This window comes from Haliotis rufescens, unplaced genomic scaffold, assembly GCF_023055435.1.
Source record: "Haliotis rufescens isolate VD_foot unplaced genomic scaffold, xgHalRufe1.0.p SCAF_2, whole genome shotgun sequence".
NCBI classification, from domain to species: Eukaryota; Metazoa; Mollusca; class Gastropoda; order Lepetellida; family Haliotidae; genus Haliotis; species Haliotis rufescens.
Window position 1 is genome coordinate 30,346,062 of NW_025963890.1, and position 72,089 is coordinate 30,418,150.

At 38.3% G+C, this 72,089-nt stretch overlaps 4 long non-coding RNA genes and 1 pseudogene across 5 annotated transcripts in view; 2 read left to right on the top strand and 3 right to left on the bottom strand.

Moving 5' to 3' along the window:
* Window positions 1-16,855: 16,855 nt before the first annotated feature.
* Window positions 16,856-18,031, bottom strand: LOC124118579 (annotated as a pseudogene).
* A 2,392-nt stretch (window positions 18,032-20,423) lies between these two features.
* LOC124118580 lies at window positions 20,424-46,172 on the bottom strand. Its single transcript, XR_006858503.2, has 2 exons — window positions 46,087-46,172; window positions 20,424-20,642 (listed from the first exon to the last, which is right to left on the bottom strand). It is a non-coding gene; the product is annotated as an uncharacterized LOC124118580 (long non-coding RNA).
* LOC125382050 lies at window positions 24,423-27,467 on the top strand. The gene is made up of 2 exons (XR_007222212.1): window positions 24,423-25,626; window positions 27,294-27,467. It is a non-coding gene; the product is annotated as an uncharacterized LOC125382050 (long non-coding RNA).
* Window positions 26,347-30,186, bottom strand: LOC125382051. The gene is made up of 2 exons (XR_007222213.1): window positions 28,309-30,186; window positions 26,347-27,967 (listed from the first exon to the last, which is right to left on the bottom strand). It is a non-coding gene; the product is annotated as an uncharacterized LOC125382051 (long non-coding RNA).
* Window positions 46,173-70,558: 24,386 nt separating the features above from the next.
* Window positions 70,559-72,089, top strand: part of LOC125382049 — a 2,893-nt gene continuing 1,362 nt past the window's right edge. Inside the window, exons 1-3 of one of the 2 annotated variants that reach the window (XR_007222211.1) lie at window positions 70,559-70,617; window positions 70,815-70,873; window positions 71,988-72,059. This is a non-coding gene — a long non-coding RNA (uncharacterized LOC125382049). The other variant, XR_007222210.1, reaches the window with a different exon arrangement.

Consider the following 72,089-nt stretch of genomic DNA (forward strand, 5'->3'; position numbering starts at 1 on the left):
TGGAAATACCAACCGAGGATGTGTATAAAGATATGGCAGAAAAAATAGATATGTACGACACGAGTGATTACCCAAAAGATAATCCACTGCACAGCATAGTAAATAAAAAGGTGTTAGGATGAAGGATGAATGTGCTGGGACCCCTATAGCGGAGTATGTAGGATTATGAGCTAAGATGCATTCTATAAAGAAGTCCGATAATGGAGAGATAAGAAAAGCTAAGGGCGTTAAGAAGTATTTTGTAAGAAAGCATATCAAACACAAACAGAATAAAGAAGCATTATTCAACGGTAGAACATTCAAACACGAGATGAACTCTTTAAGAAGTTTCAATCATAGGATACATGTATATGGATTAAGAATGAACAAGACATCATTATCCCCCTTAGATACAAAGCGATGGATTGATAAGGATGGTGTAACTACCTATGCTTATGGTTACTTAGGGCGGTAATACTGTATCATCGAGAACTATGAGCAACTCTTCTTGTACAAATGCCCTGCCCGGTCCATCTTTAAGATAATAAAGAACAAGCTCTCCTTCTTTCATAACCAATCGACTAATATTATATGTCTTAAGGGACCAAATCAGATTGGTTGCGTGACATAGGCCTCCTTCAAAGTTCACCGGGCTGGTATAAATATCTTACGCTTACTCTATCCGGGAGTTTTTGTTCTTTGCCTCTCCTCGGTGCTGAAGATCGGAAGTCACAGATTTCATTTTAATCGCATCGGATGGTTTCTTCCCGATTAATCTTGTTACTTCATTATTCAGTGCTGATACAACAGCTGATAATCGTGTCACCCATTCGGTTGATCTCCATCGTACATATTTCATTTCGATCCCGTACTGATAGCCAAACAAACGTTCAGCTAATGTCCGGTTAAATCTTTCAACGATAGCTTGACTACGGTGAGCCTCTTTTTCACCACGCCTGATTTCGACATCGTGCTTTGTTAACAGTTTATTTACCGATCCCATAAACTCGCGAACCTGGATCTACTTGAAATAGCTTAGGCCATTTTAGTGGTCGACGTTTATATAAACGACTCAGTGCATTAGCTAATTCTGTTGAATCTTTCGAGGTTAATGGCTCAGCCTCTTTGTATCGACTAGCCACATCCACTACGGTTAAAGCGTATTGATACGTTTTGCGTCTTACCTTATCGTGGGGAAGATACAAGAGGTCAGCCTGATGAACTTCATTCGTTGTAAAAATATCAAACATTTTCCTCGGTATATAACGCGGTGCGGGTAAGTATATTTGCTTGTTTCTTTAACCAATCCTTGGCCACATCTTTAGATACTTTAGCCGCGGTCGCTAATTTTTTTATTGCTCCTATACCTTTCCAATATCCTAGTGGGCTATAGTAAATTTTATTCATTATTAATTAATATTGATGTTTCTTTTAATACGAATCATGACGATCGTTAAATCGCATCATCGTTTTTGCATAAAAAATTCCCTCTGTAGTGTAGGTATATAAATCTGGCTCCAGTTGAAGTGGTCCAGAATCACCATTACCTATACTACTAGTGTCATTACATGAAGATTCAAAGCATAAAACTGCTTTCGTCACCCATCAAGGCCTTTATCAATTCAAACGTTTGCCCCAAGGTTTGACAAATTCTCCACTTTGTTTTCAATAGCTCATGAGCAAAGTGCTAAGAAAATTGCTTTTTAAGGTTGCGCTGATTTACATTGATGATTTGATAATTTTAGCAAAAACTTTGAAGAGCATCTCCAACATTTGGAGCAAGTATTTTACTATCTCAAACAGGCAAAATTAACACTAAAGCCATCCAAATGCAACTTTGCAACAGACAAAGTTTCTTTTCTGGGTCATGTTTTATCATGTGGAGGTGTTCAAGTTGATGACAAAAAGATTGAAGCAATTAGGACCTTTCCAGTGCCCAAATCACAAAAGCAGATTCGCTGCTTCTTAGGCCTCAAACTTCTACAGGAAGTATGTGAAAAATTATGCTCACATAGCGCTTCCACTGAATGCTTTGCTAAAGAAGCATTCAGAGTCAGAAGTAGGAAAGACAAAAGACGGCATGGAGATATTAAATCTAAGTCAATATTTGCATCTGCAATGTGAGACTTAATCCAAATGCCAAGTGGCGGTACAAGTTTTGGTTTGTTGTGAAACAGGTCCTCATTAAGAGGATGGAAGACACAGTTATAAGCCAGATTTGATGGGTTTGTACGTAATTTAGTTATATACTGAAGGGATAATTTTAGTAGGCGTTGTGCAAGTGAAGGCTCATCGGCCTCCACATACAGACTATCTACAGGAGAGGTTCTAAATGCCCCAAGACAGAGCCGCAAGTCCTTGATGGTGTATGGTATCTAATTTCTCTAAATTACTTTTAGCAGCTCCACCATATACAATTGAATCATAATCTTGTTTAGATCTAATAAGGGATCTATACAGGTGAAGTAAGGTTGCCTGATCCCCACCCCACTTAGTATTTGCAACAACTTTTAGTAGATCAAGAGCCTTCAAGCATTTAGGTTTAAGATATTTAATATGAGGGACAAACGTCAAGTGGCGATAAAAAATAAGACCCAAGAACTTGGTCTCCTCAACAACCTTGATGGGAGCACCGTTTAACAATAGTTCCGGGTCTTTATGCGGTCTTTAATTTCGACAAAAATGAATACAATTTGTCTTTGCTTTAGAAAATCTAAAGCCATTTTCAAGCGACCACTTTTGGATTTTATTTAGGCAAAGCTGCAGTTGCCTTTCTATTGTATGCATGTTTTTGCCACGACAAGATATGTTGAAGTCATCTACAAAGAGTGACCCATCAATTGAGTCATTCAATACCTTGGAGAGACTGTTAATTTTAATGCTGAATAAAGTGACAGACAAGATACTGCCTTGTGGGACACCCTGATCCTGATTGTAATGATCAGACAGGGTTGAACCCACACGGACTTGAAATTGTCTGTCGGTTAAAAAACTGGATATAAACTGAGGTAAACGACCTCGCAATCCAAAATCATGAAGATCTTTTAAAATGCCATGCTTCCAAGTTGTATCATAAGCTTTTTCTAAATCGAAAAAGATAGATACAGCATGCTGTTTATTTACAATGGAATTTTTTATGAATGATTCTAAACGCACAAGATGATCAATGGTACTTCTATATTTCCGGAAACCACATTGTAATGAGATGATTGGTTTCCAAATACCAAAATAATCGATTGTTCACCATACGCTCCATAGTTTTGCAAACGCAGCTAGTGAGAGATATGGGACGGTAATTTGATGGATCTGTATGATCCCGTCCAGGTTTTGGTATAGGGACTACAATTGCATCATGCCACGAAGGAGGAAAAATCCCTGATGTCCAAATATCATCAAATATAGTTAAAAATGTCTGGAGACATGATTCAGGCAAGTGTTTTAACAGCTGATAATGAATATTATCACTTCCAGTTGCAGTATCATGAGCTTGCCCAAGGGCGGTATTGAGCTCATGTAGTGAAAATACTTCATTGTAATCTTCACTATTATCAGAGTGAAAATTAACCTTTTTCTTTTCCTGTTGTTGCTTAAATTTCCGAAATTTGGGGTCATAGTTGGATGATGAAGAGTGCTTGGCTAAAGTTTCACCTAATTTATTTGCTATGTCGGATTTATCAGTTAATATATTATTACCATCTTTGATATGTTTAATGCTGGATTTAGAACCCTTGCCTTTAATTCTTTGAATCATATTCCACACCTTAGATATAGGTGTGCGTGAATTGATTCTAGAGACATAATTTCTCCAAGACTGACGTTTATTCTGTTTAAATGTTCGTCTAGCCTTCGCACTATTTATTTTTAAATTTTTTAGATTATGGACCGTAGGGTGTCGGCGGAAAAACTTTTCTGCCTTTTTCCTATGCTTTCTGGCCTGTTTGCAATCATCGCTAAACCATGGTTTGCGAATGTGCGGGTTCACAGAGGATTTAGGAATGGTATTTCAACTGTTCAGAGAACATCTGAATAGGGTCTGGAATGTTTTGAAAAGTTTCAGGTTTCAGTGTTTCAAAACAACGGGTATGAAATAAGGGCCAATTTGCTCTATTAAAATTCCACCTTGTTGAAGGTGGCTCATCAGTTGGAAGAATAGTTTTTAGTAATGTGGGAAAATGGTCACTTCCACACAGGTCATCATGAACTGACCAGTCAAATTCATTCAGTAAATTGGCATCTGTAAGTGACCGATCCAATGCTGAATAAGTTCCTGTTGCAGGATGTAAGTACGTGTTTGAACCATCATTAAATATACATAAAATATTGTTTGTTATAAAATCTTCGAGGACCGTGCCCTTAGCGTTGGTATCAACACTTCCCCACAGAGGGTTATGTCCATTTAGGTCACCCATGATGACACAGGGTTGAGGGAGTTGGTAAAATAAAGACTAAAGATCAGCCTGCTGAAGGGGAGAAGATGGTGGAATATACAAAGAGCAAAGTGTGAAGGCGATGTGTAATGTTAGCCGGACTGCAACAGCAGAAGATTGGTGGTAAGAGGAATTTCTCTATGGATTATGTCCTGTCTCACCAAGATTGAAGAACCACCAGTGGCTTTTGCCCCTGGAGGTGAGAAGAGATTATACATGTTATATTTCCTGACATCACATTTATCTGTGTTCTTAAGATATGTTTCTTGTAAACACATAGCTGATGGATTAAAATCTTCAATTAAAAGCTGTAAATCATTAAAATTATTCCTAAATCCTCTACAATTCCATTGAATTAAGGTGGACGATTGAGTCATGGTGGCTCAATCGGTGAACCCTCGCGTACACGTGAGGAGGAAGGACTCCTACTACTGCTCTGTGACGATGGGGTTACATCCATGTCAAGAGCATCAAAGGAGTTATGAACAACTATCTCTGAAGATGAGGAGTTCCTGGTTGTCTGTTTTTTAAGAAATTTTTCCTTTCTTTCCTGGTCAAAGGCTGAATGTCTGGTTCTACAGCATCCGATTCCTTAGTGACAAGCTCTTCAGCAGCAGACACTGTATTGTCTGGTTCAGAGGGATGCACAGTTTGGGTGGAAGATGTTTTAGAAGTTATGCTGACAGGTTGAACTGACTTTACCCAGGACAACTCTGTCTGAACAGAGATTGATGAGGTTTGTGTAACAGGACGAGCAACAGCTGCAGAATATGTTTTATTTTGTGACGTTGGAGGAGATTTGTTATCAACAAGCTTCTTTGCCTCATGAAATGATATGTTATTTTCATGTTTGACCTTCAGAATTTGTGATTGGGTTTGCCACACAGGACATAACCGTGAAGAAGCCAGATGTTGTCCTTTACAATTTGCACAATTTATCTCTGCATCACAATCGGTGTTCTCATGTCCACCGCCGCAACGTTGACATATCGCAGAGTGGTTACAATATTTAGAGCCGTGACCAAACTTTTGGCACTTGAAACATCGAAGTGGATTGGGGACATACACCTCCACTCCGATGTTCAGATAACCAGCTTTGATAGACTTAGGCATTGTTGAAAGTGCAAAGGTAAACAGATATGTATTGGACGGGATGATGTCACCGTCTCTAGATTTCATAGTGAAACGCTTCACTGCAGTCACACCTTGTGTTTTTAACTCTTCTGTAATGTCTTGCTCCGACATGTCGGACAGGCAACGAGCTGTCTCGAACAATGCCTCGGAAAGAATTCAAAGTTTTGTGCACGGACACAGCAACCTCAATATTTGCAAATGTAGTTAAAGATAGCAGGTTGAGAGATTGCTGTTTCCGTGTACACTCAACAAGAAGAGAGCCACTGTGAAGACGTGTCACATTCTTAACTTCTCCACAAATTCCAGATACAGCCTTGGAAATGGCAAAGGGATTAAGTTTGATTGGTTGTTTGTCAGCTGCTTCTATGACAATAAATCGGGCCCATGAATCTAAAACAGGAGATGAATTATCGGTTTCATCTAGATCGACATGTCGTCGTTTGGAACGGTTTGAACCAAGGTATTGCTGAGCCATGATGAAAGAAAATAATTCAACACCCCTGTTCCCCACCCACCATGGAGTGCCAAAAAAGCGATGTTTTATTGCACCGGATCTCCAACATGCAAACATCAGGGATACAGAGGTGGTATACTCCAGAAAATATGACAAAAACAGCAATATCTGTATACCAAAAAAAATGCCAGGCTGGTTCTGCCCATGACAAGAAATTGGATACATATTGAGTTTGGAGGTCAACATTACCAGATTGGCCCCTGAGCCACCACCTTCTGGCATGTGACTCTAAGCAAATTTGTACATATAATTTCCAATGAGAACATTCATTTACAGGTTTCAAAAATACAAAACATGAATGACATCAATGTTTTCCCATACACAGGGCATAGCATGACCAGCCGATTGACCAGCCGTGTCTATTATGATACTCCATGGTGGGTGGGGAGCGAATTGCTGAATCACTTCAACATAATCATGGCTCACTCACAATCTGGTTAAAAAAGACGTCATTTAGACTCAAGTTCGTCCGATGAAGCTGATACTCTTCCAGCTGATTCCTGGGCTCGATTCCTTGTGATCGAAGCCACAGATCATGAACCGCTAAAGCTGTATCCCTTTGCTATATTCAAAGCCATTCATGGATATTGTGGAGAAGTTAAAAATGTCACACGATTGCGTACTGGATCTCTTCTGGTGGAATGTTCGAGGAAACAACAATCCCTCAATTTATTATCAATCAAACACTTTGCTAATGTTGAAGTTACTGTTTCAAAGGACATTGAACTCTTGCCGTGGCATTGTTCGTGACAGGACACATTCCGTTTCAGACCTGACGGAAGATGAAATTGTTTCAGAACTCAAAAATCAAGGAGTACAAGCCATCAAACGTTTCACCTGAAAGGATGAAAAATCAAATATTGTCCTGACGAACACATATTTGTTCACGTTTGCTCGTCCATCAGTTCCAACTTCAAATAAAGCAGGTTATGTCAACATCAGAGTGGATGTGTATATCCCCAATCCACTCCGATGCTATAAATGTCAAAAGTTTGGTCACGGTTCAAAAACCTGTAGACGCCCTGTTGTTTGTCATCCTTGTGGTGGCAACCACGAGAGTGCAGAGTGTACTCAAGATCTCAAATGTGCCAACTGTGAAGGCCAACACATGGCCTCTTCCAAATCCTGCCCAGTATTTCAAACCGAGACCAAAATACTGAAACTAAAATGTGAAAAAAACATCTCTTTTGCAGACGCTTGGGAGCTTGTTGCCAGTCAATCAACAACTCCTTCAACACTAAATTATTCTGCTGCAGTGACCAAATCTGCTAAAATCTTTTCATCGGTTCTGTGTCAAACCGATTTGACATGGGTCAATTCTGACCGACCTGTTGCAAGTGCTTCTGTCATTGATCTTCCAATCTCTGACAGTAAATCTGCATCACCACCATGTTGTGTTCAGGCTGAGACTCAGACTTCATCTGTGGCATCTCCTGAAGAACCATCTGTTCAGGAACGTAAGTTATCAAAAAAGCAAAGGCAAAGGTTAAATAGGAAACAATCACCTAGCACCCCCTCTTCTTTGGAAGTATCTCTTCACAACTCCTTTAGTGCTTAAGACATGGAGGTAACTCCATCGTCAGGCAGTAGCGATAGGAGTTCATCTTACTCACGTTCTCGTGAGAGATCACCAATTGAGCCACCATGACTCACTCATCAAATTTAATTCAATGGAACTGTAGAGGACTTAGGAATAATTATAATGAGTTACAACTCTTAATTCAGGATTTTGAGCCATCTGCCATATGTTTACAGAAAACATTTGATAAGGATACCGACAAATTTGATATTAGAGGTTATACCTCCTACAAAGTCTTTTCACCTCCTGGTGCTAAAGCCACTGGAGGTTCTTCAATTCTAATGAAACATGGCGTCATCCATAGCCCCGTTCAACTTACTACTCCCCTTCAGGCTGTTGCAATCCGTGTGACTTTGCACATTGTTTTTACATTGTGCTCGCTTTATATCCCACCATCTTCTTCTCTCCGACAGTCTGAACTTCAAGCTCTCTATGATCAACTCCCAAAGCCCTGTATCATTATGGGTGATCTAAATGGGCACAATCCGATTTGGGGAGGTGTTCAGACAAATAATAAGGGGAAACTTTTGGAAGATTTCATTTCCAACAATGACTTATGTATCTATAACGATGGCTCAAACACATATCTACATCCCGGTACAGGTACCTACTCTACTCTGGATTTATCACTCACTCACTCTGATTTATTACATGAATTTGAATGGTCCGTCCACGAAGACCTCTGTGGCAGTGATCATTTCCCAACTATTTTAAAACCTGTCTTACCTTCAGATGTTCCTCCTTCAACAAGATGGAACTTCACTAAGGCCAACTGCCCTTTATTTGAAATGCTTGCATCCAATAAATTAAAACCTGATCTTTTTATTGACGCAACTGATCCTGTACAATTATTTTCAGATGAATTAAACAAAATAGCAGATGAATGTATTCCTAAGTCCTCTACAAATCCACACATCCGTAAACCATGGTTCAATTATGACTGCAAACAAGCTAGGAAGGCACGGAAAAAGGATGAACACTATTTCCGTCGCCATCCCATGGTCCATAATTTGAATAAATATAAAATCTTAAATGCTAAAGCCAGGCGTACGTTTAAACCAAATAAACGCCAATCTTGGCAACATTATGTTTCCAAGATAAACTCACGAACGACCATGTGCAAGGTATAATGGGCGTTGATACAGAAAATTAAAGGTAAGGGTTCTAAATGTATCGTCCACCATCTTAAGAATGGTGATGAACTATTAACTTATAAATCGGATATTGCAAATAAACTTGGTGAAACGTTAGCTAAACATTCTTCTTCCTCAAATTATGTCCCTCAATTCCAAAAATTTCAAAAACAGCAGGAAAAGAAATCTATAAATTTTAAATCAGATAATGGGGAAGATTATAATGAAATATTTTCGATCCATGAACTTCATACAGCTCTTGGACAAGCTCATGATACTGCTACAGGAGCTGATAATGTGTTTAGAAACCCTTTTGTTAATTTTTGATGATATATGGACATCAGGTGAGTTTCCTTCTTCCTGGCGTGATGCCATAGTTATACCCAAACCGAAACCTGGACGGGATCACAGTGATCCCTCAAATTATAAACCAATTTCATTGACCAGTTGCGTTTGCAAAACCATGGAACGCATGGTCAACAATAGATTAACATGGTACTTGGAATCAAATAATTTAATTACAAATATTCAGTGTGGCTTTCGAAAGAATTGCAGTACCGTTGACCATTTAGTACGGTTAGAATCATTTGTGAAAAATGCAATCCTTAATAACCAGCATGCAGTGTCTATCTTTTTCGATTTAGAAAAAGCGTATGACACAACGTGGAAACACGGGATTTTAAAGGATTTACATGATTTTGGATTGAGAGGCCGTTTGCCTGAATTCTTATCCAAGTTTTTAACTGACAGACAATTTCAGATCCGCGTGGGTTCTACCCTGTCTGGTCATTATCATCAGGATCAGGGTGTCCCACAAGGCAGTATTTTGTCTGTCACTTTATTTAGTATAAAAGTAAATAGTCTTTCAAAGGTTTTAAGTGATTCAGTAGATGGATCACTTTTCGTGGATGATTTTAATGTTTCTTGTCGTGGAAAAAATATGCATACAATAGAGAGGCTGTTGCAAATCTGTCTCAATAAAATTCATAAATGGTCCCTTGAAAATGGGTTAAAAATTTCCAAATCAAAACTTACTGTTTACATTTCTGCAGAAAATATAAGCCGCATAAGAACCCTGAACCAATTTTAGATAGCACCCCTATCAAAGTTGTAAAAGAGGCCAAGTTCTTGGGCCTTATTTTTGATAGTCATTTAACTTTCCTTCCGCATATTAATTACCTTAAAGCTAAATGCCTGAAGGCACTCGATTTGTTGAAAGTAGTTTCTAATTCTAAGTGGGGAGGGGATCAAACAACCCTCTTACACTTGTACAGGTCATTCATCCGTTCAAAACTCGATTATGGCTCCATCGTCTATGGTGAAGCCTGCATAAGTAACTTTAAAAAAATGGATACTATCCATCATCAGGGCCTGAGCCTTTGCCTTGGAGCCTTTAGGACGTCTCCAATTCACAGTCTGTATGTAGAAGCGGATGAACCTTCTCTTAAACAGCGCCGTCTGAAATTATCGTTACAATATGTCACTAAATTATATTCTAATCAGTCAAATCCAGCTTTTAATTGCGTCTTTAATCCTCTTTAGCAATATATTTATAATAAAAAATCGTCTCTTGTTCCACCACTTGGAATCAGAATCCAGTCTGCCATGTCTGCCGCTAATATTAAACTGCAAGATATAGCTCCCTTTCAACTGTTTTCATCACCTCCTTGGCAAATGGTAAGGCCAGAGGTCGATCTCACATTAACCAAATTTAAAAAATCTGAAACAAATCAACTAATTTATCAACAACAATATAATGAATTAAGGAACACTTATGATACTTACAAGTCCATATTTACAGATCGATCCAAGAATGGTGACGCTGTTGCCAGCGCCACTGTCATTGGATCCAGAACCATAACATCTAGATTACCTAATGACAGTTTCATTTTTTCAGCAGAACCACAGGCAATATTAACTGCTATAAAATATATAAATACTCAATCTAAACATAAACGGTTCATTATCTTTTCTGATTCACTTTCCTGTCTTCAGGCCATTAAAAATATATCTTGTAAACATCCACTTTTACGTGAAATTATAGAACTACATAATGATCTTGCTACTGGCCAGTACGACATCGTCTTTTGTTGGTTACCAAGCCATGTTGGTATCACTGGTAACACAATGGCCGATGCTGCTGCTAAAGCAGCTCTCACCAAATCTGTGACACCACTTCTTATCCCATACAGTGATTATAAACCTATAATTAGATCTTACATCCGAGATCTGATGCAAAAGAAGTGGGACACCCAAGTAGGTATCAATAAATTACATGAAATTAAACCAAATATTGGTTACACCTACTTGGGCTGTAAGTCCAGATTTGAAGAGGTCATTTTACGACGATGTCGTATTGGCCATAGTCGATATACTCACGAATATTTGTTGAAAGGTGAAGATCCTCCATTTTGTATCCCTTGTGATGAAAGAATCTAAGTTAAGCATGTCCTGCTTGATTGTGTTGATTTTTCCATCACAAGGGATAAATATTTCAAAGTTTCATCCTTAAAGGATCTTTTTAATATCAGTGCTCATTTAATTATTGACTTTTTAAAAGAAATTGAATTGTTACATAAATTTTGATTGATATGTTTTCTATATAATATAGTTTTTATAATTGGTAAAATAAATTTGATAACTGAGATTGATAGTGGCTGTATCCTCGCAGGGGGTTGAAGTAGTGTAAAATTACTGTCCCCCTGAGAGGGTATGTAAGACCACGTCTTTCAAATTTTTCAAGTATTTATTTCTACCACGTTTTTAATAGTAGTATATATGTTCGTTTAACTTTGGCTAAATTTGTCATAATCGCCAACAGCTGAAGGGATGATGTAAATCCGGCTGGGGTCCATGCAGGTAGCAAAAGTACTGTAAGTCCCCATGGACCCTAGCATGGTGGTCTACCTTCAGCTGCTGGCGATCTATAGCCTGTTTTTATCTTGTATCGTTATGTATAGTGCTATTATCTTTTATAATTCCGTACTAGTTTTATATCTTTTTCTGTGATGAATGTAGTAATTTTACTGTCCTTCATTGACAGGTTTTTATGCATGTTTCAATATATGTATTATGTTTAACTATTGATAGTCACGATATGGCTGAAATATTGCCGATGTGACTTAAAATTTAAAGGGGCACTGATCTAACGCAATTCCCCGGGACTGGTTGTTGCCTTTGTTATTGTTTTTTCCCAGTAAATACCCGGATGTATAGCAGAAATCTAGACTAGTTCGCGACCTCTGCTGCGCCATTCGTAAGCGCATTAGTCACTTTTATGGATCGTAATAAGGGCGTATGGTCACATTGATCAACAAAATGAAATACAGTTTTCGAGATAATAAGGAAATGTAGGTATCTTTGTGAGTAGCATCGGTAATGGTGACGAAGTTTTGATAAGTCACTTGCTTGGTAATTTTGCGATTTTCGTTTACACTATTTTGACTTGCAACACAAAGTATATATTTCACCTGAGCATATGCTTTTTTATAGTGTGTATATTTTTTTACTGTCAAATGTGTAACAAATTTATTAAACGTCTAAATATTCAGTTATTTTACAAAGTGACTGAAAAACATTTCCATCTGTATTATTATGACAACGAATTCCAAACATTTTGATGTTTAATGTCATCACCAAGAGACTGAAAATGTAACGTTGAAAAGTACATTTCTAAGTTGTTTGGCTTTTAATCCTACATAATAATCTGTTGTGATGTTTGTAGGCCCTTTTGATCGTCTTGATCAATCTGGACAGATTTTTTAGTCAAAATGACTGAAATATTTACACATTTTATAAATTGCCTGAGAGAATCACATTTTACAAATTGACGGTAATATATACACGCTTACAAAGGAAAAGACCTGTGACAACAACGTCTATCGCGCATTGAAGAATTTCCCAACCAAGACGTAGAGAAACAAGAACGAATCGGTTCAAATGAAGGAAAACAAAATGCAGATATCATAATTACAACCTACCAAATTTATGTGTATACGTTTTAGGCAGCTTCCTTGTTCGAGGAATGTATCCGTGAACATCCACACAAAGGAAATATATCCCACTCGTCTGCAGCTGTACAAAGAAACTTATTCGATGTCACGTGTCTCAGTAACAATCAAATATTTTAAAAGATATATATCGTTTCGGGATATAATAACCCGTGTTCGTTTCTCAACTGATCGCTTGGATTGTTTCAGGTGTTTTACATAGGTGTCAAGTCTCAATGGTTGGCTGAGAAAGCCCACGTGACAACTATTTTCATAGCGTCCACGGTTCCTAAAAATTCCATTGAGTGATAGATAACAATGATCAATCAATCAACGTATTATCAGTTAATCCTTTGAACAAAGTATGTTGTTTTTACATCGGCACTTCGCGCCATGATATGAGTGTATTCCCTTTGTTTTAGTAAACCTAGACATGTAAAAACTCACTCTTGACATATCCACTGTGCAAGATAACAGTGATTAATCAATCAACGTATTTTCTGTTAATCCTTTGATGACTAGGAACGATCCGTTGATTTACAAAAAAAAGTAAATCAACTGATCATTCATCTCTTGCTGGGCTGCCACGTGCATATTACATAACACACATTTCACCTCACTTCAAACCTGGATTTTGATTGAATAATTACCCCAGACACAATAAATGCCAAATGGGAACCTTTGTCAGGTAATATAAGTGGTGCTACCACTAATTGTACCTGTAATAAATTCATTAACTGAGCATCAAGTGAATGACGACAAATACACAAGTGTAGGGTTATACGGGAAAACGTGGATGACAACAAGGGAGTAGTAATCGTATTATCGACGCAATCCGAAATCCGAAAATGCTTTCACTGCATGGATACTGTTTTTAGTATTAAACTATAACCATCTGGGATATTTCCAAATGACGACATCCGATGAGCTCCCTTGTTCTTTTTGTCTGTTTGTTTAGGCTGAAGAAATGAATTAACATGCGCCCTTTGTCGAAATCTTTATAGATCACAGTTAACCAATCAGTGTTCAAAAATGCGTAAAACAAGTATTGCCTCCAGCCTCCAAGTTTATTAAGCTGTCCTTGCAGACGGTACCCCAGTATCTGGTCACGCTCAGTTGCGTTGCGTATCATCCGGGTAGTCACGGGGGAAAAACAATAACAAAGGCAACAACCAGTCCGTTAGATCAGTGCCCCTTTAACTCACTTACTCACTAATAGATTCCTGCACGAATCTTCCATTCTTTATATTAGGTTGTGCATCCATAATCACGTACAAATATATGTTTAATTTACCAGCTGATTCCTTGAGCTTCGTTATCTGTATAGTGACACCCTCGCTAGCATTTTATATTCTCCGCCCACTGCCGTGTAGTTGGTCATCTTCCGTGGTTCGCATGTCGAGCCATAGCGCATACTTCGTGGTGAGGTATTCACCAATCGATACATCCCCGAGAGACAGATCTTTCACGAACGGCAAAAGTACTGTAAGTCCCCATGGACCCTAGCATGGTGATCCCTCTTCAGTGGATGGCGATCTATAGCTCATTTTTATCTTGTATTGTTTCGTATGATGTTATATTTTTATGGCAAACTACTAGTTTTAGATATAATCTGTGATAAATCTAGTTATTTTACTGTCCTTCGTTGACAGGTTTTTATTTCGTATAAATATGTGTATTATTAGTGTACTTCTCGTCACGATATGGCTGAAATACTGCCGATGTGACGTTAAATCTTAACTCACTCACTCACTCACTCTTCTCTTTTATAATTACGTACTAGTTTTATATCTTTTTATGTGATGAATCTAGTAATTTTACTGTCCTTCGTTGACAGGTTTTTATGCAAGTTTTCAATATATATATTGTGTTTTACTATTGATAGTCACGATATGGCTGAAATATTGCCCATGTGACTTAAAATTTAACTCACTCACTCACTCTTTCACGAACGCGTTAACTTCTGGGCTTCGTTTATAGAAGGGATTTTTTTAATCTCATCCCACTGTTGATACGCTGGCATTCCTTGACTATAAAGTTGATTAGGAACGCCCGCGATAGTCAATTCTACTTTTGTAATCTTGGGATTGTAGAACTTCTCGGTATTTCTTTTAAATGCATCGGAGGGGTCCTCGAACAACATTAAAATACCCTTCAACAATCTCGTGGGGACGTTTAGATTGATATTCAAAGTCGTATCTTTTTTGCTCCTTGTGATCTTTCGGTGTCAAAGCACGCAATCATACAAAATGGCTCAACTTCCTGTATACTGGTTACGAATTTGTCTGGCTAATTCGGGATCTGTTATCATATCATGCTCCATCGAAATATTGTCAATGGAATAGCTAGCATCTTCAGCAGCTCTGATTACTCTACCGTAGTCGTTAAAAGTGAGGTCGTATTCTAACCTATGGCCTAGGGATGCTTGATAAAAAGGCATGTGTAATTCAAAGTCTAAGAATATAGAATCGGTTACCTAATGCGCCGGCAACAGCGAGATCTTTTATGACGGTATTATCGCCATTATCAGCACCAAAACGCAGTCTCAATGTGTTCCGATTACAAATACCTTGGTACTATAAGTTTTCCCGCTCTTCATCCGTTCTCCAGAGATCCATGTAACAATAGTATACATCGCTATCATCGATACTCAAAACCTCATTACCGCTAATTTTAATCGCGATTTTCTTAACGATAGCACGACCTATTTCCTGAACAGGCTCCCTGTTAATGTCGGCAGAAGTCAAACTTATCGTAAATGCTAGTTGGACAGTTCCCGGAACTAACACATCGTGTGTGCCGAGATTAGGAAAGCGAACCAGAAGCGTTTGATTCTGATCAATGGTACTCCGGTTATTAGTTATAGTTACAGACTGGCGAATTGCTTTGACCCCTAATGGATCACGAAGTCTACGTTTTGGATTTAACTTGCGTCCGTATTGCGAAGACATTGTTATGTTGAAATTATGTAACCTTATGTTTAATATAAAAATGAATGATTTTAATCTAGATGATTTTGATAACCCTAGTACAATCGAAGAGGGTACTGATGAAACCAGCTTTGGTGGCATGAATCTTAACGATGAACTTTTACAATCAACCGTTAATGATTATTACAATACCTTTAAAGATGTTAGCCCAATTGGTCGTAACTATTCAAAGTTTACGATAGATAGTAAAGGAATATTGCGAATACCTTCTGCATTATCGTACTTGTAAGCCCCTAGCCTTGTCTACGATAGCCAGTAAACATGGCATCAACATTGTTCGTAATGATTTAGGTTTTGTAGACTACTCACGAGAAAAACTTTCTGCGAAGACTACTAAGGTTCTTCGGACTGTGTGTGATGAACTCGGTACCATAGATAATTTGGAAGAAAGCTCGAAGCTGGCCTCGCACAGACTCGGAGAAATCTTGGATACCTACTACGATAATTCCACGTTACATGTACCATCCTCGGAGTTCAGTATTAGGGAATAACGAGGTCTTGACAAGGCAATGCAAACAATGCGGGGAGAATTCATCAATAATATAGCCAAGCTATCCAAACTCGACAAGCATATAGCTTATGAGAAAACAAAACTTGAACAGGCGGGTGATGAATTCAGTAGACGTCGCATTGCAGAAAGAGTGCGTAACTTAGAAGACGAAAGATTGACCCGCCTCGAGGCGGCTGCCATTAATAGAAAGGCACTTCGTTCACAAATCAGTCGAATTCTAGAAACTATTGATCAAGTCCTCAACGATGACCCGATGATAAAATTAAAACATTGTTCAGAGAACAGGGGATAACCACTGCCAGTATTTTAACCGCATTGCGATTTATTATATCGACTTTGACTCTTGCGTTAACTGGTGGTACAGGAGGTGGTGTACCGCCTAGTGATAGGAATGGTATAAAAAAGTGGATAAAAAAGCATTTAAAAGCATTAGGTTCAGCACTGGGAAAGGTCGCTGGGAAAGCCACGTCTGCACTTCCCGGTATAATAGGGAGTATAGTTTCCTGGCTCTTGAATTTATTAGCTAAGACCACCACTTGGCTTAGTCAAAACTTGTGGGCACTGATCGTAGCAATTGCAGGGCTGTTGTACGTATCCGCTAAGAACTATTTAACCAAATTGTGAGTAAACCAGCCGCGACTCCACCTACTATAAGCACTGTTTTTTCATTGATATGTTGTTGACTTACAGATATGTAAGAACTTGTCAGGTGTATTTTCAAGCAGCCGCTGGTATGTATCAAGAACTGGACTGGTGCAGCCTTTCAGGTGCCCTTTTAGGTCAATAAATTCTTTGGACATTTGTTTTCTTTCCTCTCCTGAGAACAGTGCAGAGAAATGTTCCATGAACTCAGACAGGTCGGTGCTACCATACACAGACAGGGGCTCTCTTTGAGTTGGCCATTCTGTGAAGTCAAACAGAGAGAAATACTTGAGAGGCTTCTGTTTGAAGCATGAAAATCTCTTATCTAAGTAGGTGATGATGCCATCTACAAGTGATATGAGGAATGTATCATCTTTAAAGATGACACCATTTAGCTTCACACCATCAAAAGGGGATTTCTCATGGTTGTACATTGTTTTTAAAGTATTCCATACTCTCCCCTGCTCCAACAGGATCAATTTTACAGTTTAGGAGCTTCATGACAAGACCTTCAATTGCTGAAAGGACTTCAATAATGAGAAGGTCTTCCTTCTGGAAAACTAGAGATACCTTTGTGAGGATAGGAAGCTTAAGGATATAAAGAAGGATGCACATAGTCTTCACAAATGAAACTGTCTGCATTTTCCTCAGCCATCCCTGACAGCGACCACACTTTCAAAGTGATTGAGTATTGAGTGAAAGCTTATCTTCAGTGCTCTAACAGCTCGGATTTGGCTCGCAAGCCATCTCACCTGTTTCACATCAGACAGATTGGCAAGATCAGTATTGAATATGTCAGACACCGACTTGAGTTCCCTTCTTATTTTTGGACTATAATGGTAGAACTTGAAAACTTGTTTCAAGACATCTTCAAAATTTGACAGACTAGGAAGATGTTTGACAGCATCCAATACGGCCAGTTCAAGCTTATGTGCTACGCAATGCACTGGTACAACATGTTTTGCTTGTTTGCAATATTTTTGCTGCTACACCACCTTTGCTGCCAAGCATGACTGAAGCACCATCAAAATTCACGGATACTAAAGTAGGACCACTTGCTTCTTTAGTACTCAACAGATCATCAAAACAAATGTCAACTGATTCAACAGCTTTTCTAATTCCACCAAGCACACCATCAGCATGACATTGTTCGAGAGGTACTGTTCCTGCATGGAAGGATACTGGTTGGCCATGGCTTACATATCTCATAAAGACAGTTTCTTGTTCCAAGATGGCACTGTCTGTGCTTCCATCACTTAAAATTGTCACAAATCTGGCTTTCTTCAGCTCGGGAATAAAATTCCTTCTGGAGAGAACATGCAATGGCTTTGATAAACTCGCGTGCACCTGCAATGTTCCTATACTTGTTCCCAATGTCAACACCAACACAGTCAAGTAGGTCCAAATTAAACTCAAAATCACTGAGCGGTTTCCCCCGGTAAGCAACATGGAATGCATAATGAATAATTTTTCCAACTTCTGCATTGCCTGTTTGTCACTGTTTTGTAAGGCTTTCACAATAGGACTCACATTGTCAGTGCTACATGTGGGCCCAGACAAGGGCGTGGTCACATCGCAGCTGCCGCTGGTACTTGCTGTACTTCGACTTTGAGCGCCTCTCTCATATGACATACCCTCCAAATGTACATCTGACTTTTCAAATACTCAATTCTGAAATTTGAACATCCATCAATAAAAGTTCTCTTACGATTGCAAGTGTGTATGTTTGGGTACTTGGAACAAATGGAGCACTTCATGACTTTGGCTGTGTCATCATACGCCACCCAAGGAAACTGGTCTTTCCACCTAGCGATGAATGTTCGTTTTCATTTACATTCGTCATACTTCTTATTCTTGGCCGATATACAACTTTCAGAATTTCCCTCTGCCTTCCTTTTAAGTTCGTCCCCACCGCCAAAGAAACTTAAAATAGACCGCTGAGACATGATCAGCCATGTGCGGTACTGGCAACAAAAATTGTTATTGCAGATACCCCTCTTGGTGCTAATGAGGCAAAAGGAGGCTACTCTTTCCTTTACTAGCTTACTCATTTGAAACAAAAGACTGCAGGTTTACTTAGTGATCCCTCACTATTGCACTCTTCAATATAGCTGTAACTCAGTTATTGTGTGCGGTAACACATGGTTCGCAAAACTTATATACACTTTTAGTAAACTCAAGTCACTGACACAATGTCATTTCCCCATCGCAAAAACATTACCACCTGCAGGCAACACCGGAAATACCAATCAACAAATTCCGCAATTAAATCCTATTATTACACTATCTGGTTATAAAAAAACAACATGTTTGTTGTGTACCTTGACATATCTTTGTAGCATATTTTATTAATTTTATTCAAAATTTCATTCAATACAGTTTAGATCAATTTTGGCGAAATCGTGCGTAAAGGGGTCGATAGATGGTACAACTCGCCGTTATTTACAGCAACCACGGTCAGGTTATCGCTATTGACGCCTGGAAATGAACTTTAGTTGACCTCGAAAAGAAACATATATTAAATAAATGCAATACTTTCACTCGTTAAAAGTCACATTTGTTGTAGTTCGACAAAATTATATTTCATCAAAGCTAGGCCTAATGAAGCTTCTAAAGTCGGAAAATGTTTCAACCTCGTGTTACAATTTCCAAGAAATGTCAAATGTCTGTCATTCCATTTCCAAGAAGCATGTGCCATATATGGAAGTGTTACTACGATTTAACAATGAAACAAGCCTGGTTCTCGTTGTTGATCTGCCTGACATCGAAATGCATTAATCCCATTGGTTGACTGGCGTAGCTGTATGCAAATTACATTGTCAGTCTGGGACACTAACAAAATATAAGCCAATCAAATACCGTAACATGATCACATGATAACATTCGTGTGAAACTTGACCGAGTTCATTTTGTGTGCTCTACTTGTCCTCGGGCATGCTCGAAAAGGTATATTACACGCCCAACATCTAAACCTTACTTGGCACAGGCGTCGGGCTATGGTATTTTTCAACCCCTGACTTCAACTTCATTCTTTTAGCGATTAAAAACGGACTGATCCGTTTATTTCAAAATTTGAAATTCAACAAAAGGTTTATTCCATACACATATTCAAAACATTATTTGTTACTGTGTGATAAATCCCCGATAAGGAGCGAAAAATGCTAGGGCAAATTAATTCAACCTTTCAACAGATCACTACCTGCAAGGAAATTTTAAAACCAGCAATGTGATTATTTCGTTAAAATTTTATCTTTGTTTCAAAATATATCCCACGTTGGGACGAATTCCTGTGTCATCAATACGAAAAGCATAAGTGTTACGTTCTTATCTCAAGACTGATAAGATGAATAATACAAATGCTTTAAGAATGTAATCTTTGAACTTGCTTTTGGATATGGCGAATTATTTTCAAAATAATTTAATCTGCATCCAAAAACATGTTCATGCTTTCATTAAAACCTTGACATTTTGAACTTACTTTTGTGCAAAAAAATTTTTAATCGTTGACAAAAAGACAAAGCAATGAAGAGTTCACAAACTTTAATTTGTAAGTTTGACGTTCACATCAACCGCGCCGACGAAGAGCTCATGCTTTTGGCGACCACCGATCAATTCCCTCGCCTTTCTGGCGCCCGATTTCATCCCCAAGGTACTGTTGCTTTTGGTGCTGCTGTTGCGTAAGCTGCTGTTTACCAGGATATTCCTCATGCTGCTGAGGCGAATGTGCTTCATAGTAGTCGTTCTCTATTAATAGGAACAAACAGTAGTATAGGTAATGGGGATTCTGGCTCACTTCCACTGGCGTCAGATTTATACACCTATACTACTACTACCACAGAGGGATTTTTTCATGCAAAAACGATGATGTGATTTAACGATCGTCGTGAGTCGTATTAAGAGAAACATCAATATTAATTAATAATGAATAAAATTTAATATAGTCCACGAGGATATTGGAAAGGTATAGGATCAATTCAAAAATTAGCCACCGCAGCTAAGGTATCTAAAGATGTGGCCAAGGATTGGTTAAAGAAACAAGCGATGTGGCAAATATACTTACCGGCACTGCATTATATACCGAGGAAGAAGTTTGATATTTTTACAACGAATGAAGTTCATCAGGCTGACCTCTTGTTCTTTTCAAATGATAAGGTAAGACGGAAAATGTATAAATACGCTTTAACGGTAGTGAGTGAGTGAGTGAGTGAGTGAGTATGGTTTTACGCCGCTTTTAGCAATATTCCAGCAATACCGTAGTCAAGCTATCGTCGAAAGATTTAACCAGACATTAGCAGAACATTTGTTTGGCTATCACTATGGGATCGAAATGAAATCAGAACGATTAATATCAACCGAATGGGTGACACGATTATCAGCTGTTGTATCAGTGCTGAATAATGAAGTAACAAGATTAATCGGGAAGAAACCATCCGATGTGATTAAAATGAAATCTGTGACTTCCGAATCTTCAGCACCGAAGAGAGGCAAAGAACAAAAACTTCCGGATAGCGTAAGCGTAAGATATTTATACCAGCCCGGTGAACTCAAAGGAGGCCTACATCGCACAACCAATCCAATTTGGTCCCTTAAGATATATAACATTAGTCGATTGGTTACGAAAGAAGGAGAGCCTATACTTTATTATCTTAAAGATGGACCGGGCAGGGCATATGTACGAGAAGAGTTGCTCATAGTTCCCAAAGCTACAGCACTCGTGAAGAGCAACCTCCCCGTGGTGAGTGCTGGGTAAAGCTTATAGCTCTTCCCCCGTGTGGAACAGGGGTAGAATGTTTCCACAGCACCCCATTGCTGGTCGTAAAAGGCGACCAAATTGGGCAACCTGTTTGCCGTGGGTTGCATCCCTGTGTCGGTGGAGGAAGGGATTCTGGTGGTTGAGGGCACTGGGGGCCAGGAACAGTGTTCCTTTTGCCCAACACACCACTATGACCCTAACTTCACCTAGACAGGTGGTAGAATGGGTCCGGTTTTATCAATCGGCTGGTCACGCCATTCCCTGAGCATGGTCCACTTTTATGTTGAATATATATTTACTAATATTCCACAAAATTAATTTGGAAAACATCAAATTTTTTTATGTAACCCTGGTGTTTGTAGTCGGTTTCCACTGCAGCACCGTCCTTGTAGACACTCCATGGCGGGTGGGGAGCAGGGGTGTCGAACATCCTTTTTTTCATTATGGCTACCCAACAGATCACTTGTTCTCGACAAAAAAACAAAAGAAGGCATATTGATACAGATCCTGCAATATCTTCTGATGAGGATTCTGTACAAAATATTGACTCTTGGCCTCGATTTCTGTTTGATGAAGGGATTGATGGCGAGCCTCTAAACTCAATCCCTTTGTAGTTTCGAAATCTATCAAAGGTATTTGTGGTACTGTGAAGAATGTCACACGTCTTCGGTCCGGTTGTCTCTGTGCATAAAACACTCAATTCATGTAGAGGCATTGTTCGTGACCGTGCGAAGTGCCTCTCAGATATGTCAGAAGATGAAATTGTAGCAGAATTGAAACCTCAAGGTGTATCTTCAGTTAAACGGTTCAACAGGAAAGATGGTAACAACATCATCAAAACAAATACGTACCTTTTTACGTTCAATCTCGCAAAGCTTCCATCCTCAATAAAAGCAGGATATTTCAACATCGGAGTGGATGTGTATATACCAAATCCACTCCGTTGTTTTAAATGTCAACAATTTGGACATGGAGCGAGATCCTGTCATCACACCCAAGTTTGCTCCCGCTGTAGTGAGACTCATGATAGCACTGACTGCACAATGTGCAAACTGCAGCGGTGATCACATGTCCACTTCAAAATCATGTCCATCTTTGTAACACAAACCAAAATTCTGAAAATAAAGTACACCAATGATATTTCATTTAGAGACGCAAAGAAACTGGTAACGAGTGAACCAGCCACTTCTGCCTCTTCATTGACTTATTCTGCTGCAATATACTGCAGGCTGTTGCAGTACGTATAACGTTAAATATTGTTTTTATTTTGTGTTCGTTGTATATCTCACCATCATACCCTCTCAGACAGTCTGATCTTCAGGCACTATATGACCAACTCCCTAAGCCCTGTGTTATCATGGGAGATTTGAATGGCCATAACCCGCTTTGGGGTAGTACTGACAGCATTACTAAAGGAAAATTACTTGAAGATTTTTTCTTAAATAAAGATCTGTGCATTTTTAATGATGGTTCTCATACATATCTACATCCTGCAACTGGAACATACTCTTGTCTGGACTTGTCAGTTGTAGATTCTAATTTACTTAATGAATTTGAATGGTCAGTCCACGATGACCTCTGTGGAAGTGACCATTTTCCTACCATTTAAAAATCTGTTACACCTTCTGATTTTCCTCCATCTACACGTTGGAATTTTACTAAAGCCAACTGGGCATTAAATGAAGTCCTTTGTTCTAACAAACTAAAACCTGAAGTTTTTATTGATGTTCCCGACTCTATACAAATGTCCTCTGATGAACTTACTAAAATAGCTGGTGAATGTATTCCTAAATCCTCCTCAAATCCTCACATATGTAAACCATAGTTCAACAATGATTGCAAACAAGCTAGGAGGGCACGGAAAAAAGCTGAAAAATATTTCCGACGCCATCCAATGGTCCATAATCTCAATAAATTTAAAATCGTAAATGCTAAAACCCGGCGCACTTTCAAACAAAACAAACAAACAAATTTACAGACACCAATGTCCAAGGTATGGAACATGATTCAGAAACTAAAAGGTAATGGTACTAAATCAAGCATCCCCCATCTCAAAGATGGGGCTCAATTATTAACTGATAAATCAGATATTGCAAATAAACTTGGTGAAACTCTGGCTCACCATTCTTCCTCATCTAATGATGTCCCTCAATTTCAAAATTACAAAAAGCTGCAGGAAAAGAAACCTTTACATTTTAATTCAGATAACGGGGAAGATAATAAAGAAGTCTTTTCCATTCACGAGCTCCATACCGCAATTAGGCAGGCTCATGACACTGCTGCAGGGTCTGATAATATACGTTATCAACTCTTAAAACATTTACCGCAATCCTGTTTAGAAACCCTTTTGTTAATATTTGATAAAATCTGGACGTCAGGAGAATTTCCTTCTTCATGGCATGAAGCTATCATTGTTCCCATACCTAAACCTGGACGTGATCATACTGATCCTTCCAATTATCGACCAATTTCATTGACTAGCTATGTTTGCAAAACAATGGAACGCATGGTCAATAACAGATGAACCTGGTACTTAGAATCCAATAACTTAATCACAAATACTCAATGTGGATTCCGTAAAAATCGCAGTACCATTGACCATTTAGTACGATTGGTGTCATTCGTTAAGAATGCCATTATAAACAAACAACATGCAGTGTCTATCTTTTTCGATCTAGAAAAAGCATATGACACTACATGGAAGTATGGTATTTTAAAAGATTTACATGATTTTGGATTGCGAGGCCGTTTGCCTCTATTTATATCCAAGTTTTTAAATGACAGGCAATTTCAAGTCTGCGTTCAACCCTGTCTGATCATTATAATCAGGATTAGGGTGTCCCACAAGGCAGTATTTTGTCTGTCACTTTGTTTAGTATCAAAATCAACAGTTTAGCAAAGGTTTTAAACGATTCAATTGATGGATCATTGTTTGTGGATCACTTTAATGTTTCTTGCCGTGGTAGGAACATGCATACGATTGAGAGGCAAATGCAATTGTGTTTAAATAAAATCCAAAAATGGTGTTTAGAAAATGGCTTTAAATTTTCCAAATCTAAAACTAACTGTATTCATTTTTGCAGAAAATATAAACCTCACAAAGACCCAGAACTAATGTTAGATAACACCCCCATTAAAGTTGTAAAAGAAGCGAAATTTTTGGGTGTCATTTTCGATCATCATTTAACCTTTTTACCTTGTATAAAATACTTAAAGAATAAATGTTTGAAAGCCCTAGATTTTTTAAAAGTTGTCTCTAATTCCAAGTGGGGAGGGGATCAGAAAACCATCCTCCAATTATACAGAGCACTTATTCGCTCTAAACTGGATTACGGCTCCATCATCTATGGTGCAGCCTGCAAAAGCAACCTTATACTTTTGGATACTATCCATCATAAAGGTCTAAGACTATGTCTTGGATCTTTCCGCACTTCTCCTATTGACAGTCTGTACGTTGAGGCTGATGAGCCATCTCTTAAAGGGGAAGTGTACACGCAAAAATCGCTTTCTTTCTTGTTTTAAACAAAACGCAATTTTAGAATTAGTTAGTATCAGTGTTAGAAAATATACACTCATTTTTCTCACAGTCAATGTAGCGAGCTCACAATAAGTGTGAAAATGTCATGCCGTTATGAGGCCTTCGTTTTCCGAGCTAAACAGGCCTGAGTTATCCCCCTTAGATTATGACGTAATTGGTGCCAATTTAACTGGGTCCCTGTCTTGTCACAACGCAAAAGATATCAAGTACCAGTTTATGGTGAGACAACATGGCATCCGATACCTTGCCTGATCCGAAGAAGTTCCCTTGACCCTTCAAGAAATCGCAAAACCATACGATTTTGAACCAAAACGAGCAAGCTTCGCGGTATGGAAACGATGAAAATCAAGTGGAAACAAGAGAAGACCCACATCACCTAATTTGACACCCGACCCCGACTCGACATCTACACAATTAAGCCTACGATCGACAACGTGGTAAGAATAACACTTTGATGTGTGTATACTATACCTAAATTACCTAAATGCTCATTACGTTTTCAGAAGCGGAAACGTAATATTCTAAGAGATTTTTGTCATGCCTGGTGACCCGCATGCTTCGTCAGCAGGCCTATTCATCCTGTCCCACCCTGTTACGACCCTATCGCCGGTATCGGCATTGTCGTCAATCTGAGTTTGTCTGTATTAGGTGTAACTATTCCCACCACCTATAGGCTACACATCAATGCTACTTGCCAATATCAAGAAACAAATACGATCTGTCGCCAAACGTTGTCTCAACAAGATTACACATTAGGCCTACCAGCTGATGACGAGACCATATGCTTAGAGTAACACGAAAATGGGGTACGTCCCAGTACGTTTCTCAAGTCGGTTGCCGAGTGGAAACGTACTGGGAGAAAAAAAGATTCTCTTTGATTTTTTCCCATCCGAGTTCAAAATACCTGCCATATTTATTGATAAGTAATTGGATGTCTTACTTCACACTTCACACCGTCCCCATTTGAAAGTGAAAAGATAGATCACTCAATTGATTTGTTTAGTGTTTGAAACCAGTTACTGCAGTAGGCCTACAGTATCTTATTCTATTTAATAGATAATTGGTTACTGGTTTGTTCTGACAACCATTCATAGAAAATGCATTGCAACTTTGCAGGGAAACTATTTATCATCTATTATGGGGCCAGATTTTAAAAAAAAAAAGTTTAGAAACTATAAAAAAGACGAAATATCTAATATATAATTAATTATTAAAAACATTTGGTTGTTTAACTGAGTGGGCCAGATATATGTAAAATGTTTACAAAAATCTCATTTACTGTCACAATCAATACATATAAATTATCTAAGAAACTATAAGTAAAACTTGTTGAATATTAGTGAAACATATTTGAAATTGTAAATCTTTGTTTGGAAATTTGGACCTCCCAACCTGACCTTTTGAGCAAAACGTCTGTTACAACCACCCCCTAAAATGCAAATGAAATATGCAATCATTTTTTTATATGAGTGAGTGAGTAGGGTTTTACCCCGCTTTTAGCAATATTCCAGCAATATCACAACTGGGGGACACCAGAAAAGGGCTTCACATGTTGTGCCCATGTGGGGAATCGAACTTGGGTCTTCAGTGTGACGATCGAACGCTTTCACCACAAGGCTACCCCACCACCCTTTTTTATATTAACACTTGAAAGAAAGTTTAGAAAAACATATTATATTATTTACTTTCATCAATTTATTTTATTATGCATTTTAAGATCTATCATGCACAACAAACAAATCTGACAAGTAAAATAAATCTCCAATACCATAAATGTTTATTTGCCAGCAAGTTGTGAAAGCATATGTAACTTGTAAAGTTATTGAATTACATCAGTGATATTGAAACATGCCCACAATATTTCAAGAGGTATTCAAACCTATAGTAATAAACACATCATGTCAACATGATAGAACTATAAACTGTTTTGGTATTTATTGAATTATTAACATGTAATAAAAAATATGCATATATCATCAATACAAGTAACTTCTTATATAGGCATCCCTCCAGATTGAATGACAAAAATATATATGTAAAAGGTATGATATTTTTTGTAATGTTGTGTATAGCTTGACTAATAAAAGACACTTTTTCATTTCAGAATCGATCTACACCTCATAAACAAGAGGTTCACTTTGGGGATTTGCAGAAATAGTTGAAGAATCAGAGAAAAGTTATTCCATCTTGTGTTGTCGAGGTGATTTGTGAGAGATTTGCATTTGATGTATGTAATGTTTTTCTCTATGCTCATTAAAATAAACTTTTTTCATTGAAATCTTGTTTTATGGTCTATGACAACAATCAGCCTTGGCTGTTTCATTTGATAAATTTCTGTAATACAGGGTGGCTGATGCTGGATGAGGTAGTTTTGGGCTGGGGAAAAGACTGAAGAAAATATGACAAGCACTGGCTAAATGCTCAGTGGCAACTTGTTAGTGCACTGGTTGACTAATTCAAAAGTACAGCTCTCTTGTTGTCTGAAGCACTGTACCTCACAAGACGCTCTAATATTTTATGACTCTGCATGAAAATAAACACAATTTGCACACAATGAAAATGGATCTCAACACCAGGGATTTCTTCTGACATCGGTGGGGCAGGATACTCTCACCTTTCGCGAACACCTGGTATTATCACTATTTGATAGCGATTCATTAACACATGCTCATGATTTAGTCATAATCGTATCATCGACTTTGTTTTTTACAGAGATTTCATATGAATATGGAAAGGGTTTCGTCGCATGTATACTTTTCCATATAATCATTGTGGGACCTGAAAAATATATAAATAATTTTAACATAAATTTGTCAAAATAATATGTACACTGACTAAATAATTATAAAAGAAGGTGGTAATAATCTTCAGCAGTGTTAGGCATGTCACTGGGTGCCTGAATACAAATATCATCAGTTAACTGTGTACAAATTGTATCAGATATAAACTTTTATATGTCATTCACAGTATATGTTCATTTGTCATCCACACTACACTTTTACAACAAAAGACAACAATATAGAATATATTAGATACACAAAATAGTTCAATACAGAAATTATTTGCATAAAGTATATTTACATTGTGTGATTATTTATTGTCAAAATATTATTTTGTACCTCATACTGTAAAGCACCGTGTGCCATGCTTCTGGTGTACATTGGACAGTGACTGTACACCATGATGGACTGGGGACCTGTACTTTTTGGGCATCAGTGTCAAGCATGACTCCTTATTTGAAAGATACAACATAGAAACATTAACACTTTTGTCATCTATATCCCACTATCACAAAATAAAAAATGGTAACTTGATTTTTTTCATGTACATATGTGTGTAAATTGCATTGAACATGGAATTTGAATATTTTGGGTGGTGGGTGGGCGATGATTTTGGATAGAGACTGGGTATTTTGTCAGCTACAAACCAGCAAAACCAGATATCTTTTTAAATAAAAAAATATATAAAGCCTAAATAAAAAAAAGAAACATGTGGCAACGAGGTTGTTTCAACAGTTTCAACAGTCTGAATCAAAATGATTGTACATGATTATTTAAAGATTAGGTACACACACAAACACACACACACAGAATTTCAATGAGTTTATATAATTCCTGTGTTATTATAAAGTTTATTAATTACCGAAATGAGATGATTTGTGTTAATTTCAGACGGGAATGGCTGTAAAACTAAAACATTACGTAACACAACTTACTCCATCAACAGGAGTTTGCTGCATACTGCAACGATCAGCTGATCAGGTGTATCGACATAACCATGGAGGAAGTGAACATGTGAAATAGACAACATCGAGGATATTCATGATTATCAAGTGAAACTATGTACAATATCACCCTACCCCTGCTAAAATACTTTTCTTAAATACTACTTTGGTTAGAAGAAACAAAACAGCAAACTTACCTGATCGAGTTACTTCAACTTTACGGCGTTTGTTTACAAAAACATCCCAGTCAGGGTCTTGATGAGAGTGCTGTCCCTTTAGCCCGTTTCCATATAAGGTTCGTACACCATCCGCTTCCGATCAGTTTCAGCACAGGACCATGTAACTAATAATAGTAACGAAAACGGCATTCGGCCTCGTCTATAATTTTTTGGCGAGTTTTTTTTATTGTTATTATTAGTTACAAATGGTCCTGTGGTTTCAGAACCAGCAGATATCTAAACTCTCACGGAAGACGACAGCAACTCAGCAAGAGCGAATATGCGCAACACAAATGAACGAATAAGCGCAATTCATACAACGGACCTTTCCAACCACAATCGCGAATCTTACAGTATGTTATCCATGCATTGTTGTCTTCTCAGTCGCGATTTTGGAAAACGAAATAATTTTAGAGTAATTGTGCTTAGCGTTGTATCTTGGACAGCTCGGCACCGAACAAAACAATGGGATGCGCATCTGAGAAGATAGAACCACACACCTCTACATACACCACGTGAAACGCGTCTAATAAAGTCTTATGACGTCTTTCCTTTATCAATTGGCACCAATGACGTCATATTGCAAGGGGCATCAGCCATGGTGTGTTTATTATGGAAATAGAACTCTCTGTAAATGTGAAAAATATTAACCGATTTTATGAATAAAATAAATGAGATACGTGTGATATTTTTATTGTTTTGCCTTCGAAACTACTAGGTAAATACTTTTCATGATGAAAAAGTACAAGAAAAATAGGTTTATTTTCGTGTGAACTTGCCCTTTAAACAACGCCGAATCAAAATATCTTTACAGTATGTCTCTAAATTACGCTCTAATAACTGGAATCCAGCATATGACTGTTTTTTTTAACCCCCTTTATGGAAATCTCTATAAAAAAAAATCATTGGTTCTCCCCCCACTTGGAACAAGACTTCAATCTGATATTTCAGCTGCTCAAATTAATCTTGAAGATATAGCCCCCATGCAGCTTTTGTCTTCTCCACCTTGGCAGTTAATAAAGCCAGAGGTGGATCTGACATTAACTAAATTAAAGAAATCGGAAACAAACCAACTTATTTATCAACAAAAATATAATGAATTAAGAAACACATATAATACTTACAAATTTACAGATGGATCCAAGGATAGTGGCGTTGTTGCCAGCGCCACTGTCATTGGATCCAGGACTATCTCCTCCAGGTTACCTGATAACAGTTCTATTTTCACAGCAGAGGCCAATGCCATTTTAACAGCTTTACAATATATCAGTAAACAGTCAAAATATAAGAAGTTTATCATATTTTCCGATTCTCTTTCTTGCCTGCAGGCTATCCATAACATATCAAGTCAACATCCACTTTTAATCAAAATTATGGAATTATTTAATGACCTTGCTACTGGCCAATACGACATCGTCTTTTGTTGGTTGCCCAGTCATGTGGGCATTAAAGGCAACACAATGGCTGATGCTGCTGCAAAAGCAGCACTCGACAAATCTGTGACACCACTTTTTATCCCATACACTGCTTATAAACCAGTAATAAGTTCTTACATCCATGATCTGATGCAAAAGAAGTGGGACACCCAAGTAGGTATCAATAAATTACATGAAATAAAACCACATTTGGTTGTCAGTCCAGATTTGATGAGGCCATAGTAGATATACACACGAATATTTATTAAAAAATGTTGATCCTCCATTTTGTATCCCTTGTGATGAGAGAATCACCGTCAAGCATGTCCTGCTTGATTGTGTTGATTTTTCCATTTAAAGGGATAAATATTTCAAAGTTTTCATCTTTATAATATCAGTGCTCGTTTAATTATTGACTTTTTAAAAGAAATTGAATTTTTACTTAAATTTTGATTGATATGTTTTATATATAATATAGCTTTTATAATTGGTAAAATAAATTTGATAATTGAGATTGTTAGTGGCTGTATCCTCGAAGGGGATAGAAGTAGTGTAAAATTATTGTCCCCCTGAGAGGGTATGTCAGACCACGTCTTTCAAAGTATATTTATTTTGGCCACGTTTTTAATAGTAGTATATATGTTCGTTTACCTTTGGCTAAACTTGTCGTAATCACCAACAGCTGAGGAAAGGTGCAAATCCGGCTGGGGTCCATGCAGGTAGCAAAAGTACTGTAAGTCCCCATGGACCCTAGCATGTTGGTCTACCTTCAGCTGCTGGCGATCCATAGCCTGTTTTTATCTTGTATCATTATGTATAGTGCAATTCTCTTTTATAATTCCGTACTAGTTTTATATCTTTTTCTGTGATGAATGTAGTAATTTTACTGTCCTTCATTGACAGGTTTTTATACAAGTTTCAATATATGTATTATGTTTAACTATTGATAGTCACGATATGGCTGAAATATTGCCGATGTGTCTTAAAATTTTAACTCACTCACTCACTCACTCCCAACGATACAGTATTACCACCATAACCATAAGCATAGGTAGTTACACCATCCTTATCAATCCATCTCTTTGTATCTAAGGGGAATAATGATGTCTTCTTCATTCTTAATCCATATATCCTTTGATTGTAACTTCTTAAAGAGTTCATCTCGTGTTTGAACGTTCTACCGTTGAATAATGATTCTTTATACTGTTCGTGTTTGATATGCTTTTTTACAACATACTTCTTAACGCCCTTAGCTTTTCTTATCTCCCCATTATCGGACTTCTTTATAGAATACATCTTAGGTCTTAATCCGACATACTCAGCAATAGGGGTCCCAGGACATTCACCCTTCATCTTACCTAATACCTTTTTATTTACTACGCTGTGCAGTGGATTATCTTTAGGGTAATCGCTCGTGTCGTACATATCTATTTTTTTTGCCATATCTTTATACACATCCTTGGTTTGTATTTCCATCAACAAAGAATCTGTGTCGGTATATAACACCTCGCATCTATCACTGTATTGCTTCTTAAAGTCGTTGTAATAAAAGTCAAACATATATTTTGTCTTATCCATCAAATTTTGTACGAGTTTTTCTACGTTAGCTAACCCATCAAGGAGTGTTGATATTCCGACATCCAATCTTTATTCACCATTAATCTTTCAGGAGCTAGCGGATAACTGTTATGATCTTTATGTAACGAATTTCGATATTCCAAGTCAACTTCTAGTATGTACCCTTTATCGGAATCTGAGGGGATATCATTCACTTCGATATCATTAACATCAAGCCACTCAAACCCGCCCGTGAGTAAAGGTTGACTCATAGCCCATCCGTACAAATTGTTAGCGTCGAGATATAATATATGCGTGTCGGGTTTACTCGGATCATATCCTTCCACTAATTTATTATTAGCCTTAGAATACCTTTTCACCACCATCGATATACCACCTCTTAATGCTTTCTCAACTAACAAGTGCATATCATAATCGGTGAGTAATTTTAGTTCAACACAGGTCTTCTTCAACAATGCATCCCACCATAGTCCGATAGTCCACGATATCTCGAATATATCAGCGAGTAACAGTACATCGTTTTTTAAGTACAGATCGTGTTAATCGCCTAAATTCTTACAACCTAATTTATCCCAGACCGTCAGAGCGTGTTCATAATCGACATCGGTTATTTTAGATTCTGTTAAGTTACTATAGATTGATTCAAGGGGTGGTAATTTAGTTTCGTTGAATCTAGACCAATCATCCATATATTCATAAGGATATACACCTTATCTCAGCAACAAATACTGTGTTAACCTATCGGTATATTGATTTCTTATTGCAAAGTCATTGGGATTGTTTGCATTAGCTAAATTGTCAAAGGAAGATAACAGAAACTGTACAGAGTCTATGAATCTAAGCCCATTACTTTGCTTTATTCTGGCTTTCCCATCCTTGTCCGTATAATGTATAGTTTTAGTCAATGAGAATGATATATATTTTTCCATATTGTTAGGAATACATGTTAAGCCGCCAAGAGTCTTTGAGATAGCTTGCATAATGAAATGTGAATCATATCCTCTAAGGTTGTGAAACACAATGGGGATGGGTATTGATTGAGAATTCATTTTTAGTTTCAAGTTACACTCGTTATGCGTGGCTCCCCGATAATTACCCATGATGTTGCAATGATCTCTTACGGAATCCCTATTCAGGGGTTTAGTACAAACAGGACAACTCATTGACTTCTTATAGGCCCTCCAATCATCCCTCGTCATACACATGGGTTTCTTACACAATAAATTTTCCCTGATTATTCTCTCTTCATTGTCTAGATATTCTAGGAACTTTCCCCCTGCATCGGCACCTCTGTGAATCACGGGCGGGTTTGTTTTCCCATCATACCTTACAACTATATATCCAAACCCACAAGGAATATGTTCTTGAGTTTTGCACATAAAATTAGCTTGATTGCTTCGGACTGTATTTTCTATAGGTTTGATAAGTGCTTCGAAGTTGGCGTAAATTACGTACGGTACTGGTATTTGATTACAATAATGTTCAAATTTTACTATATTTTTCCCCTCTTTCATATCAATCCTGATAGCAGTCTGTCCAACACCTCTGTAGTCTTCTTTATGCACTTCTAATAGATCTTGCCTGCTCTACCCATTGAGACATCTTTCACAGAAATATTTCTTTCCCTTATGTTTTGTTTGATCGCATAATAGTCTGCTTAAACTCTTTATCCATATATGATGATATTTATCATCTTTTTCGATTAGAAATAAATTGTGGAGTGGAGCTTATCCTGTGTACAACAATTCCTTTAGAAGAAAAAAACATTTATAGCTAAATTATTTTGCTTTTCCGCCTTATCAATATGTGAGATTGGTGTAGGTTCATCTATACAATCAAAGTTGAGTCCATCGTTTTGGGGATAGCTAGATGGCCCATCTGGATTTTTGTTTTTGGGGAAACAATGCAGATCTCATTGCAATTCTTAAACAGCCATCACCTTTATTTTTTACATTAAATATAGCTTTTTTCTTCTTAAATATGGGGGTAAATCTATATAAGATCCAGCTTTGAAAGGCATATAATTTGCTATATCTAAATATAAACTACCTTTTTTATCCACAACCCAACCCGAACCTCTGTTAGTCCAGCGTTCTAAAGTTTCTTGTATCCGTTGAATTGATGTATCTAATGATGATCTTATAAACTCAGATTTGGTTATAACTTCTTGATTGCTCCGGAAATAAGGTTTGGTATATTCAGTGCCATCGTCTGCGTTACTTTTAATAATGACATTTTAACCGTCAGCTGGTATTTTATACTATTTAAATCATCTAACTCCTCGTTAATTTTGCTCGATATATAAATACATGTGAACTAATCTCTAATTGGTTTGAATTCTACCCAATCTATTTATCTCATTTCGGTAAGCCTTTTTCCTCTCATAAATAATTTGAAACCGTTTCTTGTCAGCACCTTGTTTCTTACATAAACTGTAACTACCTTTGACCCTTATTCCATATACAGAACATGTATAATTAATATGCCCTTTACTAATTGCAATGGAATGGATTCGGAAAAAATCCGACATACAGCTCTTTCCACAAATTTGTGATTGGCCCATACGTATGAATTTACATCTTGATGTGCCTCTCGCCATTGTGATAAATATACACTTCTAGTATCATTTGTCTAAATGCATGTCATCAGCCGAGGCCTGCCCAGCGTAACAAAGCAGTCATCGCTATTTATAGCTAAGTAGTCATCGCTATTTATAGATTAGCCATCAGGGTTACTAACAGCGGAACAGCCAGTCAGCGCTATTTATAGATTAGCAGTCAGGGTTATTAATAGCTGATAAGACTCAGCCTGACATAGATCATGGTCTATGCGTAGTCATTGTGTAGCTAAAAATAGCAATGACTGATAACCCAAACATTAAAAATACTATCTCGTGGTTTTTCTGAGCCTCTGATGGTGTATAAAACTTATTGTTGGTCAAGTTTCTTTCCATAACAAGGAAGTATTCATGCATGGCAGATTCAACATCCTCAAACGTTTTAATTGAATGTCCTTGCTTATGCAGTTCATTATTAATAAAATCTAATGTCAATATTCTGCGCCTGGTCCATTGTGACTGGGCTGCTTCGAGTTGTTCTAATGCTTTATTATGTCGTTCACGCTCCTCTTCAACTTCTTTAGCGTTTGATTCCCTCAGAGTAGAAAATAAATAATTACTCCCCGAAAAAGCTAGAGCATTAACAATAGCTCCACTGACCATCATCACAATTGTTGCCATATTATATGAATATAAAATATTCAAATGTTCAATAATATAAAATATTCAAATGTTTAATTACTTCATTATGTCTTCCGGGATAAGCCCTTGTTTGATGAGCATATCTGTTGTTGCCATTGCCAATCCAATATCAAGAACCATCATACCGATATCATAACCATTAAATCTAGCTTGGGTGGTGTGGCTTTAGTAATCATTTTAGCCATACGGGCATGGCCAATGGCCAAGCCGCTGACCACCGCTGAATGATATGTTGCGTTTACCAGCATTTTACCGTCTGTAACTGGAGTAGTCATTATAACATTTATATGAGGGCTTACCTCTAATTGAACTTGGTGTTGTGTAATTGGGGGTGACGTTTTCCCTTCTCCGGTCTTATAAAACAACCATACCACCGCTATAGCAACAACTCCTAGTACATAGGGAGCCCAAGTTTTAATCGGACGACTATGTTCAATATTTGAATTATGTATTAGTTTTGCCTTCCTCGCTAGCCCACCCTTCCTCCCAGCTGTGATTTTCAAAGGATTCTTAGTCACTCTAGCTTGTGATTTCGCAATCACTGGTATTTCCTCATTCACTTGTTGTGATTTCACAATCGGGGTTATTTCCTCGTTCACTTTTTGTGATTGTGTTTCCACAATCTGTGGTGTCACTTGAGTCTCAATTATTAGAAAGTGGGCACTTATGTTTAAATTGATAATACCTAGCCGTTATTAAAGCGGTGGTTACTGGAGCTAAGAACATTCCGTATCTATGATATACCTCGGCGATTGAATACTTACTTAACGGTCCATCAGCTGTATAGCGTATGCGTTCAAGTGAATAAGCTGCTTTTAAATGAAACAGGAAATATAAAATAATTCAAAGATTCGAAAGAAAACTGTTGTTTCTACCCCCAAGCGCGAATCACTGACTCGTGATTATATAACGAGAGAGGTTTGTGGACGTTTAAATATGGTATAATAGATATTGTCGATGATTCCCCGAGACGTCGTGGAAACTGTGCGCTAATGTGCTACATTCCCCCAGCTGTGGTGATTGTGTACTTAACATTTGAATCTAACATTGTTGTCGACACGTGTTTCCTTGTTGTTGCAGTAATTCCTTTCAAAGCCATATTTTTTCTACTACTAGGGTAACATGGTCGTTGAGATAGGGGTCAGTGTTGCATGCGATGGAAAAGGAAGATGATAGACAAATACTTAGATAACTGCTCGATCTCTTCATCAGCTTATGACGAGTTTTGCGTTTTCTTCACATACATAGCTTTTGGTGAATATATCTGTGTAATGAAACTGGGGATACACATTTGCGACATTCTATAATAAATCAGGTGCGTTAGAACATTGTAGACATTCAATAACAGAGAAGACGTGGTATAATATTTCAGTCATTTCCTACTCATTCTCAAAATTCCCCACATTCCAGACATTTCTAAAGGGAGGTTTTGCGCATTGTTCTGACCATATACTAGCTTTCTTACTACTACTTTAAAGTAGAGATTTTTTTTATAAAACTATTCTATTTTTTCTTCATACAGATGTCGAATGAGTTAAACATTATTTTCAGAGTACATACTAACGTATTATCTCTAAACAGGATACTGTAACTTAAACATGGGTTACCATAAGGGGGGACGGTTATTTCTATAAGACCATTTACGGTGGTAAGCACAGCATAGGGTTGAGGTGGGTAAACGTTCTTAATAAAGCCGTGTGGAATAAGGGATACATGCTACATGGAAGATATGTGTTTCGAGAATTTCAACAGGATTTGGAAAACACTATCGGTGAGATAGCACTATTCTGAAACTGTTCATGTATCCTTAATAAGAACTTGGGATGTTTCATTTCAACCTAGCTTTTACAACATACTTACATTCATTTATCATATGTTTGTTGAATAATATGTGATGTGAACCGGATATAATTTAAGAAGAACGTGTATGATCGGATTTAGGGTTTAGATGGGAAACTTAGGGCACGATATGAGCGAAGGAAATCTTTCAGAGTTGGAAATTAAAGATTGAAAATAAGAATAAGACTGACATTTTCCAATGAAATATATCACAGAGTTGAAAATAAAGATTGAAAATAAGAATAAGACTGACTTTTTACAACGAAATATATCACAGAGTTGAAAATAAAGATTGAAAATAAGAATAAGACTGACTTTTTACAACGAAATATATCACAGAGTTTGAAATTAAGATTGAAAATAAGAATAAGACTGACTTTTTACAACGAAATATATCACAGAATAAAGTAGAGAAATATTTTATAAAACTATACTATTCTTTATTCATAATTTTAGTGAACATGATTGATGGTATTGGTTGAATCAGCTTTTTTCCATCCAAAAATGAAAGTTCCGTCTGTATTTTGTAAGACAAAACAACAACAAAAATATTTCCTCGCAGTCTACTGTGTTCATCAAATGGTGAATGAACTCATACATTCTCCTCTTCGTCTCGATGACGACATTCTACTTATTCATTGAGTAGCTATATCAAGAGATCGAGGACTGTTTCATTCTTTCACGATAGGGTGACATTCCGTTTGATGACGATCATTCTAGTATACATCTGAAGGTATCTACCCTGACTACATTCCACATAGCTGGCATTCCTAAAGAATTCCAAATTTCTTCACGAAAGGGATGACATTCCATTTGATGAGGATCATTCTAGTATACATCTGAAGGATTCTACCCCTACTACATTCCACATAGCTAGCATTCCTAATGAATTCTACATAGCTGGCATTCCTAAAAAATTCCAAAAAACTGACTTTCCTAAAGAATTCCTCAACTATGACATTTTTAACAAAGGCCGCATTCTTCACATTCTTAACATTCATGCATCATGACTCCGTTCTCATTGTGACGTCATGCATGTCTATTAGCATAACATTAGGCTCATGAATATTCATAGGGCACATTCCACGGAAGGTGCTGAAGGAATTACTTTTATACTACTAGCCTGATGGTGTTATCAATATTTTTAGTTGCATTTTGGAAGCCCCGAGTAAAAACGCAACATAAAAAACGAATCGCCAAAACGCATCATTTCAATGAATATGTGGGTATCATGCACCCATTTCTCGCGAAATCGAAAATGCACGAACTGTCACGAACTGTAGTGGGTATAAAACTGTGGCCAATTCTTGGACCTACCACTCCTTGGTCAACAATGCCACGCTAAAACTCAAATTCAGAGAAACCAGGCTATCGGACGCTTGGAAGCTGGAGAAGTCTGTCCAAGATGTTGCCCGTCATTTCAACGTTAACATAACCACAATTTACCGTCTCCTGCATCAATACAATGCTGCACAGACCACAGATGACCTTCTTCGGAGCGGTCGTCCTAGGGTCACCACACCTCGACAAGATCGGCAGATTACCCGTCAACACCAGCGACATCCGTTCCTAACTGCAAGTGAAAGTGCTCGACAGACCATAGGAACACATAATCGACACATAAGCCGGGACACTGTGATCCGACGTCTCCGTTCCAACAACCTCAGATGTCGCCGACCAGCACGTCGTCCTGTTCTCCAACCACGGCATCGACAAGCACGACTTCAGTGGGCACAGGGTCATCGCAATTGGCGTCATCGTGAGTGGAGGCGTGCAATCTTCTCTGATGAAAGTCGCTTTTGTGTCTCCCATGCAGACGGAAGAGTCAGAATTTGGCGGCGTCGAGGTGATCTTTTCACTGACAGAAACGTTTTGGAAAGGGATCCATGGGGTGGACCTAGGGTCATGATATGGGCAGGGACTGGACTTAATGCGAGACTTGAATCCATGTGCTTTCTGAATGTTGGTCAAGGTCGCTGACACGGCGTCACTGTTCAGCAGTATATCGACTAAGTGATCAGACCCCATGTTGTTAAATTTTTTGCACAACATCAACAACACATTTTCCAGCAGGACAACACTCGTCCCCATGTTTCCAGAGCTACCATTGCCTCTCTGCAACAACACAACATCCGTGTTCTACCGTGGCCAGCAATCAGCCCTGATCTGAACCCCATCGAACACTTGTGGGATGAGGTTCAAAGGCATCTACACAATGTGCGCCCAGTCCCTACAACTGCCGATGAACTACGCACAGCTGCTCTGGATGTGTGCAGGAGGATCCCTAGGGCCTTCACAAATCGTCTGATCCACTCAATGTACAGGCGATGTGTGGCAGTGATCAATGCTAATGCTGGTCACACCAGGTATTGACTGACATTTTGTGTATTGACCCGAAACTGTGTAAGCCCTTAACATTTGAAAAACAAAAACAAAAGTGCCATCTGCCTTTTAATCCATTAAACTGTCTTCAGTCAATTTTTTGTCAAACTTGCCCTATTAGAATTTCTTGTCTTTACTGTTGAAAATAAATAACATGTATACTGCATACTCGACTTGCGTTTCTTTTGCGTATGAGTATACATTTATATCTCCACCCAGGAGTGGCATAACATCTTTAACATATAAATTGCAGAATTTTTTTATTTCCATCTTGCCTTTGCTATTTTGGAGAAAAAACACTGTGTCCAGAAGTGGCCAAGATAGCTTTTTAAGAGAAAAGTTAATCTTTAATGAAACATGTCATCACCTCACAAAGTAGATTTTTAGTCATATTTTAGGTTATGACATGTTAGACAATCAAATAATACATTTGGGAGTGATTTGGGTCAGAAATATGGCAAAGCGTAGTAATTACAGCAACAGGAATTTTTTTATATGAATTTGCACTTATCCATTATCAATCTGAACAAAAAGATAAAATTCTATTCCGCTTTAGTTCCGCATTTCCACATTTTTTCATACGCTGCTATATTTTGCTATGATGGCGAACATCCAGTCAGTAGCACTGCCATTGGCGCACTTTGCAAAATAAAAACACACAAGAAGTGGCGGCTCTTATTATATGTTTGTCTATTAAATACATAGTTGCATGCGACACATATGATTTTCTCTATGGTATTTATCCCACTTCTGGCAGCTACAGTCGTATCCCAGTTCTCGACGCTTGAAGCCGCTGTCCATGCCAAACCGAAAGTTGGTAGGAAGCAGATACCATTTCTACCTGGACAGTGAACAATGTGATTTCACTGGAGCACACAAAGCCGGATTTAGGCAAGTTTTTTAGCACTTTTAATTAATATTTTGAACTAAATCTAACTTATATCATGCACCAAAGGCCTTCCGCAACATGATCGTTTTACTATTTATATACATCACTCTATAATAAGTTTAATATTTTTATCTTTACGTTTTATGTTATCTGGCGCGATAAAGAAGAATCGAAAACAAGGTCCTTTTCAGCATCAAATCTATTATATATTTTTTTTTTATTTTAGCGCATTTTTTGTGTCGAAGAAGAAGTCTTTGATTTGTACTAAGGCCACTGGCCCATATACAATACATACATTTAAAATAGTGTGGCACATCAAAAAAAGGTAATGTCATGTACAAATTTACAGGTTGACAGGCTTTTCATAATTACGTCTTCTTTCATAGCTGTGATACAGGTATTTACATTTACAAGTAATTGTTTACATGAGGATGTCAGCAGCGTTTTAAATTTATGCATATTTGGATTATGACAAAAAGTTGTTGGTAAATACAGTTGTCTAATATCGTTGTAATATTCACATTCTAAAGTAAAATGATATTCATCATTGTCAATTATAGCGTATAGGGCTTTTTTAGGATTTGTATCAATATATATATAGAACCTTTGTGTGATGCTGAGCTATTTAACAAAACAAGAACTGTATGAGTTGATGGTAGTTGGTTAACACTGTCTTGGTTGTTGCTTTTCATTAGAAGCTGTCTGTCTTGATAACTGTAGCTTATCTATATCTTGTTCTTGACTATCAGATTACCGATAAGCCCAAAATTACGCAATATTGAGGACATGGATCGTACTAGAGAGGATTGAAGCCATTCGCATTGATATTACTAAATCTAGTGATATCTTTTTCACATGCGGGGGCACTTCGGGCTTTCCTCCCACATTAAGCTGACACGCCGCGATATAACTGGAACACTGTTAAAAGCGGCGTTAAACCCAACTCACTCACTCACTCAATCTTTTTCACATGCAGTATTTAGACCATATTAGGCCATATTTAGACTTGTACGTCGTCAGAAACGCTTCACACATCAAATCATTTTTCTTGTTGTCGTGGGTCCTTGAAGCTATGTACACAACTATATCCCACCTGACTAACTTCAGGAAAAGCTTGGTGACCTTAGTTACATCTCTATCGCCAGTGGTTCAGAACAAATTGTCCCAAATAAAAGCAAATGTCATCTTAAGTTTACTGAGAAAAAAATATGTAAAATGCTGGACTATCTAATTGATAACAGTCCATGCAGGAAGCAAAGGTCCCATGTGCGGTGATCACCCTTCAGTGACTGACGATCTCTAGCCCATTTTTATATTATGTTGTTAACTAATACCTTCTGCTTTTAAATATTTTCAACTAGTTTTAAATCAAATCTGTGATATTCTAGTTATTGAACTGTCCATCGTTGACAGCTTTTCATTTAGTCTAAATATATGTATTAGTAATGTACTTCTCGTCACGATATGGCTGAAATACTGCCGATGTGACTCACTAATTGATAACATTTATTTAAAATGTAAAGATAAGGCATAAAGATTCAGAGTGACAGAAATATATCCAGAAGACAGTATGACAAGAAGGGTGACTTCAACTTTGGAATAGTCGACTTTCAAAGCAATATCCGAGCAGCTCGAGCATTGGGTGCCTACTTGTCTTACCCTTTGAGGTGCAATCGAGCATGCTGTTTCTTCGATTTCAAAGAGCGCCGTATAACTCTTTCTCAAAGGTGTATGATCAAAGTCAACACTCAAGGCATCAGCAAAGCTTTCACAAAGAGTTGTGGTGGACATGTGGAGGACATTTCCATTACCGCATCAGTTACAAAATGACGTTCGATGCAATTTCCAATTGCGACTTGTACCATATATACCCGTGTGTTTTTTTAGGTGAACACTTAACCTGCCTTTGCTTGTGTTTGTGACTGGTGCCCCCTAGTATCATCACTATTTGATAGTGATTCATAAACACGTCATTATAAATATGTCGGGGCCATACAATGAATGAATAGATTTTTTATTATTATTGTTTTTATTCAACAAAACAGCGAACACGTTATTGCGTGACGCCACGTGAGGAACTAGTTGAAATACCATGAGGGAATACATGGACTGAACGTTGTCTTCAACAAGAACAGTTTTCATCACTCTCCCTACTGTGAAAATGAGTAGACATCAATGTAACATTCTTATACTAACAGCATAAACTAACCAGACAGTATTATTCCAACAACCTCCACTGAAAATGTTTTCGAGCAGTCAACTGTCATCAACTCGTACTGTTTTTGTTTTGTTAAATATACTTTTGCTATAAAGTTTGCTAAGGATGACATATTTAAGGCAACCTGAAAGTATGATATGAAGTCATACTGGAATAAAACCCGGTACACAATGATTGGGTGACCCCTCTGGAGCCACACTATCACACTAAGAAGGTAAATGCATGCTTAGATGGACACCATATGTACGTGATGCATGATAACCACAGCTGCCATCGTTGTGACTGTTTGTCATTGGAACCTTCCACTCCGTTGTTTGAAAGCCTGACAAGCGTTGACTTCAATTACTGAAAACAGAAATGCCCCCTCAACGCCAACGACATCGTTGGACAGCCGAGGAATTAGCCAAATGCGTAGGGATGCTTGAAACTGGGGCAACACAACGCCACGTTGTCAACGTCTTGGTGTAGGTCAAAGCATGAGCATGGAATCGGTATCAGACTCAGCGACATGGAGGTGGTCGTGAACGTTCCTCCACACAGCGGGATGACCGGTGTCTTTTGCTCTTCACAAAACGTTATCACTTTGTGACAGCAATTACACTCAGAATTGAACAGCAGAATGCCACTTGAGTAAACATTTAGACTCAGACAGCCCGTAGTTGCCTGTGTGGGGCTGGTCTCCGGTCAAGAAGAGTGTTCATTCGCAGCCCTCATACCCAGCGTCACGGGCAAGCACGTTTGGATTGGGCGAGAGATCATGTAGTAGTATAGGTAATGGGGGTTCTGCCGCAACTCCACTGGATCCGGATTTATATACCTATACCGCTACTACAGGGGGAATTTTTATGCGAAAATGATGATGCGATTCAACGATAGTCATAAGTCGTATTAAAAGAAACATCAATATTAATTAATAATGAATAAAATTTACTATAGCCCACGAGGATATTGGAAAGGTGTAGGAGCAATAAAAAAATTAGCCTGCGCGGCTAAGGTATCCAAAGATGTGGCCAAGGATTTGTTAAAGAAACAAGCGATGTGGCAAATATACCTACCGGCACCACGTTATATACCGAGGAAGAAGTTTGATATTTTTACAACGAATGAAGTTCATCAGGCTGACCTCTTGTTTCTTCCCCACGATAAGGTAAAACGCAAAACGTATAAATACGCTTTAACAGTAGTGGATGTGGCTAGTCGATACAAAGAGGCTGAGCCATTAACCTCGAAAGATTCAACAGAAGTAGCTAATGCACTGAGTCGCATATATAAACGCGGACCACTAAAATGGCCTAAGTTATTTAAAGTAGATCCCGGTCGCGAGTTTATGGGATCGATAACTAAACTGTTAACAAAGCACGATGTCGAAATCAGGTGTGGTGAAAGAGAGGCCCACCGCAGTCAAGCTATCGTCGAAAGATTTAACAGGACATTAGCGGAACGTTTGTTTGGCTATCAGTATCGGATCGAAATGAAATCCGAGCGATTGAGATAAACCGAATGGGTGACACGATTATCAGCCGTTGTATCAGCGCTGAATAATGAAGTAACGAGATTAATAGGGAAGAAACCATCCGATGCTATTAAAATGAAATCCGTGACTTCCGAATCTTCAGCACCGAGGAGAGGCAAAGAACGAAAACTTCCGGATAGAGTAAGGGTAAGATATTTATACCAGCCCGGCTAACTCGAAGGAGGCCTACATCGCGCAACCGATCCCATATGGTCCCTTAAGACATATAACATTAGTCGATTGGTTACGAAAGAAGGAGAGCCTATTCCTTATTACCTTCAAGATGGACCGGGTAGGGCATTTGTACGAGAAGAGTTGTTCATAGTTCCCGATGATACGGTATTACCACCATAACCATAAGCGTAGGTAGTTACACCATCATTATCAATCCATCTCTTTGTATCTAAGGGGGATAATGATGTCTTGTTCATTCTTAATCCATATATCCTTTGATTGTAACTTCTTAAAGAGTTCATCTCGTGTTTGAACGTTCTACCGTTGAATAATGATTCTTTATACTGTTCGTGTTTGATATGCTTTTTTACAACATACTTCTTAACGCCCTTAGCTTTTCTTATCTCCCCATTATCGGACTTCTTTATAGAATACATCTTAGGTCTTAATCCGACATACTCCGCTATAGGGGTCCCAGCACATTCATCCTTCATCTTACCTAACACCTTTTTATTTACTACGCTGTGCAGTGGATTATCTTTTGGGTAATCGCTCGTGTCGTACATATCTATTTTTTCTGCCATATCTTTATACACATCCTCGGTTTGTATTTCCATCAACAAAGAATCTGTGTCGGTATATAACACCTCGCATCTATCGCCGTATTGCTTCTTAAGTTCGTTGTAATAAAAGTCATACATTAAGTGTTTTGACAAGTCGAGAATACTCATACCGACGTACACCGGTCTGTTTAATTTTATATTACTCTTCTGCATATGCAACGCGGCTAAGTCGTTATCGAATATCTTGCTTCTGTTAAAAGCCGGACTGGCTATAAGTTTCCTGAGTCTTTCTTCCTCATTAGATCTGACTAATTTAACATCAACACGCTTCCTTAGATTCTCCATAGTTTTACCAAATACTGAGTTATTCATGAGCTTATACAAATTCTTTTCGAAATCGCTGGTAGCCATCTTTCTTAAATCTGTGTTCAACCTTATATAGGGCTCCATCCAAGGGCTTTGATCAAACTTTAGAACTCTGTGTATTTTCTTAAGTTTCATACGTAACGATAGATATAACTGGAGATTTCTGTAGTGAACTATATATTTTGTCTTATCCATCAAATTTGGTACGAGTTTTTTCTACGTTAGCTAACCCATCAAGGAGTGTTGATATTCCGACATCCAATCTTTATTAACCATTAATCTTTCGGGAGCTAGCGGATAACTGTTATGATCTTTATGTAACGAATTTGGATATTCCAAGTCAACTTCTAGTATGTACCCTTTATTCACATCATTCACATTGATATTATTGATATCATTCACTTCGATATTATTCTCATCGACCAACTCAAAACCAGCCGTGGGTAAAGGTTGACTCATAGCCCATCCGTACAAATTGTTAGCGTCGAGATATAATATGTGCATGTCGGGTTTACTCGGATCGTATCTGTAACGGTTCAGGGGGTGGGTATTGGGGTACAGCTCTGGTAGCGAATTGTGGATCACTCCCAATACCACCAACCACACAGTTTTAATTATTTAATTTGTTTAAGAATAATTTCACAATTAAGAATTGCACAATAAGATTTATTAATTTACAAGAATATAATTATTCTTTTCAGTATTTCATTCAGTTAGGAAGATGTACAATAAATATAAAATACTTGAATGTCAACTCACATATCTCGGCTCGAACCGGCTTTCACTCTCGTATCAGAAAAAGTACAACCGATCAAACTGTCAACAAAGTGACGTCATACCGGAAGTAGTCTCCCGCACGAGGATACGGTCGGTGGAACGTGGGGAAATTGCACTCCACCAGTGACAGAAGTTATTTTACTTCGAGTCACGGCTGTGTAGTAATATACAATGCATTTAGATGGACTAGATGCACTTTTGTAGCCATAAAAGGCTGATTTAAGCCATTATGCTACAAGAAGTAGTTTCGTGGAACAGACTCACGAATATAGGTGACGTCACACGAACTATCACGTTGCCAAATCGAAACAGGTGATTTAGAACGTGTTCACATTTTGTTTTTGCACATTAAACAAACAGTCAGTAAGATCAGTGGTGATATACGTTAATTCATGTAGCAATAACGTATATCTTTACGGTATGCTGTATCACATACAACATATACAATATGATTCATCTCACTGTCTACTGACCGAAATGTACAAAAGGCTTGTACATTACAGTATCCTTCCACTAATTTATTATTAGCCTTAGAATACCTTTTCGCTGCCATCGATATACCACCTCTTAATCCATTTGTCAATAAACAAGTGCATATCGTAATCTGTGAGTAGTTTTAGTTCTACGCCGGTCTTCTTCAACAATGCATCCCACGATAGTCCGGGACTGGAATAGTACCAAGCCGGGTCCAAGCCGTATTGTTTTAAACATGTCTTTCTAAATATCTCGAATATATCGGCGAGTAACAGTACATCGGTTTTTAAGTACAGATCGTGATAATCGCCTAAATTCTTACAACCTAATTTATCCCAGACCGTCAAAGCGTGTTCATAATCCGCATCTGTTATTTTAGATTCTGTTAAGTTACTATAGAATGATTCAAGGTGTGGTAATTCAGTTTCTTCGAATCTAGACCAATCATCCATATATTCGTAAGGATATACACCTTTTCTCAGCAACAAATGACGTGTTAACCTATCGGTATATTGATTTGTTATCGCAAAGTCATCGGGATTGTTCGCATTAGCTAAATTGTCCAGGGAAGATAACAGAAACTGTACGGAGTCTATGAATCTAAGCCCATTACTTTGCTTTATTCTAGATTTCCCATCCTTGTCCCTATAATGTATAGGTTTAGTCAACGAGAACGATATGTATTTTTCCATATTATTAGGAATGCACGTTAAACCGCCGTCGGTCTTTGAGATAGCTTGCATAATGAGATGTGAATCGTATCCCCTTAGGTTGTGAAACACAACGGGGATGGGTATTGTTTGAGAATTCATTTTTTAGTTTCAAGTTACACTCGTTATGCGCAGCTCCCCGATAATTACCCGTGACGTGGCAATGATCTCTTACGGAATCCCCATCCAGGGGTTTGTTACAAACATGACAACTCGTTGACTTCTTATAGGCCCTCCAATCATCCCTCGTCATACACATGGGTTTCTTACACGATAATTTTTCCCTGATTAGTCTCTCTTCATTTTGTAGATATTCTAGGAACTTTCCCGCTGCATTGGGACCTCTGTAAATCACGGGCGTGTTTGTTATCCCATCATACCTTACAACTATATATCCAAACCCACAAGGAATATGTTCTTGAGTTTTGTACGTAAAACTACCTTTATTATCATTATTCCGTTCAGTATTTTCTATGGGTTTGATAAGCGCTTCGAAGTCGGCGTAAATTACGTACGGTACTGGCATTTGATTACAATAATGTTCAAATTTTAATATATTTTTCCCCTCTTTAGGCATATCGATCCTGATAGCGGTCTGTCCAACACCTCTACAGTCTTCTTTATGCGCTTCTAATAGATCTTGTCTGCTGTACCCATGTAGGCATCTTTCGCAGAAATATTTCTTTTCTTTATGTTTTGTTTGATCGTATAATAGCCTGTTTAAACTCTTTATCCACGTATAATGATATTTTCCATCTCTTTCGATCAGAAATGAATTGATTCTGGGGATATGTTCCGGAGCGGAGCTTATCCTGTGTACTGCAATTCTTGATTGCTACGGAAATATGGTTGGGTATATTCGGTGCTATTGTCTGCGCTACTTTTACTCAATAACATTTTAATCGTCAGCTGGTATTTTATACTATTTAAATCATCTAACTCCTCGTTAATTTTACTCGATATGATGGGCTTAATATCGTTAATATCCATGTTGGAATTAATATCCATCTTCCAACCTCTTAGATATTTACCAACGCCGGCGGATGTGGGTACAAATATTAATTCTTGTTGTTTATTCTCAACATCATTATCAATATCAACATTATTATCATTTTGTTCAACATCATTATTATCTAGTAAAGCGATCAATTCAGCTCTTCTCATTCGAGAATAACCTCTCAGCCCACTGTTTCTCGCTTGATCTTTGAGTTCCCTAACAGTCTGGGGTTTGTTGTATTCCAAACCGAGTAAGGTAAACAATTCAGCTTTTCTCATTCGAGAATATCCACGTAGACCACTTTGCTTTGCCATAGCCTTCAACTCTCTGACAAAAACCATTGTGGTTGAAAGGTATATGCAAAATGAGACAAATGTCTAATTGGTTGTTTTTCATATATCTAAATACGTATTCTCCCCAACCTATTCCTCTCATTGATGTAATCTCTCTTCCTAGCATAAATAATCTGGTTCCTGACCCTATCAGCGCCGTGTTCCTTACATAAACAATAACGACCTTTGACCCCTATCCCGCATACAGAACACATATAGTTTATGTTTCCGCGCCTGATGTAATAATTGTGTATGCCGCAGTAAATTTCAACACAGCGTCGGTTACATAGAGTTTTTTTACCCATGAGTGTAAATCTGCAATGATTCGTGGTTTATACATCTATCATATCATTTGTCTAAATGCAAATCACATCTACACTGGTGAGATATTGATTAGGCAGTCAGCTAACGCTATTTATAGATTAGCTGTTGCTCTAACTAGGTCATGGTTTATGCGTGTTATGTTTATGGCATGGTATAGCTGAAAATCAATACAGCAGATAACCCCATTATCACAAATGTGACCTCGCGGTTTTTCTGAGGCTCTGACGGTGTATAAAACTGACTCATTGTTGGTCTCGGTATTGGGTCAAGTTTTTTCCCATAAACGAGGAAGTATTCGTGCATGGCAGATTCGACATGAATTGAATGCCCTTTCTTACGCATTTCTTCATGAATAAAATTTAATCTCTTCATTCTCTGCCGCGTAAATTGTGACTGGGCTGCTTCGAGTTGTTCTAAAGCATTGTTATGTCGTTTACGTTCCTCTTCAACTTCTTTAGTGTTTGATTCCCTCATACTAGAAAATCAAAAAATTACTCCCCGAAAAAGCTAGAGCATTAACAATAGCTCCACCGACCATCATCACAATTGTTGCCATAGTATATGAATATAAAATATTCAAATGTTTAATTAATTACTTCATTATGTCTTCCGGGATAAGCCCTTGTTTGATGAGTATATCCTTCGTTGCCATAGATAATCCAATATTCAGAACCATCATTCCGATATCATATCCATTAAAATCTAGCTTGGGAGGTGTGGCTTTAGTAATCATTTTAGCCATACGGCATAGCCAATGGCCAAGCCGGTGACCACCGCTGAATGATACGTTGCGTTTACCAACATTTTACCGTCTGTAACTGGAGTAGTCATGCTTCTTATAGCATTACATGGGGGCTAACCTCTAATTGAACTTCTTGTTGCATTGGGGGTAACGTTTTCTCTTCTCCGGTCTTATAAAACAACCATACAGCTGCTATACCAGCAACTCCTACTAGTGCCCATGTTTTAATCGGATTAATATTTGAATTATTTATTAATTTCGCTTTCCTCGCGAGTCCTCCCTTCCTCCCAGCTGCGATTTTCAAAGGATTCTTTGTCACTCTGGGTTGTTTTTGTGTTAGTGGTGGTTCCTCATTCACTTGTTGTTCCGCAATCTGTTGCTGTTGTGCATCCTTGTTCACAATCTGTTGTGGTGTCACTTGTTGAGTCTCCATTATTATTAAGTGGGCACGTATGTTTAAATTGACAATACCTAGCCGTTATTAAAGCTGTGGTGAACGGAGCTAAGAACATTCCGTATCTATGATAAAACTCACAGCTCACTGCACTTATAGCGTGTTCGATGAATGGGTCTTTCTCTAGAGATTCGCATAAATACATGAGATGTTCTGCCGGGATAGGAAGAAACGTACTAGCTACGACTGTGTATAGTTGTAATATAGCCGACCCTATCGTTTTAGTCATGGTAGCTCCCAGTCTAGACTCGTAACGCGAGTACAGTTTTTTAATTTCTTCGTCGGTCATGTTATCAATTTTTTCGATGGTATAATTTTCCCCCAAATATTGGGAACATTTTCCACCGGCTATCTAAAGATTTATCAACATGTTGATCTACATGATCATCTTTGAGCATTTTTTCGATGAGTTCGTCGCATTCCATAATGTAATACCTAAGGAGATATTTAAGTCTAACATAATATAATATGACATATCCAATACATCCCGTAATAATGAACTGTTGCGAAAGAATGATAATTTCGAACCACATTTTATGTCATATTAACCGCTAATGTTCAATTTATCGTAATTTTGCTACATTTTGCAATATTTGCTATAATTTTGTTATAATTTTGCTACATTTTGCTATAATTTTGCTACATTTTGCTAAGCAATTGCATAAGCAGCTGGTTGATCGGTTTTTAATACGAGTTTACAGTGCTTCGTTGCCGATAACAGTTTTCTGACTTTATCTCGTTCGAGCTTGGTATAAATGACTTCTTTTTTGCGTAAACATTCTTCGAATGAATCTCGATCTTTGCAATGAAACAGTGCTACCCATTTGGTTTGCTCTCTGAGATCTTTCAGGACAGATTTGTATTTTTGAGTAAGTACCCAAACGCTATGCTGAGTATGCCGTCCGGAGAATGCTAAATACGAAAGCATATCTTTCTTTTTTGTGAGTTGCGCTGCAGTCGTCTATTACGAAAAGGGTTGATTCTCCTTTGTATTTTTCGTGACATACTCGTAAACAGTCTTGTAAACGATCGCCCGGATCGACTCTGTGTACCCCGTCGTCATTCATTACCCAATCTCTCGATAGGTATGTTTTATTAACGCTTATAGTCGGGCACAGAATAATAATATGATCGAAAACGTCCCGATAATGACTTTGTAAAATATCTAGAATAAAAGCTGTTTTTCCACAGCCCGTTTGCCCGCATATGATAGCCCAGTGTGGATCTTTAGGTAAAAGATTATTAATAGATTGCTTGCACGAATCTCCCATTCTGTATATTAAGTTGCGCATCCATAATCACGTACAAATATATGTTTAATTTACCAGCCGTTTCCTGGAGCTTCGTTATCTGTATAGTGACACCCTCGCTAGCATTTTCTATTCTCCTCCCACTGCCGTGTAGTTGGTCATCGTCCGTTGTTCGCATGTCTAGCCATAGCGCATACTTCGTGGTGAGGTATTCACCCATCGATACACTCCCGAGAGACAGATCTTTCACGACCGCGATAACTTCCGGGCTTCGTTTTATAGAAGGAAGTTTTTTAATCTCATCCCACTTGTGATACGGTAGCATTCCTTGGCTATATAGTTGATTAGGAACGCCCTCGATAGTCAATTCTACTTTTGTAATCTTGGGATTATAGAACTTCTCGGTATTTCTTTTAAACACATCGGAGGGGTCCTCGAACAACAGTATATTTCGTCGTGGGGACGTTTAGATTGATATTTCACATCGTATCTTTTTTGTCCCCCCTGATCTTTCGATGTCGCAGCACGCGATCGTACAAAATGGCTAAACTTCCGGTATAATGGTTACGAATTTGTCTAGCTAATTCGGGATCCGTTATCATATCGTACTCCAGCGAGATATTGTCAATGGAATAGCTAGCATCTTCACCAGCTCTGATTACTCTACCGTAGTCATTAAAAGTGAGTTCGTATTCTAACCTATCGCCTAGGGATGCTTGACAAAAGGGCATGTGGGAATCTAGCAATTCAAAGTCTAGGGGAATATAGAATCGGTTACCTAATGCGTTGGCAACGGCCTTATCTTTTACGATGGTACCATCACCATTTTCAGCACCTACGCGCAGTCTCAATGTGTTCGGATTACAAATACCTTGGTACTGTAAGTTTTCCCGCTCTTTATCCGTTCTCCAGAGATCCATGTAGCAATAAGCAGCTCGTTTAGCATGGTGCATTGCGTGACAGAACTGGAATCTGAGAACTTGGGGACGGATCACAGCAAAAAAAGTGTAGGTTTCCGTCTTCCGGAAACCTTCCGGATACCTACCCATTTTGGATCCGGCCCGGAAACCTTCCGGAAACCTTCCCAAAAAAATGTCAAAATTTGGGGGGTGCATTTTGTTCACTTAAGTGTGAAACACATAAAAAAATTAACTTGAAAATACCAAGCAATTTGAAGGTTGCTGAAGGCATCTGGTAGGTTTCCGGAAGGTTTCCGGAAGGTATCCGGATGCAAATTTTCTTCATGTCTTGTTTCTGGTTATTAATGTTAGCCTGTACATATGAGATAGCTGTTGTAATATTCTGTGTTATTTTAGTTGTAAATATCCTCCTAAAACTGAGATATGTGGGCATGCATTGTTCACAAGTTCGATTCGCGACATGGGTACAAATGTGTGAAGTTTATTGCTGGTGTCACCCACCGTGATATTGTTGCAATATTGCTAAAAGTGGCATAACACCATTCTCACAAAAATGGAAAGTCATTGCTTATGTGCTTTGGCATTTGGCCCTGGTGAAATTAAAAGATTAGTTTGGAACGGTATCAGTACTTGTTATATCTGGACAGTGTAGTTTCATGGGAGTACGAAACACAATACAATTTTCCCAAATTGGTGCATAAGACTAATGGCATCCATAGAAAACACCTAAATAAAGCACAGAAAAAAATATCAATGTCATTTGATTACTAGCGTGGAACTACAACTTTTGTTAAGTGAGCTGTATTCATAGTAGGAAAACATTCAGGGCATTAGTATATTTTATATTTGTTCAGCACCTATGTTATGGCTGATCAGTATCATATTTCTTTATGCTAATGAAGCAAAACAAATAATGTTTTTGGAATAAAAATCATATTTATTGATTTTATGACATTTCATTGGTACAAATCACAAATTGAAATTTGATCAAGCAAGAAGAGGAACTAGCATAAAGTAGCCAGTGGTGTTTGCAAGAACTTACAGAACAGACTCTTCAATGCAATTTTCTAAATAAACAAATTAGTCAAATCTCAGAAGAATTTCATGGAAGAAGAATATGTAAAGTCAATTATGTTACTGCAGTAAACCACAAAAGTCATTCAGATTTGTATAGTCAGAGTCGGTGTACACAACCTGGACATAGTCACAGTGCTTTGGCATAAATTCATTCAGACTTGATTAGTGTCATACTATAGTCACTATACTATAGTCACACTGATGTGGCATTATTCATTCAGAATCATCACTTTCTGAGGTGAATCTGTTGGTTGTTATCGGGAGGATTGTTCATCATCCGGCAAGTCCCTTGTCTGACATGTCTGAGCAAGATCTTCTTAAATGTAGCTGGTGTCAGATTGTGAAATCCAAGTCCTGAAACAATTCATAACATCTTTAGAAACTTGTTATTAAAAATTTATGAAACACATATTTACAAATGAAGAAAGTTGTTTTCTCGAACAGTGGGGTATTGCCAATTTATCTTGCAACTGATATTTAACCAATCTTTGAACATGTAAATAAGTCATTGCAAACAGAAAAGTGTTCAGAAAATACAAAAATGTATCCGGTCTTCAAAAACAATACCTTAAGCGCCACACGGTTCACCTGAATTTTGCTTGAATGTTTGCATTACATCAAAATATATGGAAGGGTAAACAAGACAATGCAAAACTAAGTTACATAGGTTCTTATACATAAAAACAGAACTATTCATAATAATCAAAACTTTCAATCAGACAGGTCATGTAAGTGATCTCAAAATACAACATAATGAGCGAGTGAGTTGGTATAGTTTCATGCAGCTCGTTAACAATATTGCAGCTATGGGCTTCACACATTGTACCCAAGTGGTGATTCGAACCTGGGTTTCAGAGATCGTTTTACCCACTAGGCTACCCTAGCACACCAAATAAAAAAGAAAGTACATTAGGATTTCAGACAATAGATATTCTCACCAAATTCATTCATTCATTATTTGAAGCTATATTGAAATTCAAATTTTGACAAATTAGGATGAGACTGTAGAAGTATTTATCTAAGTTATTATGGATATTTAATATCTACCGTTAATGGTAGTCCGACATAGACAGTGATAAGAAATTCAACTGAAAAGCACAACCTGAACCATCAACTAAAAACTATGTATATTACATTAAAGGGGCCGGTCATGTATTACCGGTATGTTCTCATTCATTTCTGACACTACCCTCCCTGAAAGAAAATGCAAAGCACTTTATATTTTATTGTCCATTTTTTCATAACCCTTTTTACATGACCGGTCCCTCCCCTAGAGACTCTCCCCTGGGGTGACCCTCCCTGTTTGTTCTGATCTGAATTAAAATATTCATGGCAATATTCTCGACTAAAATCATTATCATATTTTTATCATATTTTTATCATACCTTATCATACCTTATCATATCCTATCTTTTTTTTAAAATAACTTTATGAAGATTAACAATAACATGCAAATCTGCCAAAAATATTGGTCTGGCAAAGTTTAAATTAATCATCATTACTGTTATAAAGTTTTGGATACATCGTCTGTTTCTAAATACAGCGAAACCCAACTTTGACTTGCATGACATTATTGAATCATCTACCCAATGTTCTTTATGCATTGATATGCATCTGCACAGAGTGGTCAAAGTCCTTGTCTGACACATAGTGTGCTACAAGGGAGACATCTGTTTGTGTCCAGCCAAACTGTCAGATAATCTCAAGGGCTGCCTTGGTAGCATCAAGGGATGTAGCTAATCCTAAATAAACATAAAACAAGTGACATCATCTTTTCTACAGAACACATGATCAAAGCCTGACTGACTGACTGATATAGAAGATTTAACGTGCGCTTTCCGACTGCAGCGTATTTCGCACACGGGCCTGGCCAGACCATTTAGTGTATTCCGAGGAGGGTGAAAGTGGTGTGTGCAACACAAGAGGGGGCTTTTAGGGGTTGCTTATATCGATTTTTTGAAATTTTAAAATTTGGAATAAATGCCGAGGTGGGTGGAGGAGGGAACTAAGGGAGCCGGGTGAGGTGGGTGTATGTATGTTTATTGGATTTTGGATTGGTAGATTAATTAGTTTTTAGATGCGCTTAATTAGGCCTGTTTTGATTAGGAATACGCCTAGGGCCTTGAAGTTTTCTAGTTTATTTTGAGGGTTTAGTATTTCATCTAGAGTAGGAACCTTATTTAGATTGAGGTTGGTTTGTAGTGTGGTTCTGTGTGTTTGGTAGTGGGTGCAGTGGATGAGTGCGTGTTCTGTGGTTTCGGGTTGTTTGCAGTGGGGGCAGTTGCCTGTGGTGTGTCTTTTAAGTTGTTTTAGGTGGTTATTTAGGTTCGTGTGTCCTGTTTGGAGTTTTGTAATTAATCTGTCAATTTTTTTAGAGGGGTGTAGGATTTTAGGTTTGGCTAGTGGTTTTCTGAGCACTTTTTGGATTTGGCTATTTGAGTTTTGATATTGATTATGCCATTTTTTGTTTATTTTTTGTTTGTTTACACTTTTAATTTCTGATTTTGAGATGGGTAGGTTTAGGCGTATTTCTGGTATTTTGAGAGATAATTTAGCTGCTTTATCGGCGCTTTCGTTGCCGTAAATTCCTACGTGGGCGGGGATCCACAAGAAGGTTATTTGTTTGCCTGCTTTTGTTAGGTCGTTGGAGCTTTTAAGTATTTGGTTTATTAATTTAGGTCGTTTGTTGGTATTTTTGTTTTGGAGGGCTTGTAGCCCACTAAGCGAGTCAGTGAGAATTAGGATTTTTTTGTTGTTTTTTGATTGTTGGTTATGCAGGGCTGAGGCCATGCCCATAAGTTCGGCCGTGAATATAGATTGGTTGTTAGGGAGTCGGTAAGATTGTGTGGATATAACTGGTTGTGTGGTATGGACTCCGAAACCTGTGTGGTTGGAGATCGGGTCTGAGGATCCGTCAGTGTATATGTGACACCAATTTGGCCAATTTTCGTGTATGTATGAAAGTGTGGTGGTTTTAGCTATGTTTGGGTCGGTTTGTTTATTTATTTGGTTAGTAAGCGTTGTGTCTATTTGGGGTATTTTGAGTTTAGGGGTGAAGATATTTGATTTTTTGCAGTTTTGTTTAAGATTTTGAGTTTGGTGTTCATTGAGGTAGTTAGTTATTCTTTTGGATATTGGGGTGAGTAAGGGTTGTTTGCGAGCTAGAGCTTGGTTTCTTGGGCTAATGTTTTGGTTAATTAAGTTTTGGATGAGAGGGTTTGTTTGGGACGCAGCCCAGAAATTAAGGCTTAGATGTTCCCTGCGTAGATTTAGTGGCATTTCTCCTGTAAGGGCCTGAAGTGAGGTGTAGGAGGTGCCATGTTGGGTGCGTGTAATTAGTTTAAGGGCTTGGTATTGTATTGAGTCAAGTTTTTTAGATAGAGAGTTGTTTAGGGTATTGTATATGGCGCAGCCGTAGTCTAGTTTTTATCTAATTAGTGTTGTATGTAGTGAGAGGAGGGTATCTTTGGAGGCTCCCCAGTTAGAGCCGGTGAGACATCTTAATGTGTTAAGGTCTTTGCTGCATCTAGTTTTTAGGTTTTGGACGTGAGCCTCCCAGGTGAGGTGTTGATCGAAAATAAGTCCTAAGAATTTGGTTTGTTTTTGGAATTTGATTGTTTGGTTGTTTAGCTGGAGGATTGGGTAGGCAGGTTTCATGTTTTTATGTTTGAATACTACTCCTGTTGTTTTATCTGAGTTAAGGGAGAAGCCCCATTTGTCTGCCCATTGTTGTATTTTATTTAGAGATTTTTGGATTAAGTTTTCTGCCATTTTAATGCTTTTAGTGCGGATCCAAAGGGCTCCATCATCCGCGAATTTTGAAGTGTTTAGTTTAGGGGATAAGCCCTCGAATAGATCATTTATCATTATATTGAAGAGGGTTGGGCTGAGAATGCTGCCCTGGGGAGTGCCATTTTCTAGGGGACACTGGTCCCATAGCGTATGGTCTATACCTACGGTAATTTTGCGATTGTTTAGGAAATCTTGGATGAAGTTTATTATTTGGCCTTTTAGTCCTATTTTTTTTAGTTTTTGTATTAGCCCGTGGTGCCATACCATATCGAAAGCTTTAGAGAAGTCGAGGAATATGCCTATGGTGTATTGCTTGTTTAGCTGTCCTGTTTTTATATCCTGTTCTAGTCGGGCAAGGTTATCGAGAGTTGATCGGCCAGGAGTGAAGCCGCTTTGGTCGGGGTTTATGATGTTGTTTTGGTCTAGGTAGTGCTGTAGCCTATTTTTAGTCATAAGTTCCATTATTTTGCAGAGATTTGAGGTTAGGGATATGGGCCTATAGGAGTTTGCCTGATCTGCTGGTTTATTTGGTTTAGGTATTGGGATTACTAGAGCTTCCTTCCATGAGGATGGGACCTGTCCGTTTAGGTAAACTAGGTTGTATAGTTTAAGTAAAGTTTGGAGTAGTTTGGTAGGTAAGTGTTTGATTATTTGGTAAGAGGTGAGGTCTAGGCCAGGGGCTGTTCCTTTTTTTCTATTGTTTAGTACGTGATTTAGTTCTTCTATGGTGTAAGGTTGATTTATTTCTAGGTTGTCTTGTCTGATTTCTTTGGAGAATTTTATTTCTTTATTTAGTTTATCTTGGAATTTCTTACTGAAGTTACTGTTGCTACTAACTTTAGAGAAGTGTTTGGCTAGGTTGTTGGCCTTTTGGGTGGGGTTAGTTGAGTTGTTTATATTGGGACTTTTTTTGTGCCGTTTGATGCCTCGGATGGCGTGAATTTTGCGCCACACCTTCCTAGCGTCGGTGTGGTGGTTTAGCTCCTCACAGAATGTTTTCCAGTTTTTTGTTTTAGCAGTTTTAACTAGGTTTTGGACTTGGTGGTTTAGTTCATGAGCTGTTTTGAGATGAGAGGGGTCTCGTTTAGCTCTGTTGAAAGCTGATTTGCGTTTTAGTCTAGTTAGCTCTATTTCCTCATTCCACCAAGGGACAGTGGGTTTTCCTGGGTTGGATGATTTGAAGGGGATTGCGGATTTGGCTGCGTTGATTATGAAGTTAGTTAGGTTTTGACAGAATGTTTCGGGATCTGTTGTTTCGAAATCGTTTAGATTAGCTTCGTTGCATAATTCTTGGAATTGGTCCCAGTTGGCGTTTTTGTACTGAAATTTAGGTTCCTGTTTAGGGGTTTGATTTGGTATTTTTATATTTCCTAGGGTTATATTTATGGGAAAGTGGTCGCTGCCTAGAGGTACTGGGTGGACGTCCCACATCAGACTTTGTGCTAAGTCTGGCGTACATATTGTTAAGTCGATAGCCGACATGGTGTGGTGGATTTTGTCGTATCTAGTTGGTTGGTTATTGTTTAATAGTATTAGGTCATTTTTTTCGATCCACTCTGATATTAGTTGTCCATGGTTGTCTAGTTTATCTGCAATGCCCCAGGTAGGATGATGGGCATTGAAGTCTCCTAGGAAGATGGTTGATTTATTTCCTAATTGGTAAAGGATATCTAGGTCTGTATCTTTAATTGGTTTTAGTGTTGAGTGATAGATGTTAATGATTTTTATTTTTTGGTTATTGATGGTGACTTGGATTCCATTAGCTTCTAGATTAGGAGTGTTTACTTTAACTTCCTCATAGTTTATATCCTCTCTAACGTAGATGATTAGACCTCCTCCTGTTCTGCCTGAGATGGTTTTGGACCTGTGGGTTCTTACTGCGTTATAATTTGGTAGGTTGAATTTAGTTTTATGTGAGAATTTGGTTTCTTGAATACAAGCTACATGGGGACCTTTATCTATTTTGAATTTAGCTTTAAGTTGAGAACCATGGCCGGCGAGGCCATTGGCATTCCATTGAAAAATGTTTAGGCCTTCCATTGGGAAACTGGGTGGATTTATGTTTGGTTTAGGCTTGGTTTAGGTATTTACTTTAGTAGGTTATTAAGGTTGCTGCTGAAACGGTCGAAAGAGGTGGTGACGAGTTGTAGTTTATGTGCTACACCAAAGAAGGCTTTGGAGCTGGCTTCTGGATTAGACTGCTTTAACATGTAAGCTAGTAGGAGGACTAAGTTGTTTAGTTTTTTACTTGCTACGTTTTGGGTGAGTTTTTTTCTATAGCTTTTGGTTTTTGGGGCTGACAAGGTAAGATCGTTTATTTCCTCTGAGGATGTGTACTCGTCCTCTTCGGTTAAGTTATCTTTAGTTTGGTCACTCTGTTCGGTGGTGGGTTGCATGCTGGGTTTGGGTGCGAGAGTCTGAGTGGTTTCTGTAGTTTCCCTGTTGACTGGGTGTTCGGGGGGTGCCTGTAGGTTTTGGAGTGTTGTTGCCCTTGTGGCTGTGATGGCTTGTGTTGGTGCTGGTTGTGGGGTGGTCGTTGTGCGTTGGGTTTTGCTTGCGGGTGTAGATGTGGTAATTGTAGGGTGAGAGGCGGGGAGGGTGAGTTTGTGGGATGTGTGGGGTGTTTGTTTCATTTGCGATGTATGCGTCTCGCTGATTTTGGTCCCATACGGCGACTGGGTATACTGTTTTGCGTGCGTGAGTGTTGTTGTTTGGGGGGGGTGTTGGTAGTAGTGGTTTGTATGCTTGCGGTGTGGGTTTTTTGGTTTGGATTTTGGCCGTGTTTATGTCTATATGTTTGTTGGCCTGTTGGGTGAGTGATAGTCTGTGGGGCCATTGGTTAGAGAGTGATGAGTGTTTTATGGATTTGCAGTGGATGCACCAGGGTGTGCATATCCCTGGGCAGTCCGTTTGGGCACAGTTTTTGCATTTAGTTTTTTTGAAAGTACATTGGTTGGCGGTGTGATTATATTGTAGGCAATTTGAACATTGCTTTACTTGCTTGATGTATGGTTTGACCTCTAAGTTATGGTTAGCGCCGAAAGTGATATGTTTGGGGGCTTCAGGGTGTTTAGCTGTTTTTTTTAAGTTTATTATTACAATAGGTGTGGGGGTGGTTTTCCCGTTTCTGTTTGATTTAATCCTGCGGAGGCTAGTTATTTGTGGTTGGGTTTGGATAGTGTTAGCTTCTTTGGCGTATATGTCGAGGTCCTCGTCGGTTTCCCTTGGGTGCACTCGAATAACTCACCTAGTGTATATTTGCCAGTTAGGTTTAGAGCTATTTACGGTGAATTGGAATATTTGTTTAATTTTAGTTGCTGCTATGTAGGATTCCTGATTTGGGAAGATTATCTGATATCCTTTGAAGCTACGTTTGATGTTTAGGTAATTGATTTTTTGTTGCCTTAGCCACATGCCTATTTTATTTATGGTTAGTGTTGGAGCTAGTTGTACTGAGGGGGTGGCCGAAAAAAAGTAGAGGGCCCACGTGGTGATGAGGGCTGCAGGTGAGAGGGTGTGTGAGGTAGGTGATGCCGATGCGTCTAGTTTGCGTTTTTTTTAGTTGCATGCTTGGGGAGGTGGGGTGCTGGGTTGAGTTTCCATGTAGGAGGCTTGAGGGTCTTGATCGCCGTGGCCTGTTTGAGTGAGTGAGGGTGTTGCCCTGTCGGAGGTGTTGTGCGCCTCCGCAGGTGTAGGGGATGTAATGCCAGAGATTTCGCTTATCTCGATTTGTCTTTGGTCTGCCATGCTGGGATTGGGTGTATAGGATGTGTGTGTGAGTTGTGGTGATTGAGGTGAGGGTTTGTGGATGGAGTGTTTTGGAAGGGGTGAGTAGTGTTTGCGGTGTTTTGGTTGTTTTGGGTTTGTGAGTTGTTTAAAGCTTTAAGAGATTAATTAGAGGGCTTGTGTTTTGATTTGAAGTGTTTGAGTTTGTGTAGGTGGGCTTTGTGAGTGTAGTTTTAGGTTTGGGCTTGGGTGTGAGCGTTGATTAGGAGGTGTAGGTTGTTGTGAATGGATGGGTGAGTGGTTATATAATTACCTTTGAAGTTCTCCCTGGGCTTGCTATCAGCGGTGCTGTGCGTGGGCTTGAGGAGGCTCTGGAGGCTTGGAGAGGTGTTGCTCGCTTGGAGTACAAACTGCCTGGCCCACCTTTGATGTTTATTACCTTGCTACTCTAAAAAAAGCTAATTAGCAAAATGAACTCAATGTCAACTCATTGTGGGCTAGGGATTAACAGGGCAATTAGTGTCGGGTGGGTATTAGCACTTGCAATTGTCTCTTAATTACTTAATTGAGTAGTGACGGCTTAGTCAGTCCGTGTGCGAAATACGCATCAGTCGGAAAGCGCACGTTAAATCTCCAAAGTAAGTAAGTAAGTAAGCTTAGTCAGTTGTGCATTTACAACCATGCTGACTGCTATTCAACCTATCAAGTCAGTCTACTATGTAACATGCTTCTGGGGACCAAGGATATGTATCTTGCTGGATAACAGTTTTTTTTCTACCTCATGAGATATCTGATATATAATAATGACAGTTTTGATGTGCATTTCTTTGTTTTGTTCACTAGGATGATTAGTAGTGATGGTATTTGAATTAGACACTATTTATTCCAAAAGAGGAATAGGGTTGGTGAAGAGGCAAAGCTTATTTGAACACAAAGACATTTAACAATTAATAAACAGAAACTGTACAAAAATCAGATTAACTGTTTAGATTAACTGTGCCTACAGTTGAAACTATCATGATGCAAATTTTCACTGAATCAAAGTCATATCTTTTCAAGACTCAGATCAGGTTGTAATGATTTAAGTTCACATAAAACTTGCTAATCTCAAATGACCCATCCCGACTTATGGCGCTTTTTATGATTTGGTTTGGTTTGTTGTTTTATGCCGCACTCAGCAATATTCCGGCTATATGTAAATAATCGAGTCTTGACCAGACAGTCCAGTGATTGACATCATGAGCATCGACCCACACAATTGGGATCAATGACATGCTTCAACCAAGTCACCAAGCCTGACCGCCACCCTATCCCATTAGTCAACTCTTTAGACAAGCATAGTCGCCTGTTACGGCAAGTATTGGGTTGCTTTATATTTGTGTGTCCAAATTACGCGATTATTAGAAATAATATGTATTATTATACACATGAAAATGGCTTAATATGGTAATGTTGAAAATTATGTACTGGAAAAACATTGAAAGAATTCATCGATACATGCATTTTTGTCAGAATCTGTTAGATTTAATCAATATGGTTTCATACTTGAATTATCAACTTACAATTTAATAACTACATTATTGCTTAACTGATAGTATTGAACTTTATTGTAATTAATACTTTTTTGTGTATTTGGGTGGGGTTAGTTGAGTTGTTTATATTGGGACTTTTTTTGTGCCGTTTGATGCCTCGGATGGCGTGAATTTTGCGCCACACCTTCCTAGCGTCGGTGTGGTGGTTTAGCTCCTCACAGAATGTTTTCCAGTTTTTTGTTTTAGCAGTTTTAACTAGGTTTTGGACTTGGTGGTTTAGTTCATGAGCTGTTTTGAGATGAGAGGGGTCTCGTTTAGCTCTGTTGAAAGCTGATTTGCGTTTTAGTCTAGTTAGCTCTATTTCATCATTCCACCAAGGGACAGTGGGTTTTCCTGGGTTGGATGATTTGAAGGGGATTGCGGATTTGGCTGCGTTGATTATGAAGTTAGTTAGGTTTTGACAGAATGTTTCGGGATCTGTTGTTTCGAAATCGTTTAGATTAGCTTCGTTGCATAATTCTTGGAATTGGTCCCAGTTGGCGTTTTTGTACTGAAATTTAGGTTCCTGTTTAGGGGTTTGATTTGGTATTTTTATATTTCCTAGGGTTATATTTATGGGAAAGTGGTCGCTGCCTAGAGGTACTGGGTGGACGTCCCACATCAGACTTTGTGCTAAGTCTGGCGTACATATTGTTAAGTCGATAGCCGACATGGTGTGGTGGATTTTGTCGTATCTAGTTGGTTGGTTATTGTTTAATAGTATTAGGTCATTTTTTTCGATCCACTCTGATATTAGTTGTCCATGGTTGTCTAGTTTATCTGCAATGCCCCAGGTAGGATGATGGGCATTGAAGTCTCCTAGGAAGATGGTTGATTTATTTCCTAATTGGTAAAGGATATCTAGGTCTGTATCTTTAATTGGTTTTAGTGTTGAGTGATAGATGTTAATGATTTTTATTTTTTGGTTATTGATGGTGACTTGGATTCCATTAGCTTCTAGATTAGGAGTGTTTACTTTAACTTCCTCATAGTTTATATCCTCTCTAACGTAGATGATTAGACCTCCTCCTGTTCTGCCTGAGATGGTTTTGGACCTGTGGGTTCTTACTGCGTTATAATTTGGTAGGTTGAATTTAGTTTTATGTGAGAATTTGGTTTCTTGAATACAAGCTACATGGGGACCTTTATCTATTTTGAATTTAGCTTTAAGTTGAGAACCATGGCCGGCGAGGCCATTGGCATTCCATTGAAAAATGTTTAGGCCTTCCATTGGGAAACTGGGTGGATTTATGTTTGGTTTAGGCTTGGTTTAGGTATTTACTTTAGTAGGTTATTAAGGTTGCTGCTGAAACGGTCGAAAGAGGTGGTGACGAGTTGTAGTTTATGTGCTACACCAAAGAAGGCTTTGGAGCTGGCTTCTGGATTAGACTGCTTTAACATGTAAGCTAGTAGGAGGACTAAGTTGTTTAGTTTTTTACTTGCTACGTTTTGGGTGAGTTTTTTTCTATAGCTTTTGGTTTTTGGGGCTGACAAGGTAAGATCGTTTATTTCCTCTGAGGATGTGTACTCGTCCTCTTCGGTTAAGTTATCTTTAGTTTGGTCACTCTGTTCGGTGGTGGGTTGCATGCTGGGTTTGGGTGCGAGAGTCTGAGTGGTTTCTGTAGTTTCCCTGTTGACTGGGTGTTCGGGGGGTGCCTGTAGGTTTTGGAGTGTTGTTGCCCTTGTGGCTGTGATGGCTTGTGTTGGTGCTGGTTGTGGGGTGGTCGTTGTGCGTTGGGTTTTGCTTGCGGGTGTAGATGTGGTAATTGTAGGGTGAGAGGCGGGGAGGGTGAGTTTGTGGGATGTGTGGGGTGTTTGTTTCATTTGCGATGTATGCGTCTCGCTGATTTTGGTCCCATACGGCGACTGGGTATACTGTTTTGCGTGCGTGAGTGTTGTTGTTTGGGGGGGGTGTTGGTAGTAGTGGTTTGTATGCTTGCGGTGTGGGTTTTTTGGTTTGGATTTTGGCCGTGTTTATGTCTATATGTTTGTTGGCCTGTTGGGTGAGTGATAGTCTGTGGGGCCATTGGTTAGAGAGTGATGAGTGTTTTATGGATTTGCAGTGGATGCACCAGGGTGTGCATATCCCTGGGCAGTCCGTTTGGGCACAGTTTTTGCATTTAGTTTTTTTGAAAGTACATTGGTTGGCGGTGTGATTATATTGTAGGCAATTTGAACATTGCTTTACTTGCTTGATGTATGGTTTGACCTCTAAGTTATGGTTAGCGCCGAAAGTGATATGTTTGGGGGCTTCAGGGTGTTTAGCTGTTTTTTTTAAGTTTATTATTACAATAGGTGTGGGGGTGGTTTTCCCGTTTCTGTTTGATTTAATCCTGCGGAGGCTAGTTATTTGTGGTTGGGTTTGGATAGTGTTAGCTTCTTTGGCGTATATGTCGAGGTCCTCGTCGGTTTCCCTTGGGTGCACTCGAATAACTCACCTAGTGTATATTTGCCAGTTAGGTTTAGAGCTATTTACGGTGAATTGGAATATTTGTTTAATTTTAGTTGCTGCTATGTAGGATTCCTGATTTGGGAAGATTATCTGATATCCTTTGAAGCTACGTTTGATGTTTAGGTAATTGATTTTTTGTTGCCTTAGCCACATGCCTATTTTATTTATGGTTAGTGTTGGAGCTAGTTGTACTGAGGGGGTGGCCGAAAAAAAGTAGAGGGCCCACGTGGTGATGAGGGCTGCAGGTGAGAGGGTGTGTGAGGTAGGTGATGCCGATGCGTCTAGTTTGCGTTTTTTTTAGTTGCATGCTTGGGGAGGTGGGGTGCTGGGTTGAGTTTCCATGTAGGAGGCTTGAGGGTCTTGATCGCCGTGGCCTGTTTGAGTGAGTGAGGGTGTTGCCCTGTCGGAGGTGTTGTGCGCCTCCGCAGGTGTAGGGGATGTAATGCCAGAGATTTCGCTTATCTCGATTTGTCTTTGGTCTGCCATGCTGGGATTGGGTGTATAGGATGTGTGTGTGAGTTGTGGTGATTGAGGTGAGGGTTTGTGGATGGAGTGTTTTGGAAGGGGTGAGTAGTGTTTGCGGTGTTTTGGTTGTTTTGGGTTTGTGAGTTGTTTAAAGCTTTAAGAGATTAATTAGAGGGCTTGTGTTTTGATTTGAAGTGTTTGAGTTTGTGTAGGTGGGCTTTGTGAGTGTAGTTTTAGGTTTGGGCTTGGGTGTGAGCGTTGATTAGGAGGTGTAGGTTGTTGTGAATGGATGGGTGAGTGGTTATATAATTACCTTTGAAGTTCTCCCTGGGCTTGCTATCAGCGGTGCTGTGCGTGGGCTTGAGGAGGCTCTGGAGGCTTGGAGAGGTGTTGCTCGCTTGGAGTACAAACTGCCTGGCCCACCTTTGATGTTTATTACCTTGCTACTCTAAAAAAAGCTAATTAGCAAAATGAACTCAATGTCAACTCATTGTGGGCTAGGGATTAACAGGGCAATTAGTGTCGGGTGGGTATTAGCACTTGCAATTGTCTCTTAATTACTTAATTGAGTAGTGACGGCTTAGTCAGTCCGTGTGCGAAATACGCATCAGTCGGAAAGCGCACGTTAAATCTCCAAAGTAAGTAAGTAAGTAAGCTTAGTCAGTTGTGCATTTACAACCATGCTGACTGCTATTCAACCTATCAAGTCAGTCTACTATGTAACATGCTTCTGGGGACCAAGGATATGTATCTTGCTGGATAACAGTTTTTTTTCTACCTCATGAGATATCTGATATATAATAATGACAGTTTTGATGTGCATTTCTTTGTTTTGTTCACTAGGATGATTAGTAGTGATGGTATTTGAATTAGACACTATTTATTCCAAAAGAGGAATAGGGTTGGTGAAGAGGCAAAGCTTATTTGAACACAAAGACATTTAACAATTAATAAACAGAAACTGTACAAAAATCAGATTAACTGTTTAGATTAACTGTGCCTACAGTTGAAACTATCATGATGCAAATTTTCACTGAATCAAAGTCATATCTTTTCAAGACTCAGATCAGGTTGTAATGATTTAAGTTCACATAAAACTTGCTAATCTCAAATGACCCATCCCGACTTATGGCGCTTTTTATGATTTGGTTTGGTTTGTTGTTTTATGCCGCACTCAGCAATATTCCGGCTATATGTAAATAATCGAGTCTTGACCAGACAGTCCAGTGATTGACATCATGAGCATCGACCCACACAATTGGGATCAATGACATGCTTCAACCAAGTCACCAAGCCTGACCGCCACCCTATCCCATTAGTCAACTCTTTAGACAAGCATAGTCGCCTGTTACGGCAAGTATTGGGTTGCTTTATATTTGTGTGTCCAAATTACGCGATTATTAGAAATAATATGTATTATTATACACATGAAAATGGCTTAATATGGTAATGTTGAAAATTATGTACTGGAAAAACATTGAAAGAATTCATCGATACATGCATTTTTGTCAGAATCTGTTAGATTTAATCAATATGGTTTCATACTTGAATTATCAACTTACAATTTAATAACTACATTATTGCTTAACTGATAGTATTGAACTTTATTGTAATTAATACTTTTTTGTGTATTTGATAAGCATATATATAGGCAATCAGATTGTTTGCAAATCCATTACATTTTGAAATAAATATGTTGAAAACACATGTAGTAGTACATATTATTGAGAAGATGGCAATAGTTGATGACATGAAAAGATGTAATGTGTAGGATTCTCAAAATGGTATCCACAACGGCAGGTAGTAGAAACATGTTGTGTTTGTTGTTTAACGCCACACTCAGCAATATTCCAGCCATATGACAGTGATCTGTAAATAATCGAGTCTGTACGAGACGACCCAGTGATTGACAATGTGGGCATTGATCTAAGCAATTGGAGCAGAATCGTGAATATTAACCTAATGAAGGAGTAAGTATATACTCAGAAATTTTGTGATCCTCATAATAAAGAAGTTGACATCAATACATTTCCTCCTTTAAGTCCTTATGTGTATCACTTGTAAATAACTTTCATAGACTTCAGGAGTATATCTGTGATACATGTGTGCACTTAAATAAATCACTGCATCCTTACCTGAGGCAGGAATAGATAATTTGACAGAAACCATAGTCAAATTTATAGCCAAATATAGGTATTTGAAGATTTTCAGTTGTGGCAACACTTTCAGTGAAACCCATACAGTATTTGATTTGTAGTAGTAAACTGTTCTGGTATTTTCTGTTTGTAGCTGTAAAGAAGTTCCAAAATTGTAGCGAGCACCTGCACAGACATTAGGAGAAACAAGATGACATAGATATTGACCCATTTGTAAAATTTACAGCCTGAAGTATGTTTGTTGCCACATATCAATAAAATAGTTCCATATTGGTTGATTTATTTGTTGTCATGTTAGGGCAGAAATAGCATCAGTTATTACTGACAAAAATCTCTTGTAAAACCTTTCAACATGTTCAAATGATACATCGAAAGGCCACTGTGAATAATTGTGATCTGACAGCACCATGTTAGGATTTTTAAATACAGTTTCAGCTTGACATTGAGTACTTTAAACTTCAAAGCTTATAATATATTCACAATAAGTTAGCTGCGTCTGCCAATCAGAGTCGGCGAGTAAATTGGAGTAGGGAGCTAATTTCTAAGGTAAACTTGTTTTAACGTTTCACAACTATTTGTGTTTGTATGAGACGATGTGTGTTTAATTCCATATATTTTACTTCAAAGCATGTTATCACAATAAATTGAGTCGCGTATAGGATACGTTGGAGTAGAGGGTAATTTCTAATGTAAACTTGTTTTAACATTTCACAATTATTGGTCTTTGCAAGTTATCAATCCAAGTTTAATTTCATTTATTTTACCAAGGTAAAAAAAAAATAAGGTGCCATTTTCGCCAAGTAATAATCGCTGTTTTCGCTTTCGGCAAGGGTTTTGCCAATGGGTGACGTTTTAGCTATAACCCGCTTATTGCACATTATAAGTTTCAATATATAATCAATTTAACCACTGGAATAAGTAAAAAATGAAATAAAAAAACATATAGAAAACAAAGGTGCTTTCATAAACAAGCACTTGATATAAAATGCGCAGCCGCAGGCAATATTTAGTAAACAAATAATTAAAACTGTCAACATTGCTGGGCTTATGCAAAAACATAGCGTGTGGAGACGATAGACCACTGAAAAGAGCATATATATGTACACCCAATGACCCCTGACATCACAAAGCATTATTTTGCCAGTGTGTCAGGCAACAAAATACTACAAATTACATCAGAGGGTATTGTGACCTGTTCGAAAAGTTTGTGGTACTGTATTCTAAAGGTAGGCCCAAGATTCTAGACAATCCAGTGATTGATATTGTGAACAACAATCCACGCTGTCAGATGGTCACTGTCAGATGCCATGAACCAGGTCACCGAGCCTGATCACCCGATCTATTAAGTTATCTCTTATGGGTGAGGCGGAAACAGCACATTGTTTTGGCAAAAAGGGCTACTAATTGTCGTTGTCTGTTATCTGGAGATGTTGTGATGTTGTTGGCAGAAAGGGGAGATATATATGAAATTTCTATAAAATTACTATTCATTTCCTACTTACTAACATAAATATGAAATAAATAGTATACCTATAGTATACCTGTAGTCCAGTTTCAGCTTGACATTGAGCTAATCTGAGTGAGTGAGTGAGTATGGTTTTACGCTGCTTTTAGCAATATTCCAGCAATATCACGGCGGGGGACACCTGACATGAACTTCACACATTGTACCATGCATGGTACCATGACAAGAATGGAACCTTGGTCTTCAGCACTTCAACCACTAGGCTACCCCACCGCCAAAATTCCCAACATGATAAAGTTGTCATCATGGTATACCTTTCAAATGTCTTATCTTCCACTTCACTTCACTATGTTCACTGTTGCAAAACTTCTGTCATTTAATTTGTTCTTGATTCTTGACACCTGCAAAAGTAAGTTTAGTCTATTAACCATTCTCACAGATTGGTGAGTACCACAGATTGCTTTGATGGTACGATATGAACTAAGAAAATGAGTCACATTAGAGTATCTAGTTAAAGGAATATAAGTAGGCAAACATATTTCTACATCATATACATTAGCAAGGATTAACATAAGTTAGGTAGATTGCTTATCATACAAAAATAAAATCACACATTTACTAACATATATAAAACTGAATAAGTGGCTTACAGATGATAAATAACTTTAATACGTGATCCATATTATTCACATATTCCTTACCTGAATCAGAGACCATGTAACAGTCTATATGTAATATAGTCTCTGTCTGAATATGTCACGTCTTCAGCTCCCTGTATTACATCAGCTGCAATCGCCAATTTTGACGAGGTTGTGAAACATTTCTGCTGTAGGGATATTCCGTCCGCTGGGATATCCCTTGTCACACTGCCTTATCTAGGCATGGTAGGCAAACACATATTCCATACACGACGTAGGTATACTTCCTAATACACACTGTCGAAATCCCCGCGGCTCCCAATATGGCCTGTATGAACTGTAATCGGCCAACCTCGTCTCTTTCCGTAACTGCTTCAGAAATGACCGCTCGTCATTCGTGACCAACTCGTGTTATTCCGGGACAAGCAAGTCTACCCATAATTCCCTGTATGGCCGTAGGCGCCATTTTGGAACACAAATGTAAACAAACACTCAAACCTCGTGTAATCGATGTACACCGTGATGCTTGATTGCGATATGCCTACCTCGTGTATCGATACATTGTTCTCAATCACCTCTAACACGGAAATCCCGGTCTAAATCCATCTGAGCCATTCACAACGATGACGTCAAGTATTTCGAAAACTCGATTGACAGCCGAAGGAAGAGCACTGAGCAGCTTGCGGATGCCAGGTACGTAGCAGGGCTTCGAGACATAATGTTCCATGATTTCTATACATAGATCTTATGAAATGGATTGATTTAGATATTTTCCTGATCTCCATGTTACTACTGTAAACGTCAAGGGCCTTTTAGTTTTGTTGTTTTCGGAAACCTTTTGTTATTATTATGATCAAGTGTTTGTTGTGACATGGTATTTCTATTTGGGCTTGCATAAGAGCTACAGGTGCAGGACTTTAAGGGTCGTGTCCTTATTCTCAACATAACGCTGGGATTTGATGATGAGGGTGAGTTACCAAGGGTATAAATCTGGCAAAGTGCATGTCAAACAAAATGTGGCATTCAATTCCAATAATGTGTTGCCACCTGAACCACCTGAAAGTGAGATATGGATTACAATGAATAATGACAGCTTATCAATCTTTAACAAATTCACACTGAAACATTGAAAGGATAAAGACAAGTTAGTTGTTTTCTGTTTCAGCATGTTCAGGGTTTGTGGGGAGGTTCACAGACATCCTCAGGGGGGATACAAAGTATTGAGTGAGTATTTTTGTTTGTGATAAATACAAACAACATGTATTCATCATGGTATATTTCAATGCAATGTGAAACATCACACTCACAATAGTCCAGCTCTGTGATGGCAGCCTGTAAATAATTGATCATGGACCAGGCAATCTAGTGATTGTTATTATCAGCAAAGATCCATGCCCTCAGAGTATGATGACAACCTAGTCTGACCACCCAATTCATTAGTTGATTAGTGTTTGCAGCGGTAGAAACTAACACTTTCAGTCCACTAGTCCTAAAATGATAGCATATAGCAAAACCTTTAAAATGTCAAAATGACTAGTGCCAATTTCTAACCCTCGTGTTTGGATGTTGTGTTTGTGTGTGTATGTATGAGTGTATTTAGGTTGGTTTGTTGTTTAACGCTGCACTCAGCAATATTCCAGCTATATGACGGCGGTCTGTAAATAATCGAGTCTGGACCAGACAACCCAGTGATTGATATCATGAGCATCGAGCCACGGAATTGAGATCAATGACATGCATCAACCAAGTCAGCGAGCCTGACCACTCGATCCCGTTAGTCGCCTTTTACGACAAGCATGGGTTGCTGAAGACCTTTCTACCCCGGAATCTTCACGGGTCGAGTGTATTTAACTTAAATCATGAATCTTATGCTTGTTTCTCCATGCTTTTACAATGTAACCCAAATTTTCTCGGGAATAATAAAGTATTCTCTTATTTATATCATTTCTGAACAAAGTGTCATATCAAGGTTAGATCTCTGTCAAAACAGTGCCATGGAAAAGCCAAACAAATAGCCTAGAAATAAAAGTAAATACTGCATTGCATTAATCTGCATTTCAAGAAAATTTGGCAATAATTCATGGAATGATATTCACCTCGAACAAGTTATTTCCTATGTAATGTATGTGTTGAATGACCCTGACTTTGTTGTCAAAATATTGTTTTGACATTTGTTAAATATGGGGATAAATGTCATCTCTGAATGTTTGACATGAATTATTATGATTAGGGTAGTTCTAAGTCGGAATCACAACCGGGGTCTTTTCATTTGAATCAAATGTACAACATGTACAGTTTGGACATTTTTCTGTGATGTGAATGCTACTTATGTTTGTAGAATGTCCGGATGAATATAAGAGACAGTCATCTGTGCAGCATCAATGCAAAGAAAGACCATAGAAGAGCAAAAGTGAGTGGTAAATATTTTGAAATTATTCTG